The 72089-nt window shown below is 31.6% G+C and overlaps 6 protein-coding genes and 2 long non-coding RNA genes across 12 annotated transcripts in view; 3 read left to right on the forward strand and 5 right to left on the reverse strand.

The window, feature by feature from the left end:
- The window catches only part of LOC125866643 (26S proteasome non-ATPase regulatory subunit 13 homolog B-like), a 6619-nt gene extending 185 nt beyond the window's left edge, over positions 1–6434 (reverse strand). The window contains exons 1-6 of the mRNA XM_049546942.1: positions 6114–6434; positions 3093–3539; positions 2126–2206; positions 838–1034; positions 647–746; positions 1–312 (exon numbers count right to left, since the gene is read on the reverse strand). The exon at positions 1–312 is cut by the window's left edge and continues 185 nt beyond it. Coding sequence (XP_049402899.1) covers positions 127–312; positions 647–746; positions 838–1034; positions 2126–2206; positions 3093–3539; positions 6114–6263 — 1161 coding nt within the window. The 5' untranslated portion in view covers positions 6264–6434 and the 3' untranslated portion in view covers positions 1–126. The remainder of the gene's footprint in view (positions 313–646; positions 747–837; positions 1035–2125; positions 2207–3092; positions 3540–6113) is intronic.
- Positions 6435–8998: 2564 nt separating this feature from the next.
- Positions 8999–10610, reverse strand: LOC125866653 (MYB-like transcription factor EOBII). Its single transcript, XM_049546960.1, has 3 exons — positions 10365–10610; positions 9804–9933; positions 8999–9685 (listed from the first exon to the last, which is right to left on the reverse strand). The coding sequence occupies exons 1-3, from the start codon at positions 10492–10494 to the stop codon at positions 9259–9261; spliced, it is 687 nt and encodes a 228-aa protein (XP_049402917.1). The 5' UTR covers positions 10495–10610; the 3' UTR covers positions 8999–9258.
- Positions 10611–13662: 3052 nt separating this feature from the next.
- LOC125866662 (membrane protein PM19L-like) lies at positions 13663–15207 on the reverse strand. The gene is made up of 3 exons (XM_049546971.1): positions 15078–15207; positions 14566–14743; positions 13663–13891 (listed from the first exon to the last, which is right to left on the reverse strand). The coding sequence occupies exons 1-3, from the start codon at positions 15205–15207 to the stop codon at positions 13663–13665; spliced, it is 537 nt and encodes a 178-aa protein (XP_049402928.1).
- A 10529-nt stretch (positions 15208–25736) lies between these two features.
- On the forward strand, positions 25737–29205 carry LOC125866641 (chalcone synthase B). Its single transcript, XM_049546939.1, has 2 exons — positions 25737–26035; positions 28057–29205. The coding sequence occupies exons 1-2, from the start codon at positions 25849–25851 to the stop codon at positions 29046–29048; spliced, it is 1179 nt and encodes a 392-aa protein (XP_049402896.1). The 5' UTR covers positions 25737–25848; the 3' UTR covers positions 29049–29205.
- A 5028-nt stretch (positions 29206–34233) lies between these two features.
- Positions 34234–36621, reverse strand: LOC125866671 (uncharacterized). Its single transcript, XR_007446548.1, has 3 exons — positions 36550–36621; positions 36210–36330; positions 34234–34373 (listed from the first exon to the last, which is right to left on the reverse strand). It is a non-coding gene; the product is annotated as an uncharacterized LOC125866671 (long non-coding RNA).
- A 2851-nt stretch (positions 36622–39472) lies between these two features.
- LOC125866670 (uncharacterized) lies at positions 39473–40342 on the forward strand. Its single transcript, XR_007446547.1, has 2 exons — positions 39473–39725; positions 40107–40342. It is a non-coding gene; the product is annotated as an uncharacterized LOC125866670 (long non-coding RNA).
- A 4143-nt stretch (positions 40343–44485) lies between these two features.
- Positions 44486–49273, reverse strand: LOC125866648 (uncharacterized). The gene is made up of 6 exons (XM_049546951.1): positions 49069–49273; positions 48881–48989; positions 47186–47325; positions 46740–47102; positions 44953–45015; positions 44486–44829 (listed from the first exon to the last, which is right to left on the reverse strand). Exons 1-6 carry the CDS (start codon positions 49138–49140, stop codon positions 44593–44595), a joined length of 984 nt encoding a protein of 327 aa, XP_049402908.1. The 5' UTR covers positions 49141–49273; the 3' UTR covers positions 44486–44592.
- Positions 49274–53972: 4699 nt separating this feature from the next.
- Positions 53973–59393, forward strand: LOC125866619 (uncharacterized). 5 transcript variants are annotated; one of them, XM_049546903.1, is made up of 4 exons: positions 53973–54075; positions 55038–55516; positions 56266–58131; positions 58690–59393. In XM_049546903.1, the coding sequence occupies exons 2-4, from the start codon at positions 55167–55169 to the stop codon at positions 58769–58771; spliced, it is 2298 nt and encodes a 765-aa protein (XP_049402860.1). In that variant the 5' UTR covers positions 53973–54075; positions 55038–55166; the 3' UTR covers positions 58772–59393. The 5 variants fall into 5 exon arrangements, with proteins under 5 accessions (XP_049402860.1, XP_049402861.1, XP_049402863.1 ...); XM_049546904.1 differs by lacking the exon at positions 53973–54075 and adding an exon at positions 54086–54197; XM_049546902.1 differs by lacking the exon at positions 53973–54075 and having other exon boundaries at positions 54748–55516.
- The last annotated feature ends 12696 nt before the right edge of the window (positions 59394–72089 follow it).

Here is a 72089-nt window from a genome sequence, read left to right on the forward strand (position 1 = left end):
AACAAAGGCCTATGAAAACTAGACCACAGTCCCTAGCTTCTCAGCTCTCTGCGAGAAGTAAATTTTAGAAGACAGGTGCGTGCAGGTGGCTATTACGGATAGAGGACACTGGAAAAAAGTAAAAGATTATGCTGCAACTAGATCAGGAGTTTCAGCCTCCACGGATAACAAAGCAGTGTGTACTTTGTCAACCCAATTGTCTAGCCGATCCCTCAGTGACTTGATTTGAGGAATTCCCAGAACTCTTGGTTGCACCCAGGACACATGAACTGTCCCTTCGACTTGGTCAATTATTCCCTCAATCAGATGCACCTACAGGAGGACAACATTAACAAAGAATTACTAGTAGCGAACTGCCAATCTGGAGGTACTTGCACTCACTGCATAAAGCAATAAATGAGATTGCAGACCAAGTGATCATTTGGATTTATATTATAAAAATTGAAGACCCGACTATTTTGGCAAAACCTTTTGCATATAACAAAACACAAAGGGGTAAAAGCATAGTTTCTCAAGTCTCAACCCATAGAAAGATGCTGAAATCACCTATAATACAATAAAGATGCACATTTATTATGCCTGCCATGATTGAAGGAAGTATGTGAGTAACAGAAGTTAAATTCTAATTTAACTAATGAGAACTTACAGAAAGGCTCTTCATGAGTAGATATTCGACATCCTCCACAGTTAACTTTGTGCGCTCTGCAATCACACTCAGGGGGATAGTTCTATCATCTGCTGGACGACTGCATGCAAATGAATTGTCCAAAGCTTGAGTAACAACCCTAACAACATAAGTAATGAGAACTTCTGTTATCAGCAAAACTGCCACTGTACCTGAAGATAATTTCCATCAAGCAGAGAATGTTGATCTTCTCGAGAAGCTTTTTCTCATTCTGCACCAATGCTGGTTGAGCAGTTAAAGCAGCTTGATGGACATGGCACAATTTTTGATAGTGAACCAAATCACCAGTGTTAAATGCTTCAAGAATATAATAGAGCCACTCAACCTTAGTCCCTATCAAACTCTTTATCTGTAACAAATTAGAACGAGTCAACATAGATTGAACCAACATGATCTTGTCAGCACAAATGATACAAGAAGAAACAACTTTATAGTTATTGTAACATAATTCTAGTCCATCCCACACAACTGAAGCCAAAAAACATGGAGGAAAAGGAATTTATTGGGATTTCAGTGATTTCTCATACAGTGCCTCGATAGATTATTAATTCTCAGTTTCAATTTGATATCTCTTGGTCCTTGTATACATCCGATACCATATTAATCACATATTTTTGCGGAAGGGAATTTTAAGCCCATCCGTCCATGTAAATCTATGTACTGAAACTCAGGAAATCAAAGTAGGAAAGATGGATGCTTGAGACCATTAGCAAAATTTGATGGTCCAATGAGAAGAACTTTGTTTCTACAAATTAGAGAAGTAACTAGAGGGATAGCCAGGATGACTAAGGCAAAATTGGACATGCCATCTGTAATGGATCAACATTATACATGTCCCAGAACCAAAATTGTCCCAAATAGAGCCAACTCTTACTTCTTGTTTATGCCCCAGAAGGTTTGGGGGTGTATGTGGAGAAGATTTGCAGAATCAAAGTGGAGGTCCAACCATCTAGTTTAGTTCTCAACAGTGAATTGAAATAAAATAATAGAAGTAGAGTCATAATGAAGATCCAACAATATTGTTGAGGAGTTTTCAGCAGTGAGTTGAAACCGAGCAAGAGACCCAAAAAGCAGAATCAGAGCAAAATAGAACAGCCTACCCTGCATACCGTGGGGTTCACTATTTTTACACAGTTTAACTTGATACTTGACCACACTACACACAACATCAATTCCTGGCATAACTAGTTCAACCATCTGGCCAACACTATCATTGGCATTAGTCCTTGATAAACTTGAGAATAAAAATCGGATGAACTATTAACAAGCTCTCAGTCTATCACAGTTAACAACACAATAAGACCTCAACACACAGTCTGACATTTCCTGGGAAGGACACCAGCAGTATATTCCATGAATGAGCACTCCACACAGTCATTGCCATAAAAAAGAAGACTAATGCATGGAATAGAAAACAAGAAAGTTTGTATACAAACTTACGATCGGATGAGCAAGCAGTTCTCCGAAGTTGTATATGTTGTCTCCCAGCAATGCCGACAGGGACAAATCAAAAGCCAAATCCTAAACAAGATAGAAGCGACAATAAGGTCAAAACCAAGCCCAAAAACATATGACCACTCAACCATATTTTTTTTTGATAACCAATGACCACTCAACCATTTTCAGATACACAATAATTAAATAATTAGAATTGCAGAAATTATTGCAAATAACATATACAAGTATGTACGTCTACACAAAACTAAAGTAGCTGTTAGAAAAGATCACTCAATAATAATCCAATAAGCAATTGACCAATAGCACTTCTCCTTTCAAGAGTTATAATGCTTAGCAGTTGCCAAAGTACTAACTTCATAGCATTGGTGACATCTCCGACATAAGTAAGGAGGATGTATTGCTTTTTATGAATTTGTGGAATAAGATTCAACTCTAGGACTTGACACAGGCAGAAGGGCAGTACAAAAAGATATTTTGAACAAAACGTTCAAAACTTATTGATAGGGAAGGAGCGAATAAAGAAAGTAGCGCAAATAAGCTCCATCAATCAACTATTCGTTGATAGACAAACTATATTCTTTATCATCTCATGTCAAATGGAACATCTTTTATCTTTCTCACCGACACCACCGGTGCCTTGCCCCTTGAGGAACAAAGTTCACTTGCCTTTTAGGATAAAGTGGCACCACAAGAAGAAAAAAGGCTCGCCCTTGATAATTCAGGTTCCTTCAACACAATTTATATGGAGAGTTATAACACTAAATGGCTAGCCATAGTTTAGTAAAATAAGCTAACATATTGACAATTAATAAGCAACTAGTTGAGTAAAGCAAACATGTGAATTGCAGCAAGGCAGATCGATGTACAGGGGTCATAAATCCAACTAGTTAGGATGGAAAACTCTTAGATTAGTCCTTAGAAAAAAGACAAAATAAGAAATGACAAATACCAGCTTAAATGATTCAGAAAGAGATTCCACTGAAGTGTACGCGAGATAAAGAAGAGCACTTTTGTAGAACTCGGCAAACTCCTGGCGGGTTTTATGGTACTGAGATGAAACCCAATAATAGCTTGCATAGACAGATGGATCAATGTCAGTCATGCTATCAAGTGTAGCTTTCCCCTCATCTAAAAGTTTCTGGCACTCTTTTGGATCTCCTTGCTCAAGCTTAAATAGGGCAATCTGCATCTTAATATAAAGAATTGGCTCCTCTATCCGTATCTCTTTAGTATTATGAAGTTTCTCTGTCACTCCTTCAAGGAAGCCTATAGCAGCTTCTTTCTCGGGGTATTGCCGAGAAACAATGACCGCAAAATGTGCAAGCTTGAGAAGATTGATCTTTGTCTCAAAATCAGTGATGAAGTTGTGATACAATTGTATTAGTCCGTCACCAGCCTAAAATAAAGAGAAGAGAGGTGTTATATGCAAACAAAGCATAATAAAACAACCACTCACTATGGTTTGCCGATTTACCGTTCCACAAAATACCAAACCATTCCGAATTAATTGGGTATAATAATGGTATAATATTTTAATTGTGGAGAATAAACCCCTTGAAACAAGATTTAATATTGAATGATTTTAGTTATATCAGCCCCACCTCAATTTAAATCATTAATACAGGATTGAGAATTTCTCTTGAGGGATATGTAATTGAGATGATTTGAAATAATAATTTTTAAAAAACCTTAACATCACAGGATAATTTGTCTGCTTATTTTGCCACCAAGTTCTGAATCAGGGTCCTAATAGTTTTCCTATGTCAATACAGATGCATTGCATGATTAGGCATATATCAACAGTTACATGCTAATTCATGCTACATGTGACTACCAAACCGTATAAACCTACAAACACATGCAAATAAGAGTAAGATCTTTTTTTAAACAAATGTTAGTAGTGTACATTTCTCTGAACATATAAACCATGAAATTTGCACTGTATACAAAGAGAGTATTTTTGCATTTTAAAATGAAGGAGATCAGATACTACATAAGTTCCTTTTAGCATGATACTATACTTGGAATTCCATTGAATCAATTTACCTGGGTCCATAATCCAAAGGAGTGTTTAGAGGAAGTCTTGAATGGATTTGCATTAAGCTTAGTTTACCTCATAATGTATTTGGATTATAGATTTTAAAGAAAAAAAAAAAAACTCATTTTCCTTCCATTAGCACCAGGTAGGGTGCTGTGAAATACAATATGCTGAAATTTCTCTCCATCATCAATCATTTTACAGTTATCTTCAAGAAAATTCTCTAAGGAAAAGACAATTCAGTATCTGCAATGAAAGTTCCCTTGAAGACATCCTCATACAATGACAAAGTGAATATCACAAATTCATTTTACAACACTACTTCCCTATCAAGATATTAGTGAATTCTTTTTTTCCATATCAAAATTTAGAAGATTGTAAATATTGTTGTTGTTGTAATATTTAGATGATTAGATCTTCCCCTCTGTCACAAGTTCAATTCCAAAAAAGACAAAAAACACTACATAATTTCTTCTCATCTATATCCAAGCTTGGTGGACAGAGTTACACGGTACTTGTGTTGGTGGGAGGTAGCAGATATCCCGTGAAATAAGTCGAGGTGCGCACAAACAAGCTCAAACACTACGCTTATTAAAAAAGATATTTAAAAGATTAGATCGTCTGAGTCAATCTCAGGGCTTTCAAATACCAAACATAGTATAAAATGGCTTGGCATGGGAAGGTCCTCTTTCATGGGTGTTGTATTGTATTATTCGCAAGTTTCCCAATATGCAAACTTCTGCTATAGAGAGGTCCTATACATAAGGAACACATTCAACTCCCCCCCCTCCTTCATTTTCCCCCATCCCCCCAAACAACTTGAACAATATACAACTATTAATGAAGCACCACTCAAGTTACTATCAGCTGATACATTATTTTTGCAGTATCCACCATGCTACTATAGTTCAATTAGAAATTGTAATCATGACACCTGAAGGCTTGCACGCACTAATCTATTGGCAGTCTGCTATAGCCAACAAGAGAAAGTGCAGGGTAAACCTGTCCACAAAGACTGGAGGAAATTGGATGTTATACTTCGATTATTATTTCTACTATAGCCCAATTCAAAACATTTCTTCTTCAGTTGAGCTATCCATCAACCAAAAACAAACAACCAAACTACTGTTTTTTATACATTTCGTCCTGTTCCTTGCCAGGAAGCCCCAATGTTATATGTTTTTTTAATAACCGTGATGTCCGGGACAGCTTACGCATACTTCAACTAATTCCACTGGAAATGTGCCACCTCCCAATCTCACTCCATCAACAGGTACTAGGTAACTCTGTCCACCAAAGCTAGAACAAATGAGAATAAATCACCTAGTGTTTTTGTCTCTACTTAGATTTGAACTAGAAATCTCATGGTGCTCGACCTACTTCATTGACCATTAGGTCACACCCTTGGGTACGAAGCCCCAATTTTTTCTAACCCTTCCAAAAGCAATAGAATAGTTCTAAGCTCAAATAACCCCCAATTCTTACCCATCCCAAAATCAAATCCTATTAGTAAATCTCTAACACGAATCCTCTACTAAACCCTAACTTATACCCACCTAAACCCATAACATAGAAGAATCTTAGTAGCACAGTTAGTTGATTACTATCTAAACTTTCACCTTGTTTCTAGGCCCAAACAACCACCAATTCTTACCCGTCCCAAACTAAATCCTATAAGTACAATCTTCCCATAAACCCTAACTTATAGCCACATATACCCATAGCATAGGAGAATCTTCGCAGCTCAGCTGGTTGGCATATTAACTGAACTTTCACCTTGTTTAGTGAGCACTCAATTCCTCACCTTACAATCATCTCCACTTTACAAAAAGACAAAAAAAAAACATAGCATGCACACACACACAAATAAAGTCCAAATACAACAAAAAAACAAACGAAATTCGCAGGAATTAAATCGAATTCAATGAGAACCTGTAAAACGGGAAGAGCAACGAACTGTTCAAGCTTAAGAGTAAGCTGATGCCAGAGCTTCCTCTGGTACAGATCTGCCAAAGTAGTGTACCAATCGGAAAGCTGTGAATGAGCATTGCAAAACGATTCCAAGTACTGAAGTGCCGCCATGGCTGGAAAAACTCTCTCAGTAACACCGATGAAGACGAAGCAGCTACTGTGTGTGTATGTGAAAGAGAGAGATTCCTGACTTGTAAATTGTGTTTTGCTTGCTCATAAAGAAATGAATAATGGAGTTTGGGTTAGTCCAGTTTAGTCTCTATTGTATTACACTGACCCCTATAATCCTTCAAGTTTACAAAAATTAATTGTTTTTGGTCCAAAACGTTCAGATTGAATATGAAAATTTTAATTTAGAAAATAAAAAAATTATAATTCAAATATAATCAAAATAAATTTAGATTGAATTTCTTAAATTTAATCTTGATCTTTCAGATTTTTGATTTTAACTTTTGAGTCCTTAAGGTTAGACCATAAAAATTAACAATCTCAATTTATTTACCATTCATGTTGTGTATTAAGGGTTACTTATTCATAAAACTTGTTTATTTTTATCTAATTAATAGTGATAAAAATATATGAGGTTAGAGACTATTATATAATTATTTAATGTTAATCAATAAAATCATATGATGATATTTAAATATAATGGTTAGTATGAACATTGAATATTTAGAAATTAGACTTATTTATATTTGACATATATAATATGAAAATAGAACAAAATATCACACTTATGAATAGTTGTTTCTTTAGGGGGCTAATTTCGAAAGGGCCTAGAATATGGAGGGCTCTTTATCGATGAAAGAAGATAGTTTTTTTGCATCACAATGATAAAGCAAAGAGTAACTCTCACATATAACAAATACAAAATTCATATTTGTATGTTATAGCAAAGTTTGAATAATTGCGCTTCATAGCAAACATATATATGTATATTCGCTATACATATAAAAAAAACAGTTGTATAATTCGCTATACATATACAAAGAAGGCAGTTGTATAATTCGCTATACATATACAAAAGAAAGCAGTTGTATACAAAAGATCAATTGTATAATCTGTATATGTATAAAACGAGAAAGAGAGAAAGGCAAAAGAAAACTGGGCAGGGAAAATTTTGTATTGTATAATTATAAGTGTATAGGACGAAGATATATGTATTTGCATATGTATATACAATTTTCTCTCACTTTATACAAACATAAGCGCAATTTATACATTTCGTTTCTGTTTGTATAAGCGAGAGAGGCGAGGGTGGCGAGAGAGATTTGGGAGAGTGGCGAGCGAGATCTGGGAGAGGGGAGAGAGAGATTTGGGAGAGTGGCGAGCGAGATCTGGGAGAGGGGAGAGAGGGGAACGAAAATATATGTATATATATAATTTCCTCTCGCTTTATACAAACACAAACACATTTTATACATTTGTGTTTGTATAAAAGTGAGAGAGGCGAGCGAGACTACCACCAAACGAGAGTGGCAAGCAAGATTCCACCAGGGAGAGTGGCAAAAATAGCAATAGTTTGCTATAGGGTAGAATTAAATCAAAGTATATTTATAGCATTTAATTTGAATTAATAGTTTGTTATTATATACAATTTTCCCTAAAGCAAATACCATATCAAAGTTGACTATATTGAAGCAGAGAAAATTTTAGGATTGTATATTAATAATAATTTCAAATTAATATTCTAATAATAACTGAGTTTATAATTAGTATTTATAAATTTTTTAATATATATAGGATTTGAGCAAAAGTTATTAAATTTACATGAATTTATAATCGAATTTCTAAATTATGTTTTCATGCCTAGGAAACAAATACATCCTTGGCTTGGGGAGTGCTCTCTCTCTTCTGTGTCAGCGTAGGAAGGATAAGAGCAATCGGCCGAATGATTGTTATTCCACTTACGGTTACAGTGCCTCTATCGAAGCAGAACAAGTCTAATACTCCAGCCCCGATTTTCGGGGACTCCATTTCGATCTAAGCCCGGAAACCCATATCTTTATATAAGAAATTACTTCTTCTTTTTTAACTCTTTTTTTAAAGAATTCTTTTTTTATAAAAAAAAAGGCCTACGACTTAAAGCTCTTCCCTGACCCCAGAAGTTCAAAGACGAAGTCAAGAATTTCACTTAGATCATACAAAATTTAATATATATTTATAAGAAACAATTTTTAATATATATGCACAATATCATTTTTTAACACACAATCTAATTTTGGGATAAAAAGTGATCAATGTATAATTAATTAAGGATATTCAATTGACTATTTTAGCTACATCATTGTTTAAGACTTAAATTCAAAATATCTAATTAAGAGTGAAGGATGTTCATCACTCACGTCACCGGCTTTATAATAGTTGACTTACAGTGGAGAGTTTGACTCTGAGTCAGAGAATTTGATGAGTCTACATATGTTTTGTGGGTGCTAGTTTAAATAGTTTCAAGAGTTATATATCCTTAATGTATCATAAGTAAATTATAAAATATGTAGATAATATAAATACTTCTATTTTATTTTTATACGTGACTTTTTATTATTGTAGTTTTTTTCTCAACACTTGCTGGTATTATGCTTAACTTGAGTCGAGGATTTAGTAGAAATAAATGGTCTACCTTCACAAGGTAGAGATAAGGTTGTGTATACACTATCTTTCCCAGATTACTTCACTTGTGGATTCCACATTGACTATGTTGTTGTTTATTGTTGATTATGACGATTATATAGAGCAGGACCATATATATTACATACTTGACTCAATTGCACACATATACTATTGATTGTTTTACTTGAATGCCTTAAAGAAATATCGTAAATGCTTATCCTCTTGATGTTGTCGGAATTAACAGTAATAAGATATTGACTTGTTAACAGTTACATCACAAAATTTACAAAATTCAGAATGGCAAGCTCTTGATCGGAACTTTCTTTGGTTCCCAACTTACTAGAAGTGGAAACTTTTTTTTGTCTTTTGATTTATTGGAAATTTACTAGTTCGATAAATTCAAATTCACATTTTATAGAGCCGACTAAAGGGAATGGAAGATCTGTCCATCAAGACTTTGGTCATTTCATAAGACTGATCTAGTTCAAAACTCTGATTAAAGATTGACATTAAAATCATCCAAATTCCACAAGCCAATATCCCACATGATGTCTTCATTAGATGAGGCCTCAGGCACTGGCACATAATTAGCATATCCATTAATCATAGAATAGAAGAAACCACCTTGCTCTTGTTCATGAAATGTGTTGTTTTGGTACAAAATGGTCATGTCTTCTTGCTTTGGTACATGACTTGGAACTTTATTCTCATTTTCCTCAAAAAGTGATTTGACCTTTTTCATGTCGATTTGACTATTCAGTAGTTGTTGTTGTTGAAACTGTTGTCTTTTTAAAAAATGGACTTTTGTTTTTTCAGAATTTTCAGTACTTGATTTCTTGAACTTCTTTTTGAAATTAGTCCTCCAATAGTTTTTAATTTCGTTGTCAGTTCTCCCTGGCAAGCTTCTAGCAATTGTTGACCATCTGCAATTTTATTATTTTTATCGTGTTAGTATTATTCAAAATTATTTTGATTCTTTTAAGAATAATCAAAAACTTTAGTGTATATTGAATATTAGTATATAGTACTTCAAATAATTACCTATTCCCCCATATAGCATGAAGTTCAAGAATGATCCTCTCTTCATATGGAGTAATTTGCCCCCTCTTAAGGTCTGGCCTCAAGTAATTCACCCATCTCAATCTACAACTTTTTCCATTTCTTTTCAATCCTGTTTAGACAAAGAAATAAAAAAAAATAGATTTTATTTTAAATTTTCAGAAACTACACGATCATATAGCCAAAGAAAATAAATCGAGTTTTAAATTTCAAGGAACTACACGATCATATAGCCAAAAAAATATAGGCCGCGTCTAAAATTATATTATTTCAAATACTAGCTCTACCGCTAATTAATACAGCTATTAGTTTTTTTTTTCTTTCTAAAAGTTCCTATCAAGATGAGAAATTTTCTGATCATAATCGATCAAAGTGAATGAGAAGGAAATGGTACATATATACATCATTATTTTTTGTATTCTAATCGAATGTTTGATACTATTATTGGGACTCTGATTATATATTCAAATGAAAGAATCTTATTCATTCCTTCACTCGATGATAGGTAAAAAAGAGTTACAATAGAGAAAATATAGTAATTACCTGCAGGCCTAGCAACAGAATTCCATCTGCCTTCACCATGCAAATTGACATATTCAATGAGCAATTTGTCTTCTTCAACTGTCCAAGGACCTTTTCTCCATTCTTCTTCAATAATTCCCCACCTTCCCATTTTTTTTATAAATATTGTTAATATTAAAACCAATATATAAGAAAGGAAACAATCTATCTAAACTCTTTTGTCCTCAAAATTCTATGACATAATTAGCAAGTTAAGTTGCTATTTATATTTGCACCAAAAACTCACTCATTAGTCAAATTTTTATGACAAATGAGTTGTAGCTAAACATGACTCCATTAATTATAGCACTTAGTATAAAATATTATTTGTCCTCATCAATTGTGTATATTTTCAAAATAGTTACGTGTACTTGTTATAGTTTACTACTCTTAGAAAATTCAAAGAAGGCATTGAAAGATTTGTTTGGAGAACCAAGGGAAGTTGTAACATCACACGTATACAATTTTGAGACAATTTTATTTCATGACTTGTCTACAATAATAATAAACCCTTTAGGTCGATGATTATTTGCATTAAATTAACCCATAAAAACATTTTTCATTGTTATCTATTTGATGTATAATATTTATATTGGATTTAATTCGCATTGAAAGTCTTCTGTTGGGGTAAAGCACTCTCAATGACACTCATATTGGTATCAGACAAAGTTCGGATTAGTGTTGAAAATTTTAATATTGAGGTTAAAGCACTTTCATTGGTACATCATATTGGGATCAAAATAAATTTTAATTCATGCTGAAAAATCTCAAATTTGAGATAAAGTGCTTTGATTGGTACTCATATTGGCAATCAAACTACATTTGGATTCACGTCAAAAAGTCTCAAAATTTAACGCAAATTATTTCCACTAGGACTCGTATTAAAATCAAATGAATTTGAATTTGCGTTAAAAAATCGCATATTAGGAGTAAAACAATTTTATTGAATACTCGTATTGGAGGTAAAGCGCTCTCACTGTAGATACTCTAATTGGGATCATACTTAGTCTGAAATCGCATAAGAAAATCTCTCACAAGCACTCTATTGTGGGTAAAGCTCTTCCACTGGTACTCATTTTAGGATCAGACCAGATCGAAGTTTACATCAAAAAATCTTATATATGGGACCAAGTAAAGCATTTTCATTGCTACTCATATTGAAATCAAATTAAATTCAAATTTGTGCTGAAAAGTTCATATCAGGTGAAGTTCTCCCACTGAAATTCATATTGGGAAGAGACAAATTAATTTTAATTCGAATCGTAATGTCTCGTATTAGGAATAAAGCACTCCTAACAAAAGCGATCTAAACATAAAACTTTTGATTAAAAATAAAGTATTTATCACCTCACCACAATAATTCTCATTGCTAACTTATAAAACTTGGCTATTGTTGACTGCCAAGAGATTGGGTGACATGGCAGCATGCATCTTGATCAAAGTCACCAAAGTATATTTTAGTTATAAGGTTTAAACAACACAAAAGTGATTAGGCCACTCAAAAGAGAGGACTAGAAAGGCCACGTATAAGTTATAACGTAGGGTAATGCATCTAGACAACTATATACATACTTAAATAATGTGTTTTGCTACAAATAATTAAGTTAGGAAAATTAGTAAAATAAACTAGTGGATAATTTTCAATGTGAAAGCTACTAGCAATCCAATAAGAAAGAAGCAAGTGTTTGATTTGCTTACTTCTTAAGGATATTGGTGCACAATAATCACCATCATGTGATAATTAATTATAATTTGTTGGATGCCATTTTGGGTAATGGGGTTCATTAGAATAACAATATTTTTCACTAATTATATTAGCTGAAGTAACAGGTGTATTGTTCATGTCATGATTTTGGAAGTATACATAAAGGCCTAGATTCTTGCTTTTCTTAGTTATATATGTATTTTTTGTACTTCTATTTTTGAAATATATAAGTTGTATTAATACAACTAATATATATGGATAGAAGTGGAAATAAAGTAAATGAACACATTTTCCTCCATTTATTCTTTATATATCCTTAAGGGGTGCTCATGGTTCGATTTAAATCAATTATTAATTAAAATCAAAACCAAATCAATTTTATTAATTTTTAAATTTCTTGAATCAAACCAAACCAATACATTGGTTTAGTTATTGTCGGTTTGATACAATTGATTTGGATTTTTTGATCTTTTTGCGATTTGTTGAAGGCATACACATCTCGATAGAGACAAACACCTAATACACAAACAAAACAATTGTTGTAGATTCTATATAAGCTATGTAGATCCTATATAAGCTAGCAATATTATAATTAGTAAGAGTCATTATTACATGAACATAATAATTTAGTTAAGAATACTAAAATCATTGTACACTAAAATTTTAGAATTTGAAAAAATTATAAGAGTTAGAAGACTTAAATTACTTAAAATATAACAAAACAGCATATTTTATTTATAGATAATATATATATATATATATATATATAGATATAGATAAATATAAAATAATTAAAATGCAGATTTAAAAAAAAGGTAAGTAAAATCAAAACCAATACAAATAATATCATTTTAATTAATTTGGTTCAAATTTAGTTTAATTTGATTTCTTGATTATAACCATAAACCGCCCTACTTGTATGCACCCCTATCTTTTCTATATTTGGCCTTGGCTTCAAGGAACGTACAAACACGCAATTCAACCGATACGGGTTATTCATTGCGCAAGCTTAGCCACCAAATTTTAAAGAGAAAAAGGACAAATATACTCTCAAGTAAATAGTATGCAGATATCTTCTGTCATACTTTGAAACATTGATACTCCTGTAGTTCAAAAATTCGAGATATATGCTCTTTCACTCTAACAAGAAGATTAAATAGGGAAACGTGACGTAATCTTATCCGTCGATCCTATATTTAATAAATATCAAATCGATGAATAAAATTATGACACGCGTATGTTTGTTAATATAAAAGGTATATATGCTCTAGTTTTAGACGACAAAAACACCAATATCCCAAAAATATGACGAAAGATATATGCATATCATTTACAATAATTCAAAAATATATTTCTCCTTTTTCCCAATTTTAAAAAATGGTGGAAGTGTAGCTATAGCTCGTAACAGGCAACCAAACTATAATCATTTCCAAAATTTAGTAAAGCCCAAAAACTCATATCTAGTCCTACAAACATACACAACTTAATTTAAACATTCCACCTAAGACCCACACAAGAACATATTTACAGTCCAAAACTCCCATCTCTTAAATAAATCTACTTTCACATTACTGATTACACCGCTGTTGTTGGTACCCCTACACCCTTTTCTCCCACCGGAGGTACTCCGCCGGAGCCATATTCTGGCTCTCGGTAACCAGGACCGTAACGGCTGCTGAACATTCCGGCATGAAGCATGAGAACATAGAGGAGTTGTGTAAATGCTAGAACTATAGTGAATCCTTCAAGGACTCTAAGCCTCCATCCTCTCCACCCTCCTATATTTATCTCCTTACATGCCAACCTACATAAATATGATTCATTAATTAACAAAAAAAAAAATACACAAATGATTATCAAGTAATTATCGGCTAGTTTCTCTGTTCCAATTTATGTAACACATTAAAAATCGAGCAATAATTACTTAAAAAACATCACGATTTTACGAGATGATTAAACGCAACCAAAGGCGGACCACTTCAAAAAAAATCAAAGTACATATGTATATCTATACTAAGAACCTGACAAAAACTACAATATAATTAGCAGTGCACTCATGGGCATAAGAGTGTTCTTGAGTTGCGATAGTTCTTGAGTTGCGATACAAGGTAGAGGAACCACCTGTGAGACCAGGGTTCAGGGTTCAAATTCATCTAGAGTGTTATTTCATTATTTTTATTTTAAATTTATCTTAAATACGGTCACGTTTCGCTTCTTAAAAACCATATCTAATTTTCAAAGGTAAATTAAATGAGATTAAATTGATAATTTTAAATTAAAATTAAAATATTAAAAAACCATAAAAAATACATCTCTTTCTTATATAGATGCAATGAAAAAAATTTCTATATTTTAGAACATTGATCAATTTCATAAACTTGACATAGTTCAAAATAAAATCTTTTTTTCCTAAATTTTGATATTTAATCGATCGATGCAACATAAATTGAAACAGAGAACAGAGAAAATATTGTTTACCCAAAAGCTAGTGCAGTGACAGCCCAAGCAACAATAGCTGAGGAACCAGCAGCAGCAAGACTATCATTTCTCCATGCCCTCAAATGATTTCCACCCAAAACCTTCGATATTATTCCCAAAACCGCCGCTAGTATCGCGAATACTAGAAAGAACATCGTAGCTCCATTTCCACCAAAACCTAAAAAAAAAAATAAGAAAAAACCATACATGATCAAGAAAATGAACTACACTTTTTATTCATTTAATTTTGAGATAGTAACCAAAAACACACTCTAGAGTGTTTCAATTATTTGAGTTTCACACCTGAATTATTTGAGTTTCACACCTGAACTATGAAATGTACAAATTTCATACTTCAACTATCAATTATTCGTTTTTTCTAAAGAAAAAGTCTTGAACAATGATGATATTTAAGTTAGGAAAAATGATAAGAAAAACTAACATACATCAGAGTGATAATTGAGGTATGAAACTAAAAAAACGAAATATTTAGAAGAGAGAAAGGAAGTTACTAGGATGATTAGTTTGGCCATTAATGTACTTATTGAGACACCAACTAGCAAAACCCAACACAATTAAATACATTATTAAGTTTAGAAACAATAATGGAGCTGCAACACTCCTAGCTACTGTCCTAGCCATTTTTTCTTGCACCAAAATTCTCTTTGCTTCCACAGAATTTCAGAAAATGGACACAACAATTAAAACAGAAACTTTAATCTATTATTTTTGGGGGCTTAATTTTATTTTTTTTTATTAAATAAAAGGACAGAAATGCAAAGGTGGTGCAACGTAACGTATATAAGACAATACTATGATACGTGTTATGTTTAATTGCTTCAACGGTGAACAGGTGGAGGGACACGTGTCACATACTTGTTCTACTTTGGATTCTCTAATAGTATTGATCATGCATGCAATGTCTATCAACTATAGCTAGAAATCAATTGAGTATTAATAATGATTCATAAATTTTATAGGTGAAATTTGGAAAGAGTACGATATACATAGATTCATGACCTTATTCTTATTTTTGAAAAGGTAGAAACAGAGGCGTATTCAAGATTTTGGAATGATGGTTGCACTATTATGAAAAGATGGATTTAATCGATTTAATATTTAGGTTCGTATTATTGAAAACATATAAAATTTTAAATTTATAAGTTCAAAATTAAAATGCTTAATTAATTAAAATGCCAAAAGTGCTACCAATAATCACTTAGAGAAGTGGTACCTAATTTTAGAAAGAAAAAAAATAAAAATAGATATAAAATTCAAATTTCTAATCTCAATCATCATTGCATTATATGATACTTTGATTGTGGGTTCACATATCTATATTTAATAAAAAATAATAATATTAATATAACACTACTGTATATGATTTCAGGAGGGGAGCATGGGTTCACGTGAACCCGGTGACCCCATCCTGCATACGTCTATCGGTAGAAAGGTTGTTACGACAAATAATGACAGAAATTAAATATAAAGATAACGGAATTAAATCAATAAGAATAACACTAATATTCTAAGAAATGGAATGAAATATGTCCGATTACTTATTAATATTCTATTCTAATCTTCAATCTTCACATTCTCCTATCATGGATTGTATGGTCCTTGTGAGCTGAAATTTTGCATATTTTCTAATCATCTTATCCCAATACTTTTTAGGTCTACTTCTACCCTTCCTCATGCCTACATACTTGCCCCTTACACCTCTTAACTAAAGAATCTATTGTATATCTCTCAATCTCATTTTTCATATCTTTAATCTTCATGGGAGTCACTCCCTACACAATCTTGAAAATTGTCACTCCTAATATATTTTATATCTACAGACTCTTGGTATGCAGATTGATATCTACCTCAACATTCTTATCTCCGTCATTCACATTTTCTTAACATGAGAGTTCTTGAACTGAACAATATCACTCTATCCTATATAACACAATTTATCTCATCATTCCTCTATAAAATTTAACTTTAATTTTACGTAGCATATTCTTTAGGGAAAATTACGCAAAAAGGCAAATATATACGAGTTAAAGCCAATATAGCTATAGTTTGAATTAATTATGGCTCGCGGCTTAATTTTAGCTTTAATTACGTCACTTGTCCTCTTTTATACATATACAAATACAAATTTTATATATATATATATATATACACACACAATTACATGACATATATACAAATACAATTAGCCTCTCTCCACTCTCTGACCTTTCTTGCTCACCTCTCTCCTCACTCTCCCTATATCTCTAGCCAGATATACAAATACATATGTATATAAGTTATATATATACACACATATACAATTCGCCTATCTCCACTCTCTGCCCTCTCTCCTCTCTCCCAATCTCACTCGCCTCTCTCCTCCCTCTCTCAATCTCGCTCGTCAGATATACAAATACATGTGTATACCAGTTACATATATACAATTATTTGACAGATATACATATACAATTCGCCTCTCTCCACTCTCTGCCCTCTATCACTCGCCTCTCTCCTCCCTCTCCCAATCTCGCTCGCCACTCTCCTCCCTGTAACATGTAGCTACGAATCGTAATTAACAAATTATACTTACGAAGTGTAATTAAGTTGGTTATGAGTGGTTATATGTGAAAGTTCCTTTATTCTTAATTATCACATAAAACATCTTTTTAAGTTTCTAACATAGGGTGACTCTTGGAAAAAGCCCATTGGAAATGGGCCAGACTACTGGTGAGTGGCTGGTGACTGGTTATTGGTATGGGCTTGGGCCTTGGGAATAGTCCAGAAAATAACCGATTTTAAGATTGTTATTTAAAGTGTAGCCAATATTTATAAAATAGTTAAAATTTAACAACCTCTCCAATTATCAGAGCTTAACCTCAGATCTTAGAACTGAAATTTAAATGCAGTTCAAACTTTGGAATTCTAAGGTCTAAAGTTAAGGCTCCATCAATTAAAATTTTTGAAAAAATCAACTTAATTGATTTGATTTTTTTAGAGGAAAATCAATCCAAATCAAATTATGAATATCACAAATAGAGTGGTAAATATTGATCCTTAGCTTCATTATTAACCACATATATCGAGTTAGCTTAGCATTGGAGTGAAGTCAAAGGCGAACCCACGTGTATCCTTAAGGGTGCACGTGCACCCGTTAACTTTGGAAAATTATGTATATATACATCTTGAAATAGACGTATATTTTATTAGGCACCTCGGGACACCAAAGCCAGTTGGGTTAGTTGGTTTAGACACTGTACTTCATAGAGGAAAGGGACTGGGTTCAAATCCTATTTGCTTATTTTCTTGTTTTTTTTTTCGTTTTTAGCTAGGAAGTTTAAAAATATTGAATAAAATAGGGGGATGGCTAGTTTGGAACTTGTGACCTCATGGTGCAAAGTGAAATTTAAAATAACCACTCCACAAAACAAACTCTATCTATTAGAGTCATTTAATTTATTTATACTTGAATATCATAGTTTTGTATTTTTATGTTTGATAAAATTATCATATAAACCAATATTGAGTGCATACTTTAACTAACGTGAATTACTGTTGGTGGTGCACCCGTCGTCTTCAAATCCTGGGTTCTTCTCTGAGTGAAGTCCCTTTTAGTAAGCAATGTGCGCTTTGCTTACTAAATTATGTAGTACTTTTAATGTGAATCTAAATTAATCAAACACCAAAATAAATATTGAACTCCAAATAAGAGAAATTAATATTACTAACTTAGTGAAAATAAATAGTTTTAGTTGTTTTTACTCCTTTCAAGTTTATGGGCTGCACCAAACTCATTCTTTTTTCAAATATATATTTTAAGATTATCAAAGGAGAAACACAATAGACAAAAAATAAGTTTAAATCATTGTGCAAAACAATATTTATATAGTGCAGGACGAGGCGTAAGTCACGATACATAAAAATCATCCCTCTATAATTGTCCTCTTGTCAATAGCACTATATATTGTCAAATAAAAATACACTATGTAAAATAAATTTCTTTAATTAAATAATTTGAAAAGAGGAAAAAGAGAAAAGCTATGATGTACACATATAATAAGACGAACTTTTTGTTGCTTTAAATAGAATTTCTAAATAATTATTGTTGTTGAATTCCAATCTAGAGGAGGGAAAGATTCAGTAGTAAATTAAATACAAGAACAATTATTTGTCTTCGATGTTCTTGTCCCATAAAATACCTTTAAAAAATATTCAAAATATCTAAAGATTTCATTATTTTTTAAGAAGGTTACACGGTTGATCGCTTGGTCAAAAATGTAAACCAATATACATATATTATTATACACATAAATATCTTATATATATAAGCACAATTGAATTATTTATAACACTTATTCAGTTATTTGTAAAAAAAATATAAAAATATATATTATAATGTTACATTTTATATTTAACTTTTACATTAAAGTAACTAAAATATTTTTTGCGATAACATTAGGGGTGCGCATCGGTCGGTTCGGTTCGGTTTTAGGTGTTATTGGTTCGGTTTATCGGTTTTCGGTTTGTACATACTTCAAACCGATAACCAAACCAATAACATATTTCTTATCGGTTTATGGTACTTAACGGTTTGGTTTTCGGTTTAACCAATAAGAAAATACTCATATATATTATATACACGATAAGAACATTTTCAAATAAACCATATGATTTTTCCAGCATTTGGTATGAAAGTAATAATCATAAAAGTAACAATCATTTTTCTTGCAAGTTTAGACACTAGACACATTCAAAGGAAAAAGTGTGAAAGTAACAATCGTTTAACCATTAACAATAAGACTAGTAAATTTAGTAGTCTTATTGGGTTATCGGTTTAACCATTAACAAAAATTATAAAACCGGAGACCGAACCAATAACCCAATAAAAAAATTTGCAAAACCGTTTAAAAACCGTTAGCCCAATAACCCAATATCAATAAACCAAGAGTGTTTTTTTCGGTTCGATTTATTGGTTAAATCAGTTTTTGCACACCCCTAGATAACATAGTCACTCAAGTTCATCTAAATGCATATGCGCATGTAGTATTCACGTGCGGATTTACGGGAACTCAATGAGTTTAATTTTTCACAAATCAAATATATATATATATATATATATATATATATATATATATATATTAAGAATTGAGTAAATGTATATAAATTTTGAACTATCGTAAACTCAATTATTATTACATATCAATTTAAGATCGCTATTAGAACCTATAAACTTAAAAGAAATCAACATATAGCATAATATATATATATATATAAATAAAATTCTAATCTAACTAAACAGTGTAATTTTCTGACTGACACTCATTAATTAGCATTGGTTGGGGTGCGGTGGGGGTTGGGGGGTGGGGGGGATGGGAGATATTTGTAGCCTAGTTGATTATGTTTTAAAAAAATTTCCAGACATATGTGCATATTAGATATCCCACGGTGACTGTTAAGTCTGATTGGTGAAGAGGCATGAGACTATTAATTAATAAATATAAAACATAGATTCATGTGTTTTATAATTCAAAGGATAAGATTTTAAATAAATTTATAAACATCACGTTCTTATTCCCTCATATTTTAACTTTTATTTGCACAAAAAGATTCTAAGTTGTATCTTTTCAGAAAAATAATTTTGTGATTTTATTAATTAATAAGTTTTAACAATACAAAAATGAAAGTACATATTGTTTGTGAGATCTTATAAGTAGGTAATTAGGATGCATATAGAGAGTCAATCTCATTGATGACTCCATCTGAAATATAAGAATATTGTATTTAAAATAGTTCTATTTATTTAACTAATATATATATATAAAGGATACTAAAATACCATAATAACTTTAATGATACAAAAATAAGATTAATTGTAGCTAGAATCGAATATGAAGTCAATTATTTTTCCACGTTGCAACTCTATTCACGATTAGAAAAATATGAGATAATTTACTTACCTATGAACAAATTACATATCGAAAAATAAAAAAATGAATAATTTCGAATATACTAGAGATATATATTTGAATATTGTTTCGAAAATGATTTGTTGCTATAAGATTAATAATATTTGCAATTATTGACTCACACCGGGGCTCGCCCGATCACCCCTGCATTATTGGCTTTTCTTTCCTTGTTCATTATTTAATGACTTAAGAATATAAAAATAGAGCTTAAATTTAAATTTTTTATATTAATGATCATTCAAATGCTATTAAAATACAAACTTTCTTTAAATGTGAGCTTAAAATTTTAAAAGTAGGATATGTTGTCTCACTATAATGACGTGATTAGTGGCGAAATCATATATTTTATTAAAGGATGCCACAACATTAAAATATAATAAAATAAATATACATAAAAAAAATATAAGAAAAGTTTATATATATATATATATATAAAATTAAAATTTTAATGTAGCTAAGCAATGTGATTTTTTTTATGAAAGATTGTTATTTGACATTTCTTAGCATAGGGAGTGGCGCTGCTGAACTTAATAGTGTAAAAATTATTCTCACGTATATTACTCTGATTTTATAAAATACTATTAGTAAAATGACGTGTCATGAAATTGTGAACCCCCACTTGGAAAGGAAATAATTCTTCTTTTTTTATATTTATTTTGAGAAAAACAACAACATCAAAATCAGCCTTTCGCACCCATTTTAAATATAATTAGCAGAGAAAAACATACGAGTATAAATATTTCAATGTATAGCATAAGACAAAAAAGACAACAAATTGTTTATTGGATTAAAATACATCATCTCATATATTACGTGAAAATGAAAGATTTTATTGGAAAATATTATTTTGAATAAATAATCATAAGCATAAGGGTTGAATAAGTTTGTTATAAGAACTAATACAGAATCTTGAAAATTGTCTTTTTAATATCATATAATTGTGTGTATATAAATCAATTTATTAATGGTAAAATTTCATAGCTAAACAGTAAACAAATAATAAGAAAATATAATTAACTTAAAACTATTTTAACAATGAATTAGCTAAGAATTGTCGATAAATTTCATACAAACTAATATCTATCCCTTTTTATTAAGTACAAAAGGTTAGATTTTTTTTTTTATTGATTTTTCATACAGTGTTCTGTATCCATATTGAAACTTGACTAATTTGGATTCATGTCACGTAGGGCTTCATTCGAGAGAGAATGCTCTCTATCAAAAAATTTTCATACTCAAAACTTAAATCCAAAATCTCTGATTAAGAAATGAATATTATTACGAGTCGACTCTTTTAAGTGTCAATTGCACACAAATAGCCTTCGCACTGTTTATAGTTCCACGTTTTGAGAAATTGTTAACCCCCACTTGGAAAGGAAATAAGCTTTGTTACTTCTAATTTTTTTAGAAAAAACAATATCAAAATGAGCCTTTACCAACCCCTTTTTAATAATTAGTAGACAAAAACATACGAGTATTTTAAATATTTGAAAGCATAGCATAAGACAAGAAAGACAATATATAGTTTATTGGATTAAAACTCATCTCATAGTTTATGTGAAAATGAAAGATTTCATTAATAATATATATTTTATTACTAAGAAATAAACAAAAGTAAAACTTTCAATTATTTTATTAATTTTACAAATAAACTTTAATAAATAACGTATAATGTGTATAAAAAAAAATATTATGATTTTTATTTGAGAAATGTATTAATAACCAATAATGAAGAAAAAGAATATTACAATTACTATTTGAGAAATATCATTACATAAATAATTAAAAAAAATATGATTTAAAGCAAAAAAGGTTTAAAAACTTAAAAAAAAAAAAAAAGAACGCCTAGGACGTATGTTTTTACGCCCAGGACTTACATTTTTACACTTAGACCTTACGCCCTATGAATCTACATCTTCAATTTGCACCTCCAAACATTTTTGGTATGCTCCGCCCCATGACTCGCTCCAAAATATGTTTTTGAGAACACCAAGTCTACTAGAAAATAAAGAATTAGCTACACATAAAATTCATAGCTAAACAGTAATAACTTCATGTTATTTTACAAATTAACAACAGATTATAAGAGAATTCAATTAATTAAGAGTTATTTAACAATAAATTAACTAGTCCTTACCGATAAATTTCATACATACAAACTAATATTACCCCTGTCCTACCATAATTGTTCATTATTGACTTGACACATGCATATCTTAAGAAACAATAAATAATAGGGATAATATTACTATATTATTCTTTAACTTTATTAACTTTAATGCTTTGAGAAATGTGTTAGATAATAAATAATATTTAATAGCAAGGGTAAAATAGACACAAAAGATAAATTATCTCTTGATTTTTTAAATTGAACAAGTATTGTTAAACAATTAACTTTAATGTAATAAATAACTATTGTTAAATGGAGAGAGTATGTAACCTTTTTTATTAAGTACGTACAAATTAAAATTCCAACCATACGTACTCTCCTAGGTCGATTCTTTTTTAGTGTCAATTAATACACAAATAGACTTTGCAATAATGTCCATATAGTTCAATGGACAACATGTCAATCTTATCTTTAATTATATGAGTTAGAAAAGCAGTTTTCGTAGAAAAAAAAAGATTGAAAATTTTCTTTAAGACATCAACATATTTTCATCGTGCATATAGTACGATTTCACTCTATGATTGTATGTCTGCATGCGGAGCTAGAATTTTGTTTAAGGAGTGTTAAAATATAAAAAAATAAAATCGTGTAGAAATCAAGGAGTATAAATATTTAATATATATACATAAAAAATAATTTTCCGACGAAGGGATGTGGATCGACACCCCTCTCCGCCACTAGACTCTAGGTTAATGGACCCTTGCTGATTTCAATCAAAAGACACATATTTTTATCCTTTTCTAAGATAGTCGGCATGAGAAAATGGTTTCATGCATCAAGCCACCGACATTTGTTAGCTAGGTAGACGCCCAACGCTAGCCCATGGCTATGGCCTACGCATTGCCCTTAGAATTTACAAGTTTGCGCGTGCCTGAATTTTATTTTATTTTTAGTTTCATTTATCTTTAAAAAAAAATGCACCTTAGACGAAATGAAAAATGAACAAGTACATATCAAGCCCCCTAAATAAAACACATACATTTTCTTCTTATATATACACAAGAAAAACCCTTCATATACACTATTTCTAATTAATAATAATATCTTTATCATGATTCTATAGATATAAATAAATGTTTGAAGAAACAATATATACACACGCATGCCATTTATATTGTTGTACTTATTACTACATTCAATACAAGTTGTAAGTAAGATTCCAAATTCAAAGTGTCAAAACAAATATACAAAATTAAGAAAAGTGTAAGTGCCTTTAAAATATGCTATGATGTGAGAAGTGGATAACAATTTTTTTTTAAGAAACTAAGTTATATTTTTTTAACTATAAAATAAAAGTCAAAAAGTCAAGATCAGGCTCAAAAGAAAATTTTAAATATTAAAGTCGTGCGAAATTCGAAGAGAATTAAAAATCAAGTGCCTACAATGACCAGGAATAATAACGGTTTATAGCTAGAGTTGTAAAACTTAAAATAACATTTAATAGAACAAATGTAATAATTTTTCTTTTATCCGAACTTGTGTATAGCAAGAATTTAATATGGTAAATTTTTTCGTCAAGATTATCAAATTTGGTCTACTATAAATAATTGCAAGTTTACATACAGATTATCTAATATGATAGCTATATATATATATATATATAACGTGCAAGTCATAGAATTCAAAATTTTGATCATGCTATAAAACCCCATTTTGGATCGCAAAAAATAATTGAAATCATCCCTTGGTAGTGGGATAAATAAAATTTTCTACGATATTAATCAGCGGATTTAAGTTCGAACAAACTTCTAATACAAATAACTTTTTTATGAACCTTCATACGATCTAAATTAAGAGGATGTTTAGGTTTTGAATATCATGTTACATATATATATATATATATATATATATATATATAAAAAGAATCATTAATGAAATTATGAAAAATGTTTAAAATGTCCTTAAATTATGTGAAATAAATAAAAATATCCTACATTTATATTTTGGTCCAAAAATATATTTATTGTCAATATTTTGGTCCAAAATGCCTTTATGTTAATAGTTTGGTCCAAAAATACCACTATTGTTACTAAATGGGTCAAAATCCCTCTTTTTCAAATAAATATATTATTATTATTTTAACACATTTTGTTCTTAACAAAAATATTACCTTTAAAAAATCGTATTCTTGTTTTCTTTATTTTAAATGACTTTAACCAATAAAATGTATTCTTTTAAAATGATTTTAACCAATAAAATGTAGAAAATAATTTTATCTTCTTCTTAATCTCAATTAAAATATAATAACTTAGTATACTTTTTTAATGGATAATAAATGTCATGTATATAAGATCATAGTAAACTCATCATTGATTTTCATTTAGATATATTACGATAAAAAGTAATTATAACAGAATAAGAAATATTTTTTTTTTTCAAATTGAAGTAGGATAAACATTTGTTAATAAAAACTATTATTAGGAAAAGAATGTGTTAAAAAAGAAAATAAATAATACATTTAGTTTAAAAAATAATTATCTCATTAAGTAACAATAAATACATTTTTGGATCAAAATATTAATTGATGGCATTTCTACTCAATTTCACTATAGTTTTTATTTTGTATTTGTCAAACTTGTTTTTGAAAAATAATTCTCGAGACAAAAATCAATCAGAAACAACTTCTCTACTTCATATATAATACATAGAGATCGATAAGATAAATTCCATTTTATTTAGATTCCACTTATGTGAATTGAGATCACTTTGGCACTATCCCAATAATGATCATTAACAACAATAACTTAATTGACGCTAAATATGTTTTTTGGAGACAATTACCATTCTTTGTAAATGTTCCTAAAGCCTATAAAGACATTGAATCCAATGACAATTAACTAAGCCTGATAAAAGTTTTAATACTTTTTATTAATATATGTTTATTAACGCTATATAAAAGTAATTTCTATATAGTGTGAATATATTATTGTTGTACGTATTGAAATTATTGAGGTGGGCTAATTACATCACACTTCATTCATTTTTTTCATTCTATATAAAGGCAATAAAATCAAGCAATTCCATGCACCACCCCAAACCAAAACATTTCCCTTTGGCTTTTGCCTTTGCCATTTCTTATTTCAACTAATACTCAAATTTCTTCTGTTTCATCGATTTTGTCTGAATTCCACCTTTTTTTTTTCGAAAAAAATGAAGTTGGAAAATGGTCAAAAGATTGGGAGGGTTCATGAGAGAGCTGAGGGTCCTGCAAAAATTTTAGCCATTGGGACAGCAACTCCTTTTCATTGGGTTGATCAAACCTCCTATCCTGATTATTATTTCAAGGTTACAAATAGTGAGCATTTGGTGGACCTCAAGGAAAAATTTAGACGTATTTGTAAGTTATATTCCCCTTTAATATTTGCATATTTATCGTTGTTATTTAATTTTGAACGTTTAAGTTTAATACACTAACGATACAAACGATGATATATGTATAATCAGGTCACTTAATAACATATAATATATCTTATTTTTATAATTATAAACTTTACATTTTAAGAAGGCTTTGCAGGTAGATATATATATCTTTTGAAAGACTCGACTAAAAAGTTATTACTCTATCAATATATATAACTTAATTAAACTAGTTAAGTGAAAAGTATATTGAGTGACATTGATTGGTAACTTAGAAAAAAAGACAATTAATCGATTAAAACATGTTAAATTAGACTGATGATATTATAAGAAAATTATTGCACACTACCAATGTATATCATTAAGAAACAAAATTCATTCGCTACTATACATGCCTATATACATTTGGAGCATTTGTTTAGGTTTAACGATCACTTGTATACAAACTTGTACTTTTGTTGAGTTTCTCACATCGACTATTAAGAGTCGGGGATTCTATGGTCTAAGATCATCACCTCTTAAGCCAGTTTTGGAAGTTGCTGATGAGCTAGATTTAATTGTACATTTCTTTATTATGTTCTAATTTTTTTCTCTTTCTCAAGTAGCATGTATAGAGGATATAAAATAAGCGAAAGTCGCTTGAGATAAAACCTATATTAATTATATAGAAAGAAATTAAAAAAGATAATCTATACATGTGATACAATGATACTAATCAGTTATATGAGATTAACTTACTCATGTCAATACATCTAATTTAGATTTAATATTTTGTCATGTCAGAAAATTATATTTTATATATAGATAACTTCTAATATTTTTTTACTAAAATGAACTTGAACAAAGTAACATGAATATTGAGAATTTATACAAAATTTGAAATTGAAGAATAATTTTTATTTGTGTAACATTGTTTATTTTTTTTGTCAAGTCTGGCAATTGTATGACAACACATAAAATTGAAATGATATAATCCCAGTGATGATTGCTTCCTTGTTGTAGGATCAGTAGCATGAAATATATATTAATATATCTCTGCTAAAATTATATATCTTGGAGTACTATGTATGGGCTAAGAAAATCATACTAATATAAATATTTGTTATGAAGTGTTTGTATATGATCTAGTCATTAAACCTAAACAAATGGAGATATTATCGTTAGAAAGTGTTTTACTTTTTAATGTGAAACTGTACGGTGTGTAATTGATGTTTCCAAAATATACAATAGTAACTATAAACTCAGTTTAATTTCACAAATACAATTTGAAGAGAATAAGATGTACATAATCTTACTAGTGCTCTAGGACTTTAGCAACTCTCGCGCATTGTCAATCCTTCTCCTGTCTTTGATATTGAAAGCGATAATGTGAACAAGCTCACACAGGAAAAAGTTAATGTTCCCGAAATATAAAATATATATATAAAAATATGTTATGACAGACCTACTTTAATTAAATTAACGTTTTACAAATGGAGATAATATCTTTGTTTCTGTTCAAGGTCAATTATGTAGTGCTAGTCACTTATTACTTGCTCCAATAATTCAATTATATAAATATAAATTATAAATAAGCTGGTTGATATGATTTATTATTAAGGATATATATTGTCCTCTTCCACTCATTAAAGGAAAATAAAAAAAATAAAAAAATATGAGCATTAATTGAGAAGGCAGCCCAATGGTTACACAAATTCAAAATAAATTATTTAATTATTCGCGTATTATGTTAAATTTGCGCATGTTTCACTATACTTTGAGGATAATTATAGCTCTAAAGACAAAAGGTATACATCGTAGTGAATTAACGTTAAATCTGCTTAATTAAATGTACTTATAATGATCAAAATTAGAATATATCAATAACTGAATGGTCAAAAATGATATTATCCTATCTACTCTCCCCTTCTTTTTTTTTTCTTTTTTTTTTTTACCATTTACCTCTAGAGAAATAGATTTTTTATTTTAATAACTGATTTTATTTTTCATAAATAATTTCAGGCAGCAGAACAATGATTAGGAAAAGGCATATGCTTTTAACAGAAGAAATATTAAAGAAAAATCCAAATTTGTGTTCTTATAATGGGCCTTCCCTTGATATCAGACAAGACATTTTGGTCTCAGAAATACCCAAACTTGGTAAAGAGGCTGCCCTTATGGCCATTGATGAATGGGCTCAGCCCAAATCAAAAATTACCCATTTAGTCTTTTGTACAAGAAGTGGTGTGGACATGCCTGGTGCGGATTACCAATTAATAAAGTTATTGGGCCTAAGCCCATCAGTTCAACGATTAATGATGTACCAACAAGGTTGTTTTGCCGGTGGCATGATGCTCCGGTTAGCCAAGGACTTAGCTGAGAACAACAAAGGTGCTAGGGTACTCGTTGTGTGTGCTGAGAGCTCAGCGATAGGGTTTCGCGGGCCGAGCGAAGCTCATCCCGATAACCTTATCGCACAAGCATTATTCGGGGACGGTGCGGTCGCGGTTATAATCGGGTCAGACCCTAAAACGGGCCTGGAGAGGCCCATTTTCGAAATTGTCTCGGCGGCCCAGACGTTTGTACCTAACGGGGATTACCACCTCGCGTTACACTTACGCGAGATGGGCCTTACGTTTCATTGTACCAGGGATGTACCACCCACCATCGCAAAAAATGTGGAGGGTTGCTTAATAAAGGCGTTTGAACCGTTAGGCATTTCAGATTGGAACTCGGTGTTTTGGATTCTTCATCCAGGAGGTAATGCAATTGTGGACCAAGTCGAAAGCACATTGGGCCTAGAGCCCGATAAGTTACGGGCCACGAGAAATATCCTTCGAGAATATGGTAACATGTCTAGTGCATGTGTGTTATTCATATTGGATGAGATAAGAAAAAAATCTGCTAGAGATGGGCTGAAGACTACTGGAGATGGGCTGGACTTGGGAGTCCTTTTATCATTTGGGCCTGGGCTTACAATTGAGACAGTTGTGCTTCGTAGTGTGCCCATTTAGCATTTTCAATAATGGGCCCATTATGTCTCTCTTTTTTATTTGGGCCTGGTCTTTTGTGATGTTTAATTTCATTTTCATTTTCTTTTGGGTGGAGTTTTTTCATCTATATGCATGTATTAATAAATAAAATAAATATCCACTATCTCCAGACATATTAGATATAATAAATATTGTGATAAATTAATGTCATTATTATCTCTCTTGATTCGTGTATTAAATAGCCAACGTAGTTTACTTCATTTGAAAACTTGATTACAATGGGATTTGGTTAAGCTTATAAGATGATCAAATTGATGTTATGACTTCTTTATGTGTTTAATAAATGTTCGAAAGATATATAACTCAAGTTCTTATAATCTAAAATTAATCTAAAGTTATAAGTTGATCACTCCTAACTTTAAACTTTAGGGCTTATAAATACTTTTTAGTCAAGTTTTTTACTATTTATCATTAATTAATATTACTGTTTTTAATTCTCAAATATATTTTCTAAAATAAAACTCTAACTTCATATTCATTTTATATTTGTCGTTTTTCTTTTTCTATAAAAAGATACTATTAAATTTGGAAAAAAAGTAATAATTTAAAAGTTAAGGGTATTTTAGTCTTTTAATTAAAAATAGCTTATCATCATTTTTCTTTTGTTAAACATGCCAATAAATTTCATTATCAGTTTCTACGCGTAATTACTTATTTATAAAATCAATTTTAAAATTTTAAAAAAATATTTCAATACTTAAAACTAAGGGTGTTCGTGGTTCGATTTGGATCATTGATTAAAACCAAAATCAAACCAATCTAGTTAGTTTTTTAAATTTCTAAAACCAAACCAAACCAAACGAAAAAAATAACTGCCGGCTTGGTTATTGTCGGTTTGGTTCGATTTGATTTAGTTTTTCTGGTTTATCTGGTTTGAAAGTAATCGTAATTTTTTTGGGGAGTACTTACGTCGATAGCCACAAACATCTAGCACATGAACAATCCACAGAAAAACTATTGTCGGTTCAATTAAGCAATACTAGAGTTATCATTACACGAACAAAGTGTTTCAATTAAGAGAAAGTGTGACTATTTTATGTGAAGTAGGATAGGTAAAGACTAAAATGGATTTTAATGGACTTGGACTTAGGATTGTTATAGTTGGACTAAAGTGTTGAGCTTGAGGAAATTGTAAAGTTAAACCCTTAAGTTAATTAAAATTTAATAACATTTATATTTTATTTATGAATAATATATAAATAATTATAAAATTTATATATCTAATTTATCGGTTCGGTTTGGTTATTTTTGCGTTTTTTTTAGTAAAACCAAAACCAAACCAAATAATATCGGTTTTCAAAATTTAAAATCAAACCTAACCAAACCCAACCAAATATCGATTTTTCAATCAATTTAGTTCGAATTGCGATTCAATTTATTTTTTTAACCATAGTCATAAACAACTCTACTTAAAACTTATCAACTATTTACGATTAGCTAACCAAAACCAATGGAAAGCGATATACCAATTATTATATTGCTTATGCAAACTTGTGGGATGATTCTGTTAATGAGTATAATTAGTATAATAATTTAATCATTAATTAGGTTAAATACTTTAACCTATATATTATGCCTTTGTCTGCGACAGTTTAAATCAATAGTGTGCACCTAATATGATTGCACAAATAACCTTTCGATTATAAATTTAATCGAACTCAATAATTTTGACCAAATCATATAAATATTTTTTAAGTAATATATTAAATAGTTAGAGAAATTAAATTTAAAATTCAGTACTAACGGGCAAAGTGCATGAATACACCGATCTTGATTCCACTATTTAACTTGTATCAACTTTTCAAATTTTTTTTACACGGCATTCACTTTATGTCAACATCAGACATGGTATATGATGTTTCATATAACTAAAATTCATGTATATGCATATGATCGACGTTCAATTATTTCCACATGAACTTCAACTATTTAAAATAGACAGTTTCATAAAATATTTAGGGATAAGGGTCTGAAAAATACTTCAACTTTGGTCGAATTTGCTGTTGCGATATTAAACTTTCATGAGGACCTATTACCTCCCTAAACTATTTAATACTGTATTTTAAACATATATATTTGTCCACGTGGACATAAAAAGAAATGCAAATTTATAAATAGTAATGTATCCACGATGGCACATATATACCTTTAAAATACACTATTAAATAGTTCAGGGGGTAAAAAATACGGAATTAAATAGTCTAAGGAGGTAATAGGTCCTTATGAAAGTTTAGTATCGCAACAACAAATCCGATCAAAGTTGAGGTATTTTTCAGACCCTTATCCCAAATATTTATGTTATAATACTTATGATTAATATCTTAAAATTTAAATCTTGATTCTGCGTTACGAAATGATGAAAGATGAAAAAGCTCAATAGGAAGGCATCGACTTGCCTTATTATGATTTTCAAAGGCATGCACAGTGTAAAATATTCCAAAGTCCATAAATTAGTTTAAGTAGTTATGCTATTAAAAAAAAAAAGAAAAAAATTTGACCATATAATACCATATTGTTCAGATCAAGTTGCATTGTTTAATTAATGAATTCATATGTTCTGTCTAACTAGACATAACCAATACCTTACAAAACATTAATATTGTAGGGAAGCTTGAAATGAATTAAATATTCCAAGTGTGACTATAGTATATTATTCAAAAATCAAAATTATCGTCGTCGTAGAGTGATAAATATTTATGTATTTTTAATTAAGGTTTAAATTTAGATATGAATATTCCTTTGTTAGGAAGATATGAATTCGAATATATAATCAAACTTAATATACAAATATCAAATACTCAATAGAAAAATAAAAGGAAACTATACGTATTTTATTCCATCAGAGAAAGTTGATCTACAATCATAGTAACCCTTAAAATTAGAGTACTCATAGGGGGATACGATATAATGGATGAGACGATTCCTATATTCTTAAACATATACTTTGTATTCGAGCTACAAAAAAAAATTAAGAAAAAATCGAAGTACATCCCTTGTCTTTATATATCACGAATATGAATTAATCGATCAATTAATTCCGAATAGATAAAAAGCAAGATATATAAACTTATCTAGATGAAGAACAACCTTTTGAAAAAAGGGATATCAAAATATTACTATATGTTATCCCTCCAATTCCCAAGTACATATCTTGATAACTTTCCTATATAGTTTTTTTTCTTTCAGTATTCGTATTGAACCTCGACTAATTTATATTTCACGTCACATAACTGATAACCCTTATTTAAGGAAGACGCTTTTTCTAACAGAATTATATTCCTATCAAAAACTCAAACTCGATATCTTCGGGTAAAGATGAATGAATAAATGATATCCATTCCATTACAATTCTACGTACTTTAATTAGATATATTTCTATAAATAAAATATGGTAAGTCCCCCCAAAAATAATTTATAAATTAGAGGGGACAAACACAAGGTATCAATAACATGGCTCGTCTCAGAAAATAACGTGATTTTATACAAGTTCAACATGTGCCACTCAATTTTTTTATTTTATTTTTATGGACATAAATTTTACCACCAACAAAATTACGATTAGATTCATTCAACTAAAAAGTTAGTTGAATTTAACCAACATTAATATTTATATAATATTATATGTCTAAGATTCTCTTGGAACAATTAATATATTCGTTATGGAAATTCTACAACTCAGAATGCACGCAGTTGTTATATAATTGGTAGGATCAATAATAAAAATAGATTTTGTTTGTGTAATAATTAATTTCAGATAAATAGAAAAATCAAAAAATTATTCGAACATAATTTATTTGTTCTATCTCGAGAGAAAGTAACTTGATTTCTTAACAATATTGAGGAATTTATAATCTTATAAGGACGTACACATAAGTAATTTAATTTGTGGGTTCGAAAAATTTCTTCTATTTCCAAAAATTTGAATTTATTCTAATTATGTGTACTCGTAAGTCGTATCGATTAACAAAATAAATCTTTATCTTATATCTTGATTATGAACATGTTAATTTGATATTATTCAACTCACTTTAATCATTCAGTATTATTATTAATTAAAGAAATTGTCATACATGAGCACGAAAGTGGGTAGCTACCACTAGAAAGAAAAAGAAAAAAGAAACATACCCAAACATTCAAACAATTTAGAGGATAAAAGGGAGTTATTTGAATGATAATTAAGCACTTTTAATTAATTATCTTTAAAATTAATACTATGAATTTAAGTTTTCAAAAGAGTAAAAATGACAGAGAATCATGTAAAAATCCCCTCATTTAGTCCTTATTTTTATAATTCCGATATTATAATACGATTTCTCAACAAAAATCTCTTATAATATCACTTAAATGTTATAATATATAAGGCTATATAACAAAATAATATTTAAGAGAGTTTCTTTTATATTATATATATTCTTGAATCTCGAATTTCACTTTCAGATCAATTGGACCTACAAATCATTCTACCTAGCTAGGTCAACATCTACCTACACTTGATCTTACAAATAGTAAATCTTACAAAACAATATTCAAGAGTGCTAGCTACAACAAATCTGTTCTTTAGTGGAGATGGAAGTCGCCACAATAACTCAATATGTCGCCACTGATTACTTTTAATGGCGACTAGGCACCGTGGCAAGTACTTCCATAACTAAAAGTATTTTGTGACGACCCTTAAAAGTCGCCACAAAAAGAATATATATGTGGCGACATTGTCGCTGCTAAACCTGAAATTATACATCACAAAAAAGTTCCACATTGTAGATGCTAATATAAGTCGCCGCTGAAAATTGACTTTTAGTGGCAACTTAGGTCACCACTATAATTTTTCACATGTAGTGGCATTTCTTGTTGCCACTGCAAATGTCTTTGAGTGGCGACATAGGTTGCCACAATAGAATTATTCATTTAGTAGCAACTCTTATCGCCGCAATAGCATGATCTTTAGGGGAGACTATAGTTGCCTCTAAATGTGTTATACATTTAGTGGCAACTTTAATTGCCACTAAAACCTATTTTCCCAACAATTGCAATATCCAATATTTTCATACATTTTTATGGCCACCTAATTTCTAAATTTTAATATACACGTACATTGCCTACCAATAAAGCATCCAATATTAATTAGTGAACACAAAAAATTCACAAGTTGAATAATGTAAATACTTCCATTACAAAAAATATTGTAGATTGTTTAATGTCAGTGTACATATGTGATAAGAAAAAAGAACATTATAGGCCTTCAAACTCGTCCTTTATTGACACCATTTGTGTTCTAGAATCCTGTCCCTGCAATTAAAAGTAAAAACATATGATTTCTTTGACAATTTTCATAATCTCATATTAAAATAAAAGAGGTAACCTTGAAGTAGAGATTGCAAATGTATTTTAAGAATACAAAGAGACAATATGATCAATGAAAGTTGTTCAACATAGTTTAGTCCTAGTACACTAAGCTCAAATCTGAAAAAATGTCAAGGGTATTGCCCAACAGGATAAAAGTGGAGCAACTAAATAACTAAAACCCAAGACCACAAACATGATAACTTAAAGAAAACTCAATTCAATAATAAACAACATACTCAGTGATATTCCACAAGTGGGGTCTAGAAAAGGTAATGTTTATGCAAATTTTACCCCTACCTCGAGAGGTAAAGATGTTGTTTCCCATAGAGAATCACTTCATGAACCACATATTTGTCCAAAAAAGTCCATGCTCATATTTTAGATAGGTTTCATCACAAGTTTTTAAAACACAACACAAAAGAAATTTCCAATGATATCAATATTTCTTGGGATAATGAAACTGCAATAAATTCCTAGAGGAGATGTTAATACATCAGTTTTTTTCAGATGTAGAGTAAACATGAGAAATGAGCTTGGCCACTTCTTCAGTAAAAGTATCTGGACTTTGGAGTTCATCTTGAAGCTACATTGTTGACCCTTTTGGACAAACTATTTCATAGTCGACACCAATCATTTGGTACTAAGGCTTAGTATTGTGGTAAATGAACTATGTTATTTTTCGGGGGAGGATATGTAATGATATTGCCAAATGTTTATAAGTACAGACTAAGAAGTATTAATCTTCTAACAGTTATGTTGCACATCCATCATCCAGCAAAGTAGAAAATTATAAAAGAGAAAAGTATTGAAGTTCAACAAGTAATTCGATCTGCGTTCGTCTTTTAAGGAGTTCAGGCAGGATAGAGCTCGGCAACGAATAAAGTAAGTAAACGCAAACCTTACTCCTACCTCAAAGGTAGAGAGACTATTTCCCATAGACCCTAAACAATATTATAATCCATATCAGATTAATAGTGATTAGTTCTCTCATATCGCACCCACTAAACCAAAGCTAGGCACACATAAGGTCTAGAAACATACTTGGATCATTTCTCCCAACTATTTAAGACGTTAAGAGTTATCCCAACAAGAACTATCACATTTAAATTTAAAATACTTCAGTCGAGCACTAACCAGTAGATTAGAAGCAGTTTTACAATAAGGGATCTTGGCTAGTAGCATTTCTCAAGCAATGAGTATGAAAAATTATGGAACTTCAAAGTGAGTCCCTTTTTTTTTTGAAAATTTATATGATAAGGGGTGTCATATTTATAGTGAAAAATAAGACTCTACATACCATATTTTATTTTTGGCGAGTTAACAATCAAGACAAATTCAGAAAATCAAAAGGATTCCCTTTTTTTTTTTGAAAAATTAAAAATAAGAGATTAACAAGTAACAAATAAGGGATTAAAAAATTGGGGCTTTCCTTTTACCAATAAAAGCTTCAACAACTAGAGAATATGAAACACGGTGGTAATGTTATAGAACAAACATTCAAATAATCCAATTCTGCTAATACAGAAACAAATAATTAGTAAATCAGACAAGTTCTCTGCTATAAGTTCTAAACTTAGCAGCAAGAACCTCGCAAAGCCGCAAAAAAATAGAGCCTCGTAAAGCCGCAAAAAATGGAGCCTCATAAAGCCGCAAAAAACATCAAAAGTTCGATCACACGGACCTAATTATTGGTCTTAAGCTAACAAAACTAGCACATAAGCTCGGGACTCATAAAATAATGAGAAGTGGGAGGGAAAATAGGATGTCGAGCTCACATACCAGTGTCGCATGATGTGGGAGACTTCTTTCATTTTTAAATTTGGGTTCAACTAGAGGATCCTTCTACAGATCCTTAAACTTCTTCAATGTGCGCTTCCACGCCATAAATTAGCTCGTATACCTTTAAATCAAAGCGTTAACCCAAATATAAATTTAATTTTTTCATCAAAATACACTAATCTCCAAATTCAAGTAAAGTAGAAAATGATTACAAACACAAATTAAGGTCGCAGAGATAAGAAATCTAAAGCATATAAAAATAGAAAATTATGAGATCTAAAGGATTATTCATGCGAAAAATCCTAGATATTTTAATTAACATTTATAGGCAGAATAGTACATGTAGAAGGAAGATGTGAAATTGGAGACTTGTATAGCTTGGATTAGGGTTTTGAGCCAATCCTAGGCAAGAAGTGGTTAGAAGTTGTCCGCAGTCATATTTTAGGGTGGGAGTCCTTAGCGAGGTTCTAGAACATACACTGGAGTCGTAGCTTGTGGAAATGACACTTTAAGATGTGAAAAAAAATTATTTTTGAGCTATTTAGAATAAAGTAAAATGAAATTATAAAATTATGAGAAATTATTACTAAAAGGATAAATAGTTTGTGATCAATTTAGTAAATTGTAAACTAGTTGAAAGTAAAATAGCAGTTTAGTAAAATAGATTAGGTAAATGGAGGTTAAAATTGGGTGTCAATAGATAAAATTAAAAATTAATTTTTCTATTTTGCCTGTACAATAAACTATTTTTGAAAGTATAAATATTGTAAAGTTCTTCGATTGTTAATCTTGTTGTTGATGGATAAGACAAATGAAAAAGAATTAAAGAGTAAATTAGTCCGGAAGCGTGTAAAGTCAAAATAAATAAATATTATGGGACGGAGGGGAATATCTATGTTATCATCATTAATATTTATTTTTATATTTCTAACAACATAACAATATAATATGTTGCTAAACTAGTCATTTGCATAGTTCGTAGAATAAATGTTATTACACATAGGAAATTACTCTATGTATATATTTAAAACACATGCTTTCTATAATTAATTTAGTCCAAATGTTTATTTATCACAATTAACATCAACTATTTATTTTTTAAAAATTACATACTAAAAACTATTAATAAGAATTTTAATTTACACACTAAATTAAAATGAATATGAAAGCAAGAGAAATTAGTGGCGAGCAAAAAGGTTGTTGCAAAAATACTTTTTAGTGGCAACAAAGTTGCCACAAAATAAATCTTTAGTGGCGACAGTTTCTAAGTCGCCGCAAATACATTTTCTACCATCACTTCATCGAAAAATAGTACATATTGTAGCGATTGAAGCAAAGTCGCCACTATATATATTATTTACAATGGCGATAATATTGGTCGCCTCTAACAAAATAAGCTTTTGTGGCAACACTTACACGTCGCCACAAAAACCTTATATTTTGTTGCAACTACTTCTATCGCCACAGAAAGTTGTCGCAGAAAATCACATTTCTTGTAGTGGCTGAAGCGTCTTTGTTGTATTTTGAGTTTTGTGTCTTATGTGCTCATATTGTAAATCTACTTCTAAGTTATAAAGGATAGTAGATTGGTTTCTTGTCTAAGTCTTTAGTTTGAGTCGTATTAACTAGAGTTAGTTAGTCGAATCATCTATGTTCTAGTCAAGTCTTTTTACATCATTGTTTTGATCTTCTCTTGGATAGAGTTGCCTAGGAGTGTCAACTAGAGTTAGTTGATGTTTGCAGCAGAGTTGCTGGTTGTTTAGCTCTCATCTTCGAGATCTGAGTTGGTGGCTAGAGTTAGCCTTGGTGGGTTCTTAAAGTCTAGATCAACTAGAGTGAGTTGGTTTAGTGGGCAATAGGATAATTGCTTAGTTTCCTTTGTAGTAGAGTTGCTACGGTAAGGGGGAAGGGATTAAAGAGTTTTAATTTCTAGGTTGCAAGACTTTGTAATCTGAAACTTTGCTCTGTTTGAGTGAAATGGAGTTAGGATTGAAATTAATCATGTGAGTACAGGTCATGGTTTTCACCGTCCTTGAGCAAGGGAGTTTCCACGTAAAATCCTTATGCGTGATCTACTTTGAGCTATTTATTTTCCGCAATATTATTCTGTTTGGAGACCTAATCCTGTGATCACTGGTGAACGCCTACATTCTAACACCGTATTAAGTTGACGTTAATCTAACCCCTTTTCGAAATAAACCAGAACCGTAGAAGTATACTTATTAGGTTCTATAGCTTCACAGCCATCAACTTTGTTCCTTACCTAGGGTACCACCATGTGAATGATTTCATAGAAAAGGTCAAAATACCAAAGTACACAAGTTGTACGCTAGGCGTTACTTGTCATCACCTTCGATTTTCGAGCTCATAATTATTACTTTATTCGTCTCAAATTATTTATTATAATTTCTAAATTCATATCATTAAAAATATTTAAGATAATTTTTTATTTTATCCTTAGGAGAAATTATATTTAAAACATAAATAGATAATCTTAATAGTTCAACTGATTAGCTATCTGAACTTTCACGAGAATTCAATTTCTCGTCTCATAATTTCTTTCTAATCCTCTTGATTAGCATTTTTTTTGAGGACGTGTAAAAGAAAAATACAATAAATAACGTGCGATCGATCTTGTAACGTCACATTCAAGAAGATAGAAGGCGTTCACGTGCAAGGGTTCCGTAGCCATGTGGTTATGAGGCAGTCGGCACCAAAACTTGGAACTGCAGAGATAAGACAATATAATAATAATTAAAATAAGAGAGAGAAAAAGACCAACCATGGGAGTGGTGGATTGCGATTCTTGATCCTTATTCAGATGTCTCAAAAAAATTCGTATTGAATATTTTATTTAATTTTATATTAATTTTACACAATTTGAATACATATTAGTCTAATCAATAAACTTCAAATATCAGATGATTAAAAATAAAAAAGAATCAAATTTTTTTGTATTGAGCTTTTATATACGATTGTGAATAAATATTAGTCAAATTAATGAGTTTTGAATATCACATAGTTAAATAATTCAATTTGACTCTTACATATTCATATTAAGCTCTTTTATTAAAGTTATATGGTGTAAATTTATATTAATTAAGTGTTTTATCTCATATTAAAGTTACATGATATAAATTTATATTAATTAGATTAATAAATTTTGATTATCAGATGATTAAAGAAACATAAAGAAAGAGATGTGAGACTACATAAAGCTTATCTCACGGATCTTGCCTGTAGTATTATGGCTCCCACAATATCCCTTTAATTAAATGTTACATATTATAGTCTAGGTGAGATGTTACATTCTATATATATATATAAACCCTTTTTTGTTCTTAGAAAATGGAGAGTTAGATGCAACAACAACTCTTTATATCAAAACAAAAAGGAAAAAAATGACTAAATGGGTCAAAACAATCACAACTCCATTTAGAAAAGCTAGAACTTTTTTCAATAATAATCAACAATCACCAAGAGATTCACCAAGAGAAAAGAAGTCACAAGAAGAAGGTATGTACAATTTGTGTATAGTATAGTCTATGTGTTTTGCGTTACTTAAGTCGAGAGTCTTGCAGAAACAATTCATGTATAGTATTTTTTGGTCAAGAGGCAGATCTAGAACGAGTTTATTGCTATTAACTCGAATCAATTAAACATTTTGTAAAAAAGGGGCTATAAATTGAGAAAGAGGTAGAGGTGTACGCATTTGATATAATCCAACAGTTTTGATTTAAATCTTGTATTTATCTTTAGAAATTCATTTTAATTTAGAACTCAATTACCCAAAAGGAGATAAAATCGAGAAAAAATTTATAAACTTCAAATTCTGGATCCGCTCATGGTTGGTTTGATCTTGTCTTAACAAATGTTTTGTTTTGTGTTAATTTGCAGACCAAGATAAGCATGTAGTAGATTTGCAAGGTGAAGTAATGGCTTGTGGATATGAAGATGTTCAAGTGATGTGGTCAATTTTGGACAAATCCAAAGCCATTAGAACATAAATCTTTGTTCTTTTTAGTTAAATCAAGGCACATATTGTACATATTTTATCATTATCTTGTTCATGTGGTGGCTAAATTGACGCCCAAAAAACAAGATTTTGAAAATTTTGATGATGTTCTATACATTGGCTAATCCCCATGATCAATGAAAAAATCACGGAAAGTTTTATTGTATTTGATTTGCATTTAATTTTAGATTCAGTAATAAAAAAATATTCATTCATTTTATCCAGATGGCTATGTTATCCAATATGCAATTATTAACTTGATGTAAATATTTGATACGGATAAAATTTTAACCTAACTTTATTACCATGGTTTTCAAGTGTCTCTAATATTTAATTAGTGACACCATTACGCCGAAGCCATATTTGAATAACTCAAAAAAAAAAACGAAAAAGTAAAAAATATTATCTTAGAAGCATTTGTATATAATCTAGTCAAATACCATAAGATATGAGAATTGTGGGGTAGGAGTATGGAGTTGTCACACCCCAAATCCGGATGTGATGGCACGTGTCCATTTCCCACCGGACACGTCAGCCTAACCCAACCACAACGATAGAGAAGTAGAAATACGAGAATAAAAGATAATAAATAAGCAGAAGACTTTAATTAAGACTCAACACTACCCAGAATTTGGTTGTCACATGTACAAACCTCTAAATACAGAATTCGAATAAAAATATACAAGTCTCAGAGTATAGTTCTCGAATAGAACAAAACTGAAAGTAAAGATAACTCAATGACACGTCTGGAATGAACCGCTACCTCTCGAGTATGTCCCGAAGCTCAATCTGCTAAAGAAAATACTAAGCCGAATCTGAGAGAGCTGTCAACCTACACAATTGTGTAGAAGCAATGGTGAGTACCGAAAACCACAGGTACTCGCAAGTAACTCTAAACTAAGCAAAACTAGCAACTACAAACAACTCCTTTCAATCCCAACCGAACCACTGAAACTTCAAACTAGCAGCAAACCAACTAACTTATACTAAACAGATCATATTCAACAGCCAGAACCAACAGTATATCTTCATCAACTTCAGATCAACAAATAAGAGCAAGTAGATCAAATTCCACATAAGAAGGGTAAACCGATACAATCCACACATCACAGACAAAGATAAGGCAAATGCGATGCAAAATGCAATAATGATGTCATGTAGTCGTGATGCATGTATGTCCTACGATACACATCTGTTGACGTAATCAGTCCGCGTTGAATACTCAAATCAGAACCCATGGGGTCACATATGGACCATGTATCATTGCCGGAACCAGATCCCATCGGCATTCAAATCGCTAGCCAGAGCTAGTCCATCTCATATATCTCTAGCCGGAGCTAGTCTCAACTGTGTCTCATATCCATCCATCCTCATATCAATGTCTCAGAACTCATGCAACAGATAGTTCACACATGGAATGAATAATGAATATGCACATGTCATCAATCACAATCATATCACGATCACATCATAGTATTACATATCATCTGTTTCAATCACAACCATATCACGACCACATCATAGTATTACACATCACTTGTCTCAATCACAACCATATCACGACCACATCATAGTATTACACATCCCCTGTCTCAATCACAACCATAGCACGACCACATCATAGTATTACACATCACCTATCTCAATCACAACCATATCACGACCACATCATAGCATTTCACATCACCCGTCTCAATCACAATGTATGTATCAATCATAGCCAACTCATGCTCTTCTATCCCCTCAATATCAGTTATCACATGACTTATTCAATAAATTCAAGTCACATATAACACATTTAGCTCGTTTTATTCCCCATCTTTCATTTACAACAATTTCAATCAACAAATAAAACTCATCCTCAATCCCTATTACTCCCCAACACAATTAGGAAAGTAGTCATGCGTAGTCTAAGAGTTTTACAAAGCTTGGAAGCCATTTGCCTTAAAACGAACTCCAAAAGTTACTTGACTTGAGCCTTTTCTTTCCAAGTATAATCCAGATCACGATAATCTATTCAAACAATTATTCACAATCACAATTCGAGTCCAATGACACCAAAATCAAGAAATTTAGGGAAAAAGGGCAAAACGGTCCAAAAGTCTCATACCGGAAAACGATACCCAAATTTGAAAATTTTTGATGTAAAATGATCCTTAAAGTATTTGGAAGCTAATGGTGAAAACCAATTTGAAAACGGAGTTGAAATCAATTCACAAACTCAATTTGAAGGAAAATTCACGTTCTTGAAGACGCCTAAAATATTCGGATCTGAAACCCCGACTTGAAAATGAAATATCTCTTGAAAAATAACTTACCCATGATTAGATAAGTTCAAATATGAAATTTCATCAAAAACGGAGTTAAGATCGACCTTGAAATTCTCAATTTATCAAACTTTAACTTTACCGGAAAAGTCCAAATTGTACGCGGTTAATATGATGAAAAATAATCGATGAATCAATAATTTTATGTTAAAATCAGTTTACCCATAACATAAGGATCGTAAATATACCTTTTTCATCAAAAAGGGAGTCCAAATCGATAAAACCCCAATTTTTCCGATTGAATACTAACCCTCATATTAATTCAAGAAGAAACCCGTAAGAATCACTCCATTCCGATCTCTAGAACTCCCGATATGCTCAAAATACCAAATGAACACAGTCTGAGATTTTTATAACAGTACATGGCTGTTATGCACCAGAAAAACAGCAGTTAATCTTTCACTAAAAAGGCCGTAATTTCCTCATACGATAGTGAAATGACCCGATTCTTTTTTGTAAATGTCTTAAATAATGATACGGACCTGCTCGTTCAATCGGAGCTCAATATCATGCTCGTTTGCCCAGTCAAATATAATTTCTATTCGGTAAATAATTATTTTTTATTTGCGATAAAAGTCCAATCTCGAGTTAGCGAAAATGCACCAAAATTTGCAGATAAGTCCTATAATTCATGCTCAAAATTTCAGAACCTTCGAAATAATTTTTCGACCTTTAAAACTAATAATGAACCCTTTAGTTGCCACAATTTGTTGAAATAGTGTCAAAGCATCCAAGAAGCTTAAAAACCTCACCCAAAACTCATTTGGCACTTCCCGAACACAAACCAAATATGCTACTAGCTTGAAAATAACATTTCGGACTCAATAAAATCATCGGAATTTGAATTCGAGGTCTCCTTGACNAGTTAAATCAAGGCACATATTGTACATATTTTATCATTATCTTGTTCATGTGGTGGCTAAATTGACGCCCAAAAAACAAGATTTTGAAAATTTTGATGATGTTCTATACATTGGCTAATCCCCATGATCAATGAAAAAATCACGGAAAGTTTTATTGTATTTGATTTGCATTTAATTTTAGATTCAGTAATAAAAAAATATTCATTCATTTTATCCAGATGGCTATGTTATCCAATATGCAATTATTAACTTGATGTAAATATTTGATATGGATAAAATTTTAACCTAACTTTATTACCATGGTTTTCAAGTGTCTCTAATATTTAATTAGTGACACCATTACGCCGAAGCCATATTTGAATAACTCAAACAAAAAAAAAAACGAAAAAGTAAAAAAATATTATCTTAAAAGCATTTGTATATAATCTAGTCAAATACCATAAGAGATGAGAATTGTGGGGCAGGAGTATGGAGTGGTGGGGATGGAGGCTGCGGGAGTGGCAGTAGATAGGAGACGTGTTAGAGGATGGGGAGGACACAAATCACGATCAATGTGAGAGGCTACATGTGAAACTTGTTTTTCCTACTTCCAATAGGACCGAACATGAAAAACATCAGATCGAACACAACCTTAAAATGGCAGATCCTGGGATAGAATCTTCAAGCTTTGTTAAGATGAGCTTTACTAAGCTATTCAAGAAACAAAATTCAGATACAAAGACAATCACCAAATGATAATACTTCCATTTGCAGGAAAGTGCACTACTGTACCTACAAAAGGTCAGAGATAAAAGCAATTTGAACTGAATAACAGGAAATCACACCTAATCCAGCACACGACGCTCGTTCAGATGTGTTTACGGAAGAATAGCAACCACAGCTAACATGAACCCAAGCATTGCAAGACGAGCATGCAGAGCGCGAGATAGTGTTGAGTGGTTGTCACTCTTGTCTCTTGCCATGCATTCAAGCAATAGTTACCAAGACAGGAAGTGCTGAAATTTTGACTTGGTTTTCGTTAATACTTGCAGCTTCAATTTTTCCAGCAATCATAAAAAAAGTACCATTAAGAAAAAACAGATGCATATAACTGGCGCAAAATTCTTTTCACGAATGAGTGTCTATCAAAAAAGGGCAGAATCCATTCTGCATTCCTTCTTTGTTCGATTCTCAGCTAGTCAAACGAATAGCACCTTACATTTGCTTATACTATGGTGCCTACCAAAGCTACTAGCTGGGGAATCTGTTGGAAGTATGAGATGTTCTTCATTATACTTGACAGTCTCGAGACTGAGTCCATGAGGTGGAAGTAACAAGGTATACTTTGCAAGTTCCTTCCTATCACGAGATTCCAAAATCCTAACAACAATATCTGGTGGAACTGCTTGCCGTCCAACTTGAAGCAACAAAGCAACCTGCAAAAGATTTTGAGAAAAATCACCACACATTATCTTTAGTGCTACCGTTCAAGAGCATCTGAGATTCAGTCCTGAAATCATGACGAATACTTGGAAGTTTTTTCTTTATGGATTACATACCATGTTCCGAACTTGTCTATATAGGAAACCAGAACCTTCAACTTCTAGCCGCAAAAGAGGTCCCTAAAGAAAAACACAACAAGATATCAAACTTAAAACTTTATTCATAGGCATATGACAAGTAATGCCTCAATGGCTGCAGTTTCATATGCTCTAAGCACTGGCTACGTCATTAAGCTATGCATACCAACTAAGTCAGGCTTTGGCGCTTATACCAAACATGGCTAAGTCTGGCATCCCCTATTTGTTTCTTTTCATTATTTTCCCCTACAACTAATCCTAATCTGGGAAATTTTCTTTTTCCCTTTGTTTTCTCTCAAGTACTTCCTTATCTATGTCTTTCTTTCCTTTAATGTTTCCTTCTCAAGCACTGTGTAAGATAAGCATCAAAATCGAAATACAGAAAACTAAAGTAATAAAATCAATTTTGGAAGGACGAAAAGTGTGAGATTGGAGAGTCTGTGGTGGCTGGGTGATTGTGAAAGTCAGAAGCTGCAGTAACACTATGCGTTTTCCTTCATTTTCACTTTTATATTATGTTACGTTGGGTAAACTATCATACGAACTTGCAAACTGCAGCCGGAAACATTTTTTAAGAAAAGCACAAGAGTTATATTGATAAAGAAAATGGGCATATTTTTCAAGCACCAAGAATCTGCCAACTCTTATGATATACTAGTACAAATAATAAAGCAATATATACAGCCATCAACTTCTGTAAAAAGTCAGCAAAGATCAGACCTACATGAGAGGGACTGAACTCTATCTTTGAATGCTTTTTATATCAAACAGACAAACACCATATTTTCTATCCTTTTCGTTACACATTAATGCCACCTTAACAGAAGTTCTTTACTAACGCGGCATATAATCCAGGTTATAGAAGGTTGGGCATCTTCCATCATCCCATGGTTTGGATGGTGGACCCAGGGTGGGTGCTCATATCATTTTGATAATTCAAGGGGTACACTCTAGAGGGCAATAAAAACGTTTTAAGGGGAAAAATGTCCATAGTTATCCATTTTTCCTCTCATATAAGATAGTCTAATGTGGAGGATTTGCATTTAGGATAATATAGTCTCACTACTGATTGTAAAATTATATTTCTTTTGTATTTTGCGATCTTATGTTCATATATTTGCTACTCAGTATGGCATTTTAGAATGTACAAATCAGAGATACTTTCTAACATTATGGAGCTATAATTTCTTCATAGGAACAGTTCCAATATAAATACTACTAGTGTTGACATGTAGTCTCTTTGTTCCGCCTTGTGTGTGCATATCTATTATGAGATGTACTACGATATAGATGCACTTCGTAAACAATAATATTATAAGACATTCTCAAAGTCATCCTCATGTTAAGATGTAATGGTTTTTTTATATCCAAAGACCAAAGGTAACTTTTTATCAATTTCTTTACTACATTTACTCGTATTTTTACCCATAAAGAAAAGAATTAGATTAAATTCTTAATTTCCATGCCTAGTCAAAATATCTCAAATAAAATGGGATATAGGTGATACTCATAAAAATTTGCACTCCTTTATTTTTGGAATTTGTTAGCATGAACTTCAAGAATACACACACTCGTTGAGTTTCTAAGCTTGGGGAGGCCCTGATACACCTAATGATGGAATTTTAATATAAAACCAATATGCATGTACCTTGAGCCGTGAGACAGCTCAAGTGTATTTTGTGTAGACCAAGAAAACCCCACCCTCACTGCAAGCCATGGAACCTAATTAATAAGTTCTAATATCAGTAAAGGGATGAATATAGTACCTTTTCAACAACATCAAAGCGCAATATCGTCTTCACTGGATTTGGCACCCGGTCATTTCGTGATGTATTGGCAAAGGCAGAAAAGTCATGTTTCCCCACGAAATGCTTTGCGGCATCTCTCATGACATCGGTGTCGAGTTTATACTCACTATGGTAAGCATAGTGCCTCAAGAATGGGTCCATGATAGTAGAATTATATACTTGGTAGCAATATATCTTGCTTGTGACAGAGAAACGCGCATGAAACTCAGGTCCTGCAGGGCTAAATTCTCTAACTCTGATGTCAGAAGGAAGAAGACCATTTACAGCTCTATGAACGCCTACTAGTGTTTCATAGTTGAAAGGTGTAATGAAATGTGCCACCTGAAAGCCAAAGTTGGTTCTAAGTCTATTTATTTTGATCATTTCTCTTGGTTAGTGAGAATCCATTGGCAGGGAAAGCAGACCTGACCCCATGCATGAACTCCTGCATCTGTCCGGCTTGCACCAACTAAACAAAGTTCTTTGTGGTTTATTTTCGTTTTTTTAGTCAGAGCTTCTTCCAGAACGCACTGTACAGTAGGTGTTGACTGCTGATACTGCCATCCTACAGGAGACTCATCATTCAGGATTATAGAAATAAAGTAACTGCATCCCAACATACACTCGCAGAAACATAGGGAATAAAAGAGGTATAAAAACATTTAGAAGGTAAGTTTAACATCTTATTATCTTAGCAATCATTGTGCCTTATAAAGAACAAAAAAAATAGAAAAAGGACGACCTTAGAGAAAAACACTCTAATTACCTAGGTACACATGTTAAATCGAGAAGCAGAGAACAAATGGTAAGGTGTCAAATTTGCAATTACTAGTACCTTCAAAATCTTACTACGCCGTCTGACTTGCCTAGTTCACTTCATCATGGTTCACTTGATTTATTTCTAGTTTAACATCGGGTATTGATTTATTTCTTTTTATATAGTATACATTAAGATACTACATCAAAAACAGTACTAAAACTCCCATGTTTTAAACTTCAAATTGATGGGTCTGGGGATGGTATAGTGTAAGCAGATCTTACTTCTACCTCTACGAGGTAGAGAGGCTGATTCAGCAGTAAAGAAGACATGTCAACTAATAAGGGAAACAATATAGAGCATCCAGAGAAAGGGAACAGTATCAACATCAAAATAATGCGACACAGAAATCAAAGAACAACTACGAGAAAAATGCTAATAATACAATAGACACGGTGTTCCAAACTACCACCCAGCCTATCCCGCCAAAAAAAACTACTCGTTAACCGTCTACCCTAATCTGCAACCTCTATACCCTCCTACTTAAGGTCATGTCAATAAGCTGTAAGATATGTCGTATCCTGTCTAATCATCTCTCCTGAATACTTCTAGCAGCCTACCTCTACCTCTCTTCATACCCACTATAGTCAACCTCTCACAACTCCTCACTGGTGCAAACTTCAAATTGATTGAAAAGATATTTATAAACATCACAAACAAAGAATGTTACTAACTCTTCAAATAGTAATTAGATTCAAATGGATGTAGTACAATCTTAGCAAAATGAACTATGTCCAGTAAAGGGTGGCACAAAGTGCACATGATTTTGAGATTTTACAGCACTAAACAAACTCTCCTCAACCTTAATTATCTATTATCTTAGGGATAAGGGTGTGAAAAATACTCCAACTATGGTCGGATTTGCTGTTGCGAAAACTTTCATGAGGACCTGTTACATCCCTAGACTATTTAATACCGTATTTTAAACATATATATTTGCCCACGTGGACATAAAAAATAATGCAAATTATAAATAGTAATGTGTCCACGTGGGCACATATATACCTTTAAAACACACTATTAAACAGTTCAGGGGAAATACGGTATTAAATAGTTTAGGGAGGTAATGGGTTCTTATGAAAATTTAGTATCACAACAGCAAATCCGACCAAAGTTGGGATATTTTTCTTACCCTTATCCCAACAGCAAAATGATATATTAACAATGAGAGCAGTAACCAACCAACTTGTTAAAATAAAATGAATGCGTGAAAAGTGAAAACCTAATTAGAGTATTAACACTAAAATTCAGAGATTTCAATCCTCAATTTTCTATCTGAAGTAACACGAAAAGAGAATAAAACCTGAAAATCTGGTACCGTCGTAAGCAATAACTAATCGCCATTTATAAGCTGGTAATGACAGCTTCACCGATTGACCCTTATTTGAATCTTCATCCTTTCCACTACAATTCTGTTAGCAAAATTTCACATCAATTAGGGAACAAAAATAAAGTAAATTAGAGAAAAATAACAATGGAAATAGCACATACTGAGGTACAATTTGCTGAATTTTTCTCGAGATTTGGAAGTAATGGAAGCGCCAAAGCTGCTGAGAAACACATTCTTCATTAACGTTAGCTCAATTTTTACAAAATGGATCCATGAATTTTCAGCTGCTTTTCTGCTTGTGATTTTGAGCAAAGATTATCAGAGTTTTATCTTTAGACTAAAAACCAGGGCGCGGCTCTGTTTTGATTACACTTTATTTGGATGATTCTTATTTATTGATTCATAATGTATTGTATTGTAATATACTTTGTTGTATTGATTTATAGTGTATTGTTTTATTAAATATAATGTTTAGATAGATTGTATCATTATCCGTATATAGTGTGATACATTTATAATTTGAGTGATAAACCTATCAGAAAAGTAGAGTATATAGTAGAACTATTATGAAAATATAGGATAAAAGATGAAATATGATTATTAAATAATAAATAAAGATAAAATGAGAAAAAAATATTAAGGTAACGACGAGATCATGCTAAAATGGTCGTTACATAAAATGTGTCTTTTCGTCGTTACCTAACGATAGATTTGAACGCGATATAATATAATTTAAGTAATAATCAAAACAAACATTGTATTTAAACTAACAATATAATACAACGAGTAACAATCATCCAAACAAGGTATTACAAGTGCGGCTACTCTGAACTCTACCATACACTTGGGGAATTTCACCCCATCGCCTATTTACGTAAAATAACTTTGAAGATGGGTGATTTTAAACTTCGATCTTGTTTGTACTATAGATAAAATTTATAAATTTAATAAGTTAGACTTTTGGTTTTAAAGACGTTAAAAGTTTGGAATTATTCATTTTTTAGGTCATTAAGTGTAATTTCCGATATTTACATAGTATTTAAAATATAATCACATTTTAATTTATTTATTTTTATATATAAGTAACTAGTTAAGAATTTTTGCATATAGCCACTCAAAAATAGGTTAATTATGCTCCATAGTTATAGTTTGTTAATTATGATTCGTAGCTACATGTTATAGGGAGGAGAGTGGCGAGCGAGATTGGGAGAGGGAGAAGAGAGGCAAGCGAGAGATAACAGAGAGTGGAGAGAGGTGAATTGTATATGTATATGGAGAGAGGTGAATTGTATATGTATATGGAGAGAGGTGAATTGTATATATATATCGGTTATATAATTGTATATATGTNTTTACGTAAAATAACTTTGAAGATGGGTGATTTTAAACTTCGATCTTGTTTGTACTATAGATAAAATTTATAAATTTAATAAGTTAGACTTTTGGTTTTAAAGGCGTTAAAAGTTTGGAATTATTCATTTTTAGGTCATTAAGTGTAATTTCCGATATTTACATAGTATTTAAAATATAATCACATTTTAATTTATTTATTTTTATAAATAAGTAACTAGTTAAGAATTTTTGCATATAACCACTCAAAAATAGCTTAATTATGCTCCATAGTTATAGTTTGTTAATTACGATTCGTAGCTACATGTTATAGGGAGGAGAATGGCGAGCGAGATTGAGAGAGGGAGAAGAGAGGCGATCGAGAGATGACAGAGAGTGGAGAGAGGTGAATTGTATATGTATATCAGTTATATAATTGTATATATGTAACTACTATGTATATGTATCAATTATTGTATTTGTATATCTGCATACAATTTGAATTCGTATACAATTGAATCGAGTTAAAAACATTTGTATTTTATATCCAATCTCTCTCTCTCGTTTTATACAAACACAAATTATACATTGTATTGAGAGAAAGAGAGAGAGAAAGGCAAAAGAGAACTAGGCAAGAGAAGATTTATATTTGTATAATTATAAGTGTATATGGCGGAGATATATGTATTTGTATTTGTATATCCCGTCTCTCTCGCTTGTGTTTGTATTAAGTGAAAGAGAGATTGACAGAAGAGAAGCGAAAGAGAGATTGAGCAAGGAGAGGTGAAGGAGAGATGACTGAAAAAAAGGAGAGTGGCTAGCGAGATTCCAGAGAGAGGCGAGAGAGAATGTAATTATAGCTAGAAGTAAGTTCCGAAATAATTAATGCAAATTGTAATTATGTTAGCTAATTAACCAGTAGATGTTTGCTTAACCGCGTAATTTCCCTATTAAAATTACCATGGCTGCAAATTTGTAGTAAAAAGATCACATGATTTGAATTTAGGGGAAACTAAGCTAATACCCCATAAAAGCAAAATAATTACAAACATATATCCATAGACATTCATATCCTACTTAATAATTACACTATATACCCCCCCCCCCCCCACCCCCCAACTAATTTCGCTTAACTAATATTAAATCAGTATCATATACTGTATTGGTATCATTAAGGCTGATAATTTCGCTTAATTGATACTAAATCAGTATATATACACTCTTATAATATCATTGACTAATGAGTAATTTCTGAACAAGAAACCTTAGTGATACCAATACAATATATATAAATATACTGATTTAGTATCATTGATTAATAAGTAATTTCTGAACATGAAACATTAATGATACCACAACAATATACAAATACTCTTATAGTATCATTGACTAATGAATAATTTTTTAACAAGAAACCTTAATGATACCACAACAATGTGTGTGTATATATATATTGAGTTAGGATCAGTTAAACGAAATTATCAACCTTAATAATACCAATACAGTATCGGATACTAATTTAGTATCAGTTAAGAGAAAATTATTAGTCTTAATGAATGGGGGTATGAGCTTTAATTTTTTTTAGAGAATGGGTATTTCTTGAATTACTTTGCATTAGGGTATGAACATGTAATTATTTGAGTTTTATGGCCTATTTATGTAGTTTTTACTTGAATTTAACAAATAGATAGTTTTTTTATTTTATTTTATAAGATGACTATAAAGTGTTTATTTGATCTTAAGAGTAAGTTGATTTTAACACGAATTCGAATTTAATCGGACTATAATATGGAGATCCGATATCGAGTGACAAATTTAAAAAAATAAATAAAAAATGAATATGATGATGACATAGTTTGTCGAAGTAAATGAGATTTGACTTGAAGTAGCTAGCGCGTCAAATTAAATGAAATTTGCCTTCATCTATGACGTGTTCAGTTAGCGACGAATTTACAGCACATCAAATGAAAGTTTATTAACTTTTGCAATGAACTAAGAAATCAATTATTTTTTCCGTTTTATTTTATGTGGCATCAAATTGATGAAGAAACTTATCAATTTTAAATTCTAGATTGATCTTTGTATTGACTATGATGGTATACAGTATCACATTAGTGAAGTAATTTTGTTCTCCACACAACTTAAGAGTTATGTTGTAAATTGCCTTGGTGTTACCAACTGAATTGAAAATGGTTACTCTATGCGCATCTGATAAAAGTGGAACGATATAGAAAAAATCGATTATTGTCTAAAGAGAAATAATAAATTTCTTCCATAATTGTAAGTTTTCTTCATATTAGTTTCAATGTTATGTGCTTGATTAGATGTTTTTCCCCTTCTTGATAGCTCTGCGATTGCCTTTTTTTTTTATTGTACCCAATTTTTTCTCAAATTCTCGGAAAGTGTTGTTGTGTTTGAGTCGGATAACCTCCCTTATAAGTTTGTGGCGTGGTAATCAACGAGTGAGTTGAGAATCATCTCTTTAAGCTTTGATGGACAAAGTTATCCGATATTTGTGTCTGTAGGAAGTAATAGGTACACATAGAATTAGTTGAGCATAGTCTACTTGAACACCACAGTTATTTATGATTTTCTTTTTCTTTTTTACCTAATTAATGTATTGAATAATCCAACTATGTATTACTTTGAAGGACCCGATAGATACATTAGGTATAGATAATTTATATAGAGAAAGACAATTTTGAACCTCGTGAACATAATATTAGAAGTTAATTTAGTGTCTAGAGTATAAAATTTTGGTTACTTATTTGCACATAATAACATTGAAGATGAATGATTTTAAACTTCACGGAGAATAATTTAAGTTTAACAAATGCCTTTTTCTTTTAAAGGCGTTAAAGGTTTTAATGTTATTCATTTTTAAAGATTATCAAGTACAAACTTTTTATATTCACATAGTAATTAAAAGACAATCATCTTTTAATTTTTTTCATACATAACTAGTTAAGAAGTTTCAATATTTAAATCACCATGATTGCAAATTTTAACTAATAGATAGCTTTTTATAAAAAAAGATTATAAAGTCTGAGATAATTCAATTTTCCCCTCATCTTTAAGGATGACGTTAATTTTAAGAGTAAGTTAAAAATGTAGCGTATCAAAATAAATGAAATTTGACTTGACGTGACGTAACGTAACATATTAAAGTACATGAGATTTGAATTGATTTATGGCGTATTCAACTAGTGACAAATTTAGAGCAAACTCAACCGAAGTTCAGTTACTTTTGCAATACATTAAGAAATCAATATTTTTTTCTGTTTTATTTTATGTGACTTCGAATTAATAAAAAAAATCATAAATTTTAAATTTTAAATTCTAGATTCATCTTTATATTAATCATAATGATATGTTGTGTCAGACTAATGAAGTGTTTTTGTTCTCCACACAACTTAGGAGCTATATTGCAAATTACCTTGGTGTTATCAATCTATAGAATATGGTTGCTCTACGGTCTACACATACCTGATAAAATTGAAATAACACGAAAACAATAAACTCTAGAGTTATGTTGTAAATTGCCTTGGTGTTACCAATCTATAGAAAATAATTTCTCTCTACACACATATAATAAAATTGAAACGACACAAAGACGGTCAACTCTAAAGAATAAGGGGATGAAAGTTGTATATCTCAAACTATTGAGAGAAGAATGATATTTATTCAAAGGTAAATTGACATTTTTGTAAAGTTTTAGGTCATAAAATGAAATAGCTTAAATTGTAAACTATTCCTCTCTATATTTCTCTCTATTGCCATGAAAATTGAAAAGATAAATCAACAAAGCAGAAATTATGAGACTACCCCATCTTTAACAGGTAATTTCATTTTTTCCCCCAATTTTAAGGAAATCTAGAAACCCAATTTTGCATTTGTTCCCATAAATTTTCCCTAATTCTATTTCTTGTCTAAACTGAAATGATAAATTCCTTCCAAAATTGTAAGTTTTTCTTCATATTAATTTCAATTCTATGTGCTTGATTAGGTGTTTTATCCCCCTTCTTGCTAGCTTTTGCATTGCCTGTTTTTCTTTAATTGTACCCAAATTTTGCTCGTACTCTTCGAAAATGTTGGTGCTCTTGTGTTGGATACTCCAATAAAAAGCACTTACTTTAATGAACATAGTTACTCTATACTTGTACCCGCTGAAAAGTAGCAAGTATTCATACAATCAGTAGAGGGCTTAGTCACCATGGTTATAAAAAAAAATTATTCTTTCGTTTGGTTCAGAATAAGTTATCACGGAATAAATTATTCTGCGATAAGTTATTCCACCATGTAGAGGAAATAACTTATCCATCACTGAGATATAAATGATGGAATAAATAATCTACCTACCAAACGCATGATAAAATAGCCCCGCATTCTATGCTGAGATTACTATACTTTATACCTTACACCAAACTACAAGTGAATTGATTAGTTTCAAAGTTGTTGCACACATACCAAGTACGCCAAAAATGTATTTCTTTGGAGGATCCGACACACACATGTAACATTTTCAGAAAATCCGAGCAACATAGCCTAGCATTATGATTCCTTTTCCCCATGAAATCTTATCATTTAAGCTTTAGTGATTGAGTTACTTGATACATGTGTTGGTGGAAGGTAACTAGTATCTGTAGAATTAGTCGAGGTGCAATGTGGCCTGGGATTGAAGCTTAGTTTCAAAGTTGTTACTCCAACTGTTAAGACTGTTATGTTGTTCCCCTTGGGTATAACTTGTTAGTACTTAATATGCTAAAAGGTTTCAACTTTCAACTATTTATCTTTTGCATAGGTTGCTATTTTTGTTATGCAAATAGTTCTTAGCTATAGTATTGCTGCAACATCAGGAGCCGGTGTCAAATTGTTCGTCCAACGTTGGTTTAGCAATATTTGTTAGACATTATATGCTGCCTTCGTCGTGATGGCTGCAAAAAAAATAATTGCAATGTGTCAATCTGGTGGAGAATTTGTGACCAATAATGAAGGCGGTTCTTTGAGTTACACGGGAGGGAATGCACATGCTGTAGACATCGATGAGAATACGAATGTGGATGCCTTTAAGCAAGAACTAACAGACACATTTAAGTTTAACGTTGATGGAATGGCTATCAAGTATTTTCTTCCGGGGAATAAAAAGACACTCATCACGGTATCCAAAGATAAGGACCTACAACGCATGGTTAACTTCTTCAAGGATTCTGAGCAAGTAGAAGTCTTTGTAGTTGCAGAAGGAGTTGGTGCACCCAATGTTTCCAATATGCCTGCTAGCAGGTATTATTTCTTCTTCTTATGGTCGAGTTCAGTTTTTTTTTTTTGTTTTCTTATTTGTATTGCTACAGATATAAATAAATAGAAGTGTTCTCTCTCTAACCGTTTAAGATTTTAAAGTTAGTGGATGAGGTTTCTCAAGCTTAGAAGGGTGCTAAACCAAAGCATAAGCTTTGAATTATAAGGAAACATAAAGGGGTTAATGGCATTAGAGCAGATTGAGATTTTGAGCTTAATTATCACTCTTACCATTAGCAAGAATACTTCCACGAGGAGTTAGTCAATGTGTGTGTAAGCTAGCTCGAACACCATGGTTATTTAAAAGGAAAGAATACTTTCCACGTGCTTGGACCAAGCAAAAGAATCAAACCTAGAGGCATGTTGCAGACATAAATAAATAGAATTGTTCCCTATCTAACAACTTAAGGTTTTAGATGAGATAATACGCCTAACATATTTTCAACACACATATCTTGAATATGATTTTTTCCTTTTCCTTTTTTCTACAAATGGTTAACCTTGAATTCCAAAATTTTTAGTTCAATGTTGGTGTTAGTGGTTTCTTGAACTTAATGAGGGTGTCTGATAGGATGCATTAGAAAAAATAATGCATGGATTAGCTTTGTGTATTACTAATGTCTGCATTACTAATACACCCAATCAAACGACCCCAATATGTGAGAATCAGGATTTCCCTTTACTGCAATGTGATTTCTAATGCATCTATGGCCTGCTGAATTATTCACGTCCAGCAGGACAACTATGTCAGAGACAGCACTTTCTCCTGCTACCCCTGTGGATTTGACAAACCCTGACAGTCAGCTTGTGGTTGATGCACCAGTGGATACAACACCATTAGATATTCTTCCGAGTAGCAATGACGACAAGCACCGTAGGGCAGCTACACAGTGGGAAAACACTATTACTGGTGTGGACCAAAGATTCAGTAGTTTTACTGAACTTCGTGAAGCCTTACATAAGTACTCAATAGCCCATGGATTTACATATAAATATAAGAAGAATGATAGTCACAGAGTAACGGTTAAATGCAAGTCTGAGGGTTGTCCTTGGCGTATATATGCATCAAGGTTGGCTACCACCCAACTGATATGTATTAAGAAAATGAATAGAAACCATACATGTGAAGGAGCTGCTGTGAAAGCCGGATATCGAGCAACAAGGGGATGGGTGGGAAATATAATTAAGGAGAAGTTGAAATTTTCTCCCAATTACAAGCCAAAGGATATCGCCACTGACATTAAACGTGAATATGGCATTCATTTGAACTATTCTCAGGCATGGCGTGCAAAAGAGATTGCAAGAGAGCAACTTCAGGGTTCTTATAAAGAAGCATACAGTCAGTTACCGTCATTCTGTGAGAAAATCATGGAAACTAATCCTGGTAGTCTTGCTACATTTGCCACAAAGGAGGACTCGAGTTTTCACCGGCTATTTGTCTCCTTTCATGCTTCAATAAATGGCTTTCAACAGGGCTGCCGCCCTCTTCTTTTCCTTGATAGCACTGTTCTCTATGCAAAATATCAAGGAACCCTGTTGGCTGCCGTGGGTGTTGATGGGAATGATGGTGTCTTTCCAGTAGCTTTTGCAGTTGTAGATGAAGAGACAGATGACAATTGGCATTGGTTTCTTTCTGAACTTAAATCTGCTGTCTCAACCTCTCGACCAATAACATTTGTTTCTGCTTTCCAGAATGGTATAAATGAGTCATTGTCTGATATATTCAGCAAAGATTGCTATCATGGTTATTGTCTTCGGTACCTTGGTGAGAAATTATATAAGGATCTGCATGGGAGGTTTTCACATGAAGCAAGGCGTCTTTTGATCCAAGATTTATATGCTGCTGCTTATGCTCCAAAAGTGGAGGATTTTGAGCGCTGTGTTGAGAACATAAAGGCCATCTCACCTGATGCTTACAGTTGGGTCGTACAAAGTGATCCTGAACATTGGGCAAATGCCCTTTTTGGTGGGGCAAGGTATGACCACATGACTACTAACTTTGGACAACTTTTTCGTGATTGGGTATCCGATGTGAGTGAGTTTCCAATTACTCAGATGGTTGATGCCTTGCGAGGGAGGATGATGGAACTGAATTATACAAGGCGTGTTGATTCTAGTCATTGGCTTACAGGACTGACACCTTCTATGGAAGAAAAGCTTCAAGATGAGACGTCAAAGGCAATATCACTTCAGGTATTACACTCACATGGGAGCACATTTGAGGTCCGTGGTGAAGCCGTTGATATAGTTGATATTGATAATTGGAACTGCACCTGCAAAGCATGGCAGCTTAATGGGTTGCCTTGCTGCCATGCTATTGCTGTTCTCGAACGTCTAGGAAGGAGCCCATATGAATATTGCTCCAGATACTTCACAACTGAGAGCTATCATTTGACATACTCAGAATCAATCAACCCAATACCCCTTCTGGAAAAACCCGTGATAGCTGAAGTAGACATGGAAATCTTGGTCAGCCCTCCTCCAACCAAACGTCCACCTGGCCGACCAAAGATGAAACAACCGGATACAGTTGATATACTTAAACGTCAACTTCAGTGTAGCAAGTGCAAGGGCCTGGGCCACAATAAGAAGACGTGCGAGTAGGTGCTTTTGACACACTAGCTTGCAAAATTTTTATCTATGTTTCCTCTAGACTAGCTTAGTTATATTTCTTCTGTTTCGCCTTCCAATTCTTCCCCATAAGTTCATGGTATTCAAATTGTTTTCTACATTAGAAAAGGTAAAATCATGCATATGTCATTTACTTCTGCACTTACCGCCTATTTGTTTTGGATGTTACTTGTTTCACATGATTTTACCGTCTTTTTAGATTAAATAAAGTTATAAATTATCTCCGTGTTGAAGTGATTATGGTGTTTTTCTCCTAGGAATACTATAGTGTTAGATCATATCTCCGTGTTGTGATCTTACCTCCCTTTTCTGATTGGTTGGCTCTACTTGTTATGTTTGGACAAACAATAGTCAGCCTTAGTTTATAAGTTTTCAAGTGAGATGATTTCAACGTCGTTTGTAAGTATATGCTAATATATATTTGTTTAGCTTTGGTTGTATATTAACCTGCTACCATGATAAATATCTTTTATCGTTTATGCATATAGCGGTCTATGACCCAATGTCATTATTTCTTTTGGGAGCAGGAAGGTAAATAAAATTGATGGATCTGATCCGCTACTTCTTACTGGACCGGTGGTAGCTGAAGAACCTGAAGTCACTGCATGATATTTGGTATCTTCTCCTCCTATGTATATAAGAAAGTCTTTCGTCAAGTTTAGATACTAGTCTTTGATGCCTTTTGGGAGAGAAGTGGATGGGGTATATCTTTTAGGTAGACTTTTGTATACTAAATGGAATAGAGTGAAATGGGCAGTTTCAATTCGTATAGCCAACCGTGACTTGCTTGAGATGAAGGCGTAGTAGTTGTTGTTGTTTGTAATTCAGACTATGCAACTAGAATGATGGTGGTAGTTATAAGAGCAGGATCAAAGGATATTTTCAAGTGTCCGACCATAGCTTTCTCGAGTATCTGTCTTGCAGGATAGACAACAGATTGCCATAAACAAATCGAAAGTGTTTGTTTGGATGGGCATAATATGATGCTCTAAGGGCATTGTGATATTGAAAAGTGATTGAATGATTCAAAGAGTTTGCTCCCATTCTATCAGCAGTAGAAATATACTTCAAAAATGTATAGGGATTCAAGTATCTCTGCATATTTTCATGTGTTAGTACCTTGCTTTGAATGTTGTCAATGTTATTATTGTGAGATTATTATAATATGATAGGTAGAATAGAAACAGGGATAATGTATTTCTGGCTAAGCCTATTTGCTTCAAAATTAATGGAATTGTACCTTCTAATTTTGTGCTTTTGGTCTTGGGTTACTAGTTTATCAATATGGCTGAAGTATACTTTTCGGTTGTATATGTTGTGTATAAGAATAGTGTGTGTATATTATATAGTAGTATATATTTAGTATATAAAGTATATGCATAATACATAAGCGTACCCTTTAATCTGTCTCAACTGGTATTTATGCTCTCCAACTTTGGGTGTGCACAAGTAGACACTATATAGTTGAATAAGTAAACACATGTGTCTTATGTGCAAAATATAAATCGGTTTGATTGTATTTCACATGAATTGCCACATAGGATATGTGTATCTAGTTATTCAACTTTATACAAGTTCATATGTCTACTTGTGCAAACCAAAAGTTGAAAGACATATATCTCAATTGAGGCTAAGTTAAAGGCATGTTTATGTATTATGCCTGAAGTATACATTATTTATACAAAATGCACATATTTTGTACAAGAAAAACTACATAACTAAACAAACATCTCTCGTTTGCCACTCTCCTCCCTCTCTTTCTAGATCATCATCTTCTTCAATAGTCGTGTTGATTGACGGTGTTACTAATCATGGTCTTACCTAGCTCTGCCCCTAGTACAACTACATAGCTTCGCCCCTGATAATATAACATCTATTTGATATAAGTAGTTGTTTATCAAACTAATCCATTATTTCAACTTAAAATATAAAATTTTTAAAATATGTTGGAGCAGTTTCTAAAGGCTCATTATGTTTTCACTCACAACATTTCAATTGTATATTCACATTCACTTAATTTCAAATGTTATCTTTTTATAAACCATTTAATTTCCTACATGAATTGTAGAAAAAAATAAAAATGTCTCTTCCAATTATTGGACATTTGACCAATTGATAAACGCGGTATGAAAAAAAGACATTTTTTCCACCTCCACTTTTAATATTGAAAAACATTTTCAATGTGTACTAAATAATGATTAATCATTTAACTATCATTTCTAAAATGTGTGATTAAAAAGTAGAAAATATGAAAGGAATTTTGATGAAAGTAAAACCCCACACAAAAGTAGACATAGTAGTTAGTTTGCTAATCCATTTTGGTGGGCTTTTTGACTTTGGCTTTGATTTACTTTTTGAAAAGGTGACATAAAATAATTATGACAAAGAAATAATTGTTTTTCGAAAAAAAACAATTAAGTGATTTTGTCTAAAGATTTTGAGCCTAAAGCGGTTCAATTTATTATGTCCGAGTCTTTTTTTCATTTTCACCGTTGATGCAATAGAGGCTCCAAATGCAATATATGGGTGCTTCAGTTTTCGAAAAGAAAAATAAATCGATAGGCTTATTGTAAATCTTATATAAATAGACTAAGGATATATTTATTTTGTTTTCGTAGTTTTGTTGTTTAAATATAACTTTTAGTAATTAAATTTGATTTAACAAATTAAATAGTGTTAATACTCAAAAAATCAATAAATTATGTAATAACTAAATGCCACCAAGATAGATAGAACAACAAGAAATTTTAGATAAGAAATTTTATGTTTTAGAATATAAATTGACTTGAGCATATATGGGAGTTGTAATTGGACTTAATTATTGTTCTTATTGCTACATCATTTGATAAGCATAATCTTATTATATATGTCACAGACTCACAACCCAAGTACATAACATGTATTATGTATTGTTCATTTTGATTCAATAACTATTACGAACTTATCTTTCACTACATCATTATCGAGCTAAAATGGTGTGCATCGTATCTTACAAAGCTATTCACTTTCTTCTTCTCTTTCAATATAAAATTTGCTTGTTATATGCCTTCGATTTTCAAGAAAATTGCCAGTATATATATTTGTTAGTTCTTCTTTTTGATCTGTCTTGACCGTCGATAATAATGTATGACAATCATGAAATGGCCATATAATAATAATAATTATTATTAATAATAATAATAATAATAATTGTTGGTTCCCCCACACGAAAGATTAGAGCCACATGAATTGCCGTGGTTGATAATTAAATGTTGAAAAATAAGAAACAACACACATGCATTGGGTGGAAAATGAAATTGACAATTGTTTCACTTTATTTATTTATTTTATCTTTATTTTACTTCAATCATTTGTATAAATAATTCGTAAACCACATAAAAGATGTAAATAATATTAGGTAAATTTAATGCAACGTGTGCAATTGGAATGACAATGACAAGGGAAATTAATTACTGACCTATCTTATGGGATACCAACTGCTACACCAATTCAGTAACTCATAAGAGTATAAATTATAGGTTAATATTATATATTGTTGGGTAAACTTAAAAAAAAAAAAGTATTTTAAGAACTTATATTTAAGTTAAAATAATAAAAATAAATCAAAAATCATAAGCTATATATCCATTCAAACAAAGCCCAAAGCCCTCTTTTGATGCAATTATATATTTGGATTTTTTCAAGTGACATTCGTTTCTTTATATAGTCAATATAAAAATGAATGACATCTTTTTATTTTTAGTATTTAAATTTTTTATTTTTCATCTATAGTCACATAAATATCTATAGTTCATTTGACCACAAATTTTAAAATAAAAAAAATTATTTTTAAACTTTGTATTCAATTAATACTTTTACATAAATTAAGACGGATAAAATATACTTTTATAAAAATTATTTGTTCTCGCATTTACATATGAACACACACAAAGTATTAATTGAATACAAAGTTTAAAAATAAATTCTAAGTCAATTTGTGTCTTCATATTTTATTTATTTGAAGAATGATTTGCGTGGACGTTTTATTTTCCTACATGCGAATTCTTGTGAAGAAAAAAAGGTTTTTGGAAATATTTGTTGATTATGACATATATGATTATCTATATTACATTTTACTTTTCAGAAGAAAAAAAAACATCGCAAGAAATATTTTATTTCTATAGGAATATTCTTTTAGTATCTTCTGTAATCTTCAATATAGTAATCTTCCTAAATTTTAAAATAATTTCGCATAAATAGCTTTAAGGATATTTCAGTAATTTTAATATATAAAAGAATACTTCATTCGATCGTTTTAATTTGTTTTGTCTTTATTTTCTTAAATGTTGTTTCAAGCCATAAATTCAAATAATTTTGGAGCGTCGCCCTGAAAATAGCTTCTCAATTCATATAATTAGAGTTGTCAAAAAGGGCTGGCCCAGCCCCACCCGGCCCAAGCATCGCGCCAAGAAATTTGATGGGCTAGGGTGGGGCGGCCCTTCATTTGGAAGGGCCTGAAAATTCTCAACCCAATCGAACCCTAGAAGGGTCGAGGGTTGGGGCGGGATAACCCTTCTTTTTTTATTTTTTCATATTTTTTCTTTTCAAACTTAAAATTCTATAACATCAAGAAATGAGAAGATTTTCAAATCAAATATGACAAACAATGGTATTGTTTCAATAACACTAGCAAAAAATTTAGTGTGATTAGCATGTATTTAAGATACTAGATATGCGATATACATGTATCTGGTGTATGATGTATCCCAGATACACGAGAGAGATAAGAGAGTGATGAGTCAGATGGCAGGAAGGCGAGGGCACGGAATTTGTTCATGTATTCTAGATACATGCTAATCTACTTGGATAGAGTGTATCTAAAACAAATTAACCTAATTTTGAGTTTATGTATCCTGAGATACATGTATCTGGATGTACCAAAATCTAATAATTTTTGTAATATTACAACATAACTGTCACACCCCAAATCCAGATGTGATGGCACGTGTCCATTTCCCACCGGACACGCCAGCCTAACCCAACCACAACGATAGAGAAGTAGAAATACGAGAATAAAAGATAATAAATAAGCGGAAGACTTTAATTAAGACTCAACACTACCCAGAATTTGGTTGTCACATGTACAAACCTCTAAATACAGAATTCGAATAAAAATAAATAAGTCTCAGAGTATAGTTCTCGAATAGAACAAAACTGAAAGTAAAGATAACTCAAGGGCACGTCTGGAATGAACCGCTACCTCTCGAGTATGTCCCGAAGCTCAATCTGCTAAAGAAACTACTAAGCCGAATATGAGAGAGTGCTGTCAACCTACACAATTGTGTAGAAGCAAGGGTGAGTACCGAAAACCACAAGTACTTGCAAGTAACTCTAAATTAAGCAAAATTAGCAACTACAAACAACTCCTTTCAATCCCAGCCGAACCACCGAAACTTCAATCTAGCAGCAAACCAACCAACCTATACTAAACAGATCATATTCAACAGCCAAAACCAACAGTATATCCTCATCAACCTCAGATCAACAAATAAGAGCAAGTAGATCAAATTCCACATAAGAAGGGTAAACAGATACAATCCACACATCACAGACAAAGATAAGGCAAATGCGATGCAAAATGCAATAATGATGTCATGTAGTCGTGATGCATGTCTGTCCTACGATACACATCTGTTGACGTAATCAGTCCGCGCTGAATACTCAAATCAGAACCCATGGGGGCCACACATGGACCATGTATCACCGCCGGAACCAGATCCCATCGGCATCCAAATCGCTAGCCGGAGCTAGTCCATCTCATATATCTCTAGCCGGAGCTAGTCTCAACTGTGTCTCATATCCATCCATCCTCATATCAGTGTCTCAGAACTCATGCAACAGATAGTTCACACATGGGATGAATAATGAATATGCACATGTCATCAATCACAATCATATCACGATCACATCATAGTATTACACATCATCTGTCTCAATCACAACCATATCACGACCACATCATAGTATTACACATCATCTGTCTCAATCACAACCATATCACGACCACATCATAGTATTACACATCATCTGTCTCAATCACAACCATATCACGACCACATCATAGTATTACACATCATCTGTCTCAATCACAACCATATCACGACCACATCATAGTATTACACATCATCTGTCTCAATCACAACCATATCACGACCACATCATAGTATTACACATCATCTGTCTCAATCACAACCATATCACGACCACATCATAGTATTACACATCATCTGTCTCAATCACAACCATATCACGACCACATCATAGTATTACACATCATCTGTCTCAATCACAACCATATCACGACCACATCATAGTATTACACATCATCTGTCTCAATCACAACCATATCACGACCACATCATAGTATTACACATCATCTGTCTCAATCACAACCATATCACGACCACATCATAGTATTACACATCATCTGTCTCAATCACAACCATATCACGACCACATCATAGTATTACACATCATCTGTCTCAATCACAACCATATCACGACCACATCATAGTATTACACATCATCTGTCTCAATCACAACCATATCACGACCACATCATAGTATTACACATCATCTGTCTCAATCACAACCATATCACGACCACATCATAGTATTACACATCATCTGTCTCAATCACAACCATATCACGACCACATCATAGTATTACACATCATCTGTCTCAATCACAACCATATCACGACCACATCATAGTATTACACATCATCTGTCTCAATCACAACCATATCACGACCACATCATAGTATTACACATCATCTGTCTCAATCACAACCATATCACGACCACATCATAGTATTACACATCACCTGTCTCAATCACAACCATATCACGACCACATCATAGTATTACACATCACCTGTCTCAATCACAACCATATCACGACCACATCATAGTATTACACATCACCTGTCTCAATCACAACCATATCACGACCACATCATAGTATTACACATCATCTGTCTCAACATCAATGTCTGTATCAATCATAGCCTACTCATGCTCTTCTATCCCCTCAATATCAGTTATCACATGACTTATTCAACAAATTCAAGTCACATATAACACATTTAGCTCGTTTTATTCCCCATCTTTCATTTACAACAATTTCAATCAACAAATAAAACCCATCCTCAATCCCCATTACTCCCCAACACAATTAGGAAAGTAGTCATGCGTAGTCTAAGAGTTTTACAAAGTTTGGAAGCCACTTGCCTTAAAACGAACTCCAAAAGTTACTTGACTTGAGCCTTTCCTTTCCGAGTATAATCCGGATCACGATAATCTATTCAAACAATTATTCACAATCACAATTCGAGTCCAATGACACCAAAATCAAGAAATTTAGGGAAAAAGGGCAAAACGGTCCAAAAGTCTCATACCGGAAAACGATACCCAAATCTGGAAATTTTTTATGTAAAATGATCCTTAAAGTATTTGGAAGCTAATGGTGAAAACCAATTTGAAAACGGAGTTGAAATCAATTCACAAACTCAATTTGAAGGAAAATCCACGTTCTTGAAGAAGCCTAAAATATTCGGATCCGAAACCCCGACTCGAAAATGAAATATCTCTTGAAAAACATCTTACCCATGCTTAGATAAGTTCAAATATGAAATTTCATCAAAAACGGAGTTAAGATCGACCTTGAAATTCTCAATTTATCAAACTTTAACTTTACCGGGAAAGTCCAAATTGTACGCGGTTAATATGATGAAAATAATCGATGAATCAATAATTTTATGTTAAAATCAGTTTACCCATAACATAAGGATCGTAAATATACCTTTTTCATCAAAAAGGGAGTCCAAATCGATAAAACCCCAATTTTTCCCAAGAGATTTACGGATAGGAAAAAAAACCAGATAAAGAAATTATGAGAAAATGTCGAATTGAAGATTGAATACTAACCCTCATATTAATTCAAGAAGAAACCCGTAAGAATCACTCCATTCCGATCTCTAGAACTCCCGATATGCTCAAAATACCAAATGAACACAGTCTGAGATTTTTATAACAGTACATGACTGTTATGCACCAGAAAAACAGCAGTTAATCTTTCACTAAAAAGGCCGTAATTTCCTCATACGATAGTGAAATGACCCGATTCTTTTTTGTAAATGTCTTAAATAATGATACGGACCTGCTCGTTCAATCGGAGCTCAATTTCATGCTCGTTTGCCCAGTCAAATATCATTTCTACTCGGTAAACAATTATTTCTTATTTGCGATAAAAGTCCAATCTCGGGTTAGCGAAAATGCACCAAAATTTGCAGATAAGTCCTATAATTCATGCTCAAAATTTCAGAACCTTCGGAATAATTTTTCGACCTTTAAAACTAATAATGAACCCTTTAGTTGCCACAATTTGCTGAAATAGTGTCAAAGCATCCAAGAAGCTTAAAAGCTCACCCAAAACTCATTTGGCACTTCCCGAACACAAACCAAATATGCTACTAGCTTGAAAATGACATTTCGGACTCAATGAAATCGTCGGAATTTGAATTCGAGGTCTCCTTGACCCGGTATCCGATAAGGCGTCAAGAAACTAACTTTAGGCTCAAAAACTCGAAACGCACTCGGGGCCTCTAAAAATTCAACCAAGACTCATTCTAGACTTAGAATCACCCCCTGAATCCAACGGTGCCCTCGGAATTCCATTTCGAGCACCGGAACCTCGTTTGTTGACCAAAGTCAACTCTTGATCAAAATTTCACAATTTTTGCAACTTAGGACCTCAAATCTTCGTTTTAACTCCAAATTCGACTCCGTAAATTCTCATAGACCCGTTTTGACATTCTAAAACTGCTGGAATCGATGGAAATCCGATTCGAGTCTCGAAACTCCAAATGACTCGAAATAGCACTTTAACCAAACTTTAACTCTTAAAAACTCAACTTTCCAAAAACTCAACTTTTCATAAATTTTCCTCCAAACCAACTTCAAAAATACAACAATTAGGACTCAGGGCAACTATCAGGAGGGGTAAAACGGTCATTTTATGAAAATTTCCAAAAATGACCTTTAGGGTCATTACAATAACATGCATAAGTAAGAGTAAATTTTACGTTTAGCAAACATAAAAATCATATTTGTATGCTATAACTATAGTTTGTATAATTGCGCTCCAAAGCAAACTTTATGTTTGTTATAACTATTAATATGTATATTTCGGTATACATATACAAAAGAATCAATTGTATAATATGTGTTTGTATAAAGAGAGAAAGACAAAAAAACTGGGCAGGGGAAAATCTGTATTTGTATAATTATAAGTGTATAAGATGAAAATATATGTAGTTGTATATACAACTTTCTCTCACTTTATACAAACACAAATGCAATTTATACATTTGTGTTTGTATAAAAGTGAGAAAGGCGAGAGAGAGACTGCCATCGAGAAAAGGAGAGCGGCGAGCGAGAATTTCAGGGAGAGAGGCGAATAACAACAGTTTGCTACGGGTTACAATTAAATCAAACTGTGGTTATATCATTTAATTTGAATTAATAGTTTGCTATTTTATGGAACTTTCCCTTTAAGTAATTAGCTTATATAATAGTAATCCCCTTTAACGGCTCTACATATAATTAAGTTGATCAATACATATCGAACAAAAGACCGCATCATGCGTCTTGATTACTCACTAAGTTTTAATATAAAGTTTCATATAATAATTTATGTCATTTGTCAAAATGTATTTTTCAAAAAGTATATGTCTTCATGTGTCATTATTCCCCTCCTATATCTTGGGATTTTGTTTTTATTTGGACTAGGGGTGTGCATTCGGTTTTTTGGTTTGGTTTTACACTATTCGGTTTGGATTTTCGGTTTTTGGTTTTGTAAAAGTGTAACCCAATCCGATCCAAAATAAATTTGGTTTGGTTTGGTTTTTCTCTATTTGGTTTGGCTTTTTTCAGTTTGGTTATTCGGTTATGTCAATAATTAATAACATATATAACCAAAGTAATAATATTTAATCCCTTAAATATACTTTCTAATATAAATCATAAGTAAATTAAACTTAAAACACAATACTTATAAGTATTCCTATTATAGATATAATTCAAACATAAAAGGGAGATGACACAAGTACCCCCTAGACTATGACCGAAATCCCAGAGACACACTTTAACTAAATTAAGGTCCTATTACCCCTTGAACTCATTTTTTTTGTAATTTTGTACACCTTTTGACTTATGTGGCACACCACGCGACTATATATATATATATATATATAATTCGGTTTTTTTCGGTTTTTCGGTTTTTATCTTTTAAAATCCAAAACCAAACCAAAAAACCAAACAAAGTAATTTATTAATCCAAAACCAATCCGAAAAACCAAAAAACCAATCCAAATAAAATTTCGGTTTGATTTGGTTTGGTTATTCGGTTTAATCCGAATAGTGCACACCCCTAATTTGGACTGCTTAGCTTTTTGTAAAGTCTTCTTTTTTAGCTTATAGAGACGAAATTTTATAAACTGTATTAATTTGTAATATCAAAATCATTAGAAATTATTTTCTTTAATTGGAGAATAATTTGCGTGGACGGTTTATTTTCTGCCTATATATATATATATTTGAATTCTTGCAAGATTATGATATATTTTCTGATATTGACATAATATGATTATCTATATGAGGCATACGTTATGTTATTTGATTGAACGCAAAATTTAAAAGAAAAGCACGAGAAATTTTCTAAAACTTTTATCGGTAATAAGTCTTGGACATTCTTGTGATCTTGACCAAAAATTAAGAACTTTCAAAATTAACTTATTTCTAAATATAAAAATGTGATATTCTTTTTATTATAAACTAAAAAAAGAAATGTGTTGCATGAATTAGGATACAAAGTGTATGAGATAGAAAGTCCGGGGATATAAAGATTTATGTTTTCGATATATATATCAAATCAATAAATAGATACAAAATATGTATTTTTCATACATACGTCAACCACTTAACTATGGTTCAATGACATGTTATCTTAATTTATAAATGCCAAAGTTAGATAGCTCGATTTGATATAATTGTCAAGTGTACTAAGTCAGTATTTTTAACAAGATGTTAATACACAAAAGAAATTTCGACCTTAATAACACGTATCAAAGTTCCATATTGGTTTTAAGTGGGGTCATTGTATATGGTTTTAGATTATTTTGGGTTGAGTTAAGTTGAAGATCCATTTTCTTATTTTAGTTTTAGAATCATCAGACTCATCTCAATTTTTAATATACACGGTGTTGGAGTCCAATATTATATTGTTTACACTTCAGATTTTCAATCCTTCATGTTCATGTTAGAGGGTATCAAAGTCTCACATTGATTGTGAAAGAACAATTGATTGACGTCACATTATATCGTTTTAGGCAATCACACTTCATATATAAACTACCATTTGAAATTGAATTAAACTTAAAGTCTATTTTCTTGTCATAATATTAATTAGGCTCAAACTAATTTTAACTTTTGGTTTTCCATTGTATGACTTTCATAGTATATTACTCACACCCCTAATGTACACTCTTAGGTATGCTGTAGATGAGGTGTTGGAGTCTCAACATTAGTCGATTATTTGATTTCATCATATGATCTTAATAAATTTTTATATCATAAATTATTTTTTACAGATAAAATAATCTGAAGATTCATTTTCTTATCACGATTGAAATGGATCCAATAATTTGAGGAGGGGGGGAGGGGGTATCCATAGAGAAATTTCCTGGAAGATGCATGAGTTTAGGCTCTATCTAGTGCCACTCTCAAATCATTTAAAAGTAACATTCAACTTCCCAATGGTTGTGAGGATTGAAAATTCGTTCTCATGATTCTTTTTTTTTTTTCACTAAAACGCGGCGTGTTTGAATTTTGATGTCTCATCCTTCCTTCGTGCTAGTTTCTAAATTTGTGTCCTAAATTTTTCTACACAAAAAAACAAATACACACACATCATTAAGAGGTAAAAAAATAATCAAACATACCAACGTTAGGTAGAAAAAAATGAACCACACAATAAAATTTAGACAACTCCTTGTGCATATTCTTTCTTTGTCATAAAAGGCTATATTATAAGAAATAAGACAAATTAAAATGTTTTTTTCAATCTTTGGACAAAATGTTTTTTCTTCTTTAATTATATTTTAGAGACGTATTCATAATTTGAGACAATAGAATAATTTGACAATTTGATTGATCCATTGGATTTATGTTTATTAATTAAATATATTATTATTGTTATCTAATGGAGTATATGAACTATCAAATAAATTCTTCTTAATTTGACAATTTGATTGATCCATTGGATTTATGTTTATAGCTCACCAGAAGACATCTGCCACTTGTCAACCTAACAAAATAAGAGAATTTACCTTCATACCATTTGATTGAAAATAGAGAAAACCTTTAGAAATTGCTCCACGTGTTTATTAATATTGTTCCTATATATTAGTTTCACTAATTTTTGGCAGATTGAGCAGCAGCAGCAACAACAGAATGTAATTTAATAAATAGGATCTGAGAAGGATGATACGTACACATATTTATTTCTATCTTTATGAAAATAGATAGACTATTTTCAAGAGATTCTCGACTTAAGTATCAAAAAATAAGTAAGCAAAGCAAATACAATAGATAAGAGAAGTCATGTTGAAAATAATTAAGAAAAAAATGTGACAATACAAATAATATGATAATTAAGGCACGAAAAATAAGTAATTATATTAAATGAAAAATTAATATAATAGAAAAGTAATAATAGCAAGAACAAATCATAAAATCGTAAATTTTCACTAATTTATCAAAGAATCACATGATTAATTTGTCTCTGTTGTTTCCTTCTATTAATAAAAAAATCGTAATTGGTCAAAAAGGTGGAAGTGTATTCTTTTTTTTTTATTTGTTTGTTTCATCAATTCTGTAATAAAATAAAGTTTGAACAAGTCAAGAAAAATCAAGTAACTGTAACGATTTAAAGTTTTTACAATAATAAATACTTACATTTTATATAATGTTAGTATACTTCAATTAATTAATTTGTTGTATGTAGCAAGTAAAATGCCTTATTTTTTAAAGTTACTTTTGGGTGGCATGATAGGTTAATATTATTTTTAAACTCTAATGATTTTAGCACTGATTAAATTCCAACCACTTGCTAAAATAAATCTTTCATAAACCCAAAAGGTCATTAGTTAACCACTAAAAAGTACCTAGTGTCCAACTTTTCTATTGTTGATGTAATTCACTTTTTGTGATTGACTTTGATTAAACATAATTAATTGATATACATTCATGTGTATTATCTCTTTTTTAAAACTAATTAAATTCTTTGAATTTGAATAAAATGAATACCACTAACAATAATTGTTTCAATTGAAGATGCAAAAGAGTTAAATTCTTAGTCAACCAAAGAGTCGTACATTTTAATAATTTGAAGCTACACCACTTGCACTTGCTTGTTGTTAAAAAGTAATTATAATTACGATTACGCTACTAGTAGTCCTCCTCCTTGTTCATCCCCCTTTTTATCATCCTTCAATAGAGGTTTCGAGTTCGAGTCCTCCTGAGTATAGAGTCGCCTTTGTTAGGAAGCTCTTTATCCTTCAATGTAGGATTTTTCAACGCGAATCCAAATTTAATCGATCTCCAATATAAATATCGAACATCGAATGAAAACCCAAAAGAGAATAAAGGGCTTGAGAGAGGATATACCCGATCTTTGAGTCTGGAAGAATAAAATGAAAAATAGATATTAAAACTTTTTTTCTTTTTTTTTTTAGTTTTGAATAAGCGTGTATTTACCGTATTTTAATTTATTTTCTTTACTAGGTAATTAGTGAAGGGGGTAAATTGTGATTTTAAAAAAATAAGT

This window comes from Solanum stenotomum, chromosome 6 (genome assembly GCF_019186545.1).
Source record: "Solanum stenotomum isolate F172 chromosome 6, ASM1918654v1, whole genome shotgun sequence".
Taxonomy (NCBI): Eukaryota; Viridiplantae; Streptophyta; class Magnoliopsida; order Solanales; family Solanaceae; genus Solanum; species Solanum stenotomum.

Excerpts from the sequence above, each read along its gene's own strand:
- LOC125866653 (XM_049546960.1), bottom strand. The coding sequence starts at position 10,494 with ATGGGAAGGTGGGGAATTATTGAAGAAGAATGGAGAAAAGGTCCTTGG. Across the intron at positions 9,934-10,364 it reads TTCTGTTGCTAGGCCTGCAG|GATTGAAAAGAAATGGAAAA; the intron begins GTAATTACTATA and ends TTGTCTAAACAG. Across the intron at positions 9,686-9,803 it reads CATGCTATATGGGGGAATAG|ATGGTCAACAATTGCTAGAA; the intron begins GTAATTATTTGA and ends ATAAAATTGCAG.
- LOC125866662 (XM_049546971.1), bottom strand. The coding sequence starts at position 15,207 with ATGGCTAGGACAGTAGCTAGGAGTGTTGCAGCTCCATTATTGTTTCTA. Across the intron at positions 14,744-15,077 it reads TGGCCAAACTAATCATCCTA|GTTTTGGTGGAAATGGAGCT; the intron begins GTAACTTCCTTT and ends TTTTTTTTTTAG. Across the intron at positions 13,892-14,565 it reads GTCACTGCACTAGCTTTTGG|GTTGGCATGTAAGGAGATAA; the intron begins GTAAACAATATT and ends ATATTTATGTAG.
- LOC125866641 (XM_049546939.1), top strand. The coding sequence starts at position 25,849 with ATGAAGTTGGAAAATGGTCAAAAGATTGGGAGGGTTCATGAGAGAGCT. Across the intron at positions 26,036-28,056 it reads GGAAAAATTTAGACGTATTT|GCAGCAGAACAATGATTAGG; the intron begins GTAAGTTATATT and ends AAATAATTTCAG.
- LOC125866648 (XM_049546951.1), bottom strand. The coding sequence starts at position 49,140 with ATGTGTTTCTCAGCAGCTTTGGCGCTTCCATTACTTCCAAATCTCGAG. Across the intron at positions 47,103-47,185 it reads GAGTTCATGCATGGGGTCAG|GTGGCACATTTCATTACACC; the intron begins GTCTGCTTTCCC and ends TTTGGCTTTCAG. Across the intron at positions 45,016-46,739 it reads GCTTTGATGTTGTTGAAAAG|GGACCTCTTTTGCGGCTAGA; the intron begins GTACTATATTCA and ends GTTTTTCTTTAG.
- LOC125866619 (XM_049546903.1), top strand. The coding sequence starts at position 55,167 with ATGGCTGCAAAAAAAATAATTGCAATGTGTCAATCTGGTGGAGAATTT. Across the intron at positions 55,517-56,265 it reads TCCAATATGCCTGCTAGCAG|CAGGACAACTATGTCAGAGA; the intron begins GTATTATTTCTT and ends ATTCACGTCCAG. Across the intron at positions 58,132-58,689 it reads CACAATAAGAAGACGTGCGA|GAAGGTAAATAAAATTGATG; the intron begins GTAGGTGCTTTT and ends TTTTGGGAGCAG.